This window comes from Nyctibius grandis, chromosome 1, assembly GCF_013368605.1.
Source record: "Nyctibius grandis isolate bNycGra1 chromosome 1, bNycGra1.pri, whole genome shotgun sequence".
In the NCBI taxonomy this organism is placed as follows: Eukaryota; Metazoa; Chordata; class Aves; order Nyctibiiformes; family Nyctibiidae; genus Nyctibius; species Nyctibius grandis.
The window spans coordinates 6,245,075-6,317,163 of NC_090658.1; the positions used below are offsets into that span (position 1 = coordinate 6,245,075).

General features: G+C 42.2%; 1 protein-coding gene across 1 annotated transcript; it reads right to left on the reverse strand.

Annotated features, from left to right (window-relative positions):
* Window positions 1–2,144: 2,144 nt before the first annotated feature.
* Window positions 2,145–38,227, reverse strand: JAG1 (jagged canonical Notch ligand 1). The gene is made up of 26 exons (XM_068408053.1): window positions 38,148–38,227; window positions 36,915–37,220; window positions 25,981–26,032; window positions 20,245–20,499; window positions 19,226–19,286; window positions 15,294–15,424; window positions 14,859–14,978; window positions 14,297–14,410; window positions 13,637–13,750; window positions 12,683–12,796; window positions 12,239–12,285; window positions 11,508–11,681; window positions 10,849–10,999; window positions 10,157–10,321; window positions 9,511–9,624; window positions 8,756–8,869; window positions 8,532–8,645; window positions 8,291–8,407; window positions 7,754–7,781; window positions 7,552–7,637; window positions 6,640–6,753; window positions 6,286–6,395; window positions 5,968–6,204; window positions 5,520–5,651; window positions 4,912–5,062; window positions 2,145–4,141 (listed from the first exon to the last, which is right to left on the reverse strand). Exons 1-26 carry the CDS (start codon window positions 38,223–38,225, stop codon window positions 3,684–3,686), a joined length of 3,657 nt encoding a protein of 1,218 aa, XP_068264154.1. The 5' UTR covers window positions 38,226–38,227; the 3' UTR covers window positions 2,145–3,683.
* Window positions 38,228–72,089: the final 33,862 nt, after the last annotated feature.

Consider the following 72,089-nt stretch of genomic DNA (forward strand, 5'->3'; position numbering starts at 1 on the left):
ATATATATTTTTTTTTTTTTATATATATATATTTATTTTTAAAGCTAAGTGGCAGCTTGGGAAGCGCACATTTTTCTTAGTGTTCTAGAAGAATAAGGATCCAAAAAGCAAACACACACCAGCAGCGAGAAACTTCTCCTGACTAAACAGAATGTATCTTCCCAGAGTAGTAAACTGTGAACTGGCAAAGTGTAATTTCCACAAAAATAAACGTGCCTTCGTATTCTGATGGGACAGCCTTAAACTTCAGGTTTCTATTTGGCAAACACTCCATATAGCAGCCGCCAGCTTGGTGGTGGTGCTGGGCTTTGGAAGACTGGTTTTGTTTTAAATTTACCCGTGTTAATTTTGAAGCTGCCTCTGAGATACAAGGATGTAATTTAAAAATATCATTATAGCCATTTCACAGAATTCTCTTCCCTCCCCCCGTACGACTTGTGCAGCTCTAATTTTATAACACTATGGGGTAGCAGTGAAATGAGTTATATGAGAAAAATTAGGTTGTGTATGGAGAAACTCCGCAGGACCAAAACCTCTGCGTGGTCAGTACAGTACTTTGTAGCACAGGAAAGGCTGGAAAGAAAGAAATGAATACTGGGCTCCAGGCTTTGACAAGTTTTGGAGCTTGAGGAACCCAGGTTTTGCTCTACCGTGTGTTTTCAGAGATCTAACCAGCTTTGTCACTGTATTAAATTCTGTAATTAGTATTTGCCTCAGTAGGTTTCAAAGTAGCCTGTCAAATACGTGCTCACAGGAGTAGCAAAACGCTCTATTTTTGTTTTTCTTTTGCTTAACAGAAGGCAGACTGAGATTTGTTCCTACACATTCAGATATGTTTCAGTCATTTAGAAGGGGTGGTTAGTTTCTGCATCATTGAATTTGAGACCTCTGTGGACAGTAGACTGCAGGAAGATGGTTAATTCAACATGATAAAAGTACGGCAAAGCATTCAGTTAATAAATAGCCTCACTTTGTGCTTCTGGGGCAGGTGGAAGATTCTATTATCTTTAAGTGGCTTTTTTTTTTAGACACGATGTGTTTGCTTTATTGCAGATGGTAGAAGTCAGGGAACAAAGGGAAATAAATACTCATGGGATTTGTTGATGAGGAATTATTGAAGTGGTCAGATGAAGCTAAGCTTGTGGACTTCCCATTCAGCAGGCAGTGAACTGATGATTGTCGGTACTTCAGTTATGTGGCATGGGACTGTGGAGAGTAAGAACACTCCTCCCCTTTCACGGGGACAGCGACAAGTTAGAAATCTCCTTTTAAAGCAAGTTTGAAATAAAAAGTAACACTAAACAGATTTTACCACGGTTTTTTTAGACAGCTGTAAAGAAAGTACAGAACAGAGTATGTCTTGTTATCAGTCCGATTTTTGTAAATGTTCATTGTAGTCACATCGCAGCAATCTTCATATAAAGTATCTGTATTTACTACAAACACAAGTATGGCTGAAAAGGCCTAACCTGGCAGGGGGCTGGCTTAAGCTGAAGTACAAGAAGCAGCCTCACCCTACTTGACATTGTTTTTCAATTAGGTTTGTTACACACTGGTCCTTCACATTTATACCAGCACCTTACCACAACCAATTCGCAGCTTCATAGAAAAGTGTGCTAAAATAAGGGTAGACAATCAGACAGCTAACCCAGACTTCCACAGGCAGCTCCCCCTCCAGGGGGAAGGGCTGCATCAGTTAAGCATTAAAAGCCATCGCTGAATATTTTACGAGTTTATTTTATGCTTTACAAAGCACTTTTTGCCCCTTAGAAATCGGTCTAATCTGTGGATCCTTTCCCATCCAGGTCAGCAGTTTGTATCCTGCCTAGCTACTCTGCTTTGGTTACTGTCTGGTGGTAGCTCATTGGCCCACGCAAAGTAAACTCGTTGCACAATTCTAGTCACATTATCCTCCTCTTAGAAGCGCACGGAGGTACATTAGCCAAAAGACACTGAGAACGAGGGACAAGCTGCTTTCAAACCGCTTCAGTCTGATTCCGAGCCAGAGAGGAACGTGTCATCTAACAAAACACCAACTCCACCAAACTCAGTGGCAGGTCTTAGAAATGTAACCCAGCACCTGCCCCTGTTTTGGCACAACTAACTAGTCAGGAGCGCCTCCGAGCTCAATAATCTCCACGCTCTTGTATGTTTTCATACAAAAAATTTAATAAATATTACTTTTCAAGATTTATTGCCAGGAACAACACATCAAAGATGCATTTTCATATAACACTAATATCACAATACAAGGTATCTTCATGATCTCAGTGGTTAACCACCGAGATTACTATGTTTATAAGCCTTTTGATCTTAAACGTCGTAATAGCACTTTGATTTCCTCACTTGTTAAGGCGGGCAGTGTAATCTATGGCAAACCTACACAGTGATCTTACTGGACATTCTACTGTTCAAGTATTCAACAACTAGCTTATTAGAATACTCCCTAAATGCAGTAGATTACAAAAAAAGTCAAATCTACAAGTGGTTCAGTATTACATATTCATGGTGAGAAAAAAAAAATAATCAGAATTTACAAAAGAAGATTGCTGTGTTTCCAACTTCACACGCTAATTTGATATTTTAATTACATGCAACCACTCACATTTCATCTACATAAAGTAATAGCTCAGTTTTGTTCCCTTAAACTGCTTCTTAGCAGATTCTCTGCCTGTCACTCGGTTTTCAAGTCTAAAGCAGCAAAAAAAAAAAATTTCCTAGTCTAATTCTCTAAACTGCCTCAGTCAGTACTTACAAATAGTCTTAAAGTGATGCTATGGAAGGTGTTTCAAACGTTTGACATTGTACAAAAACCAGCATCAAGGCGTGAAAGCCCATCCTATTAAAAATAAACTATTTTAGAACACCTTAGTTTTGGCATATAGGCAACATGTAACAAGAAAATAAATTCAAAATAGAGAAGCCACAAGCTTACAATGCTATCAAAAACCTTCAACTCTAAACACATACATATAAATAAAAAGGAATGATATTTTAAGGCTCTTGATTATTAAGTTAATAAATCAAATATACACAGTGATTAATAAAAAAGAATTATTTACATATCTATACAAACTTCTATTTTTGACACATTTTCCTCTTTAAATTCTTCATTTACCAGCAACTGCTGACAAGTTCCCCCCACCCGCCCCCAACAAAAATACAATAAAAAAATAAATAATAAACTTATTTTTGATAGTTGCTGTGGTTCCGAGCTGCAAAGGCACTTTCAAATACAGAACTAGTTGTACGTCACCATAAAACCAATATACAAAAAACTCAAATTCAATAAATATAAATAAAATGTATTATTCTAAAGAAACTGTAGAAATCGGGACATCTGGCAGAAAAAAAAAAAAAATTAACAGGAAGGAAGAGTAATAAGACTACGTAATACCTTATGAAACGTTGTTTCCATGATGTATCAGCTACAGCTGAATTGACACGAGGGCACTTTTGACTAGTTTTGCATAGATGTGAAATGCAGCACTTGGTATTCCAGCCAACCACAGCAACTATCATTGCCAGTGTAAGCCAGCTTGTCAAAACTTAAATTAACACAGGGATTCTAAGTAAATAATAGCCTTAGACTCAAATATTACACAACAGTTTAAGAACTACAAGCTCTTGAGTGCCTTTATACTGCTATTTAAAGGCCCTGCACGGCAGCACCCCTCTGTCTGCTATACGATGTACTCCATTCGGTTGAGGCTTTGTGCACTTTCCAAGTCTCTGTTGTCCTGTTTATTTGTCCAGTTCGGGTGTTTTGTCGGCGTGCTGTTGGGGGGCTTTTCCTCTCTGTCTACCAGAGTGTACGCTGGCTGCTTGGCGAAGCGGGCCTTCTGCTGGTGTTTGTCCATGTCGTCCTCCTCCACCTCTGAGTTGTGTGTCCTTATTTTGGCGATTTTAGAGTTTTTGTTTTCGTAGTCTTTAATGGGGACAGTATTTGCTCCGTGTTTCTCAATGGGGTTTTTTATCTGATTCAGCTGCTCCCGGACATTGTTGGTAGTGTTGTCGTCGGACACGGTGTGAGTGTGGCTGCTCTGCTTTCTGCGCTTTCGAATGCACCAGTAGAAAACAGTTACCAGGCAGCAGATCCAGGCCACTGTTAGGACCGAGCTCAGTAACGGCACCAAGAAATCTGGAAGAGAGATGAGAGCAGTTAACCCTGCTGCAAACCAAGTGCTCCAGGCCAGGCTTTCTACAGAGAAAACAAATATCAGGTCTTAAGCCTTGCTTTTTCACTGGGGTCCAGACAGTAACATAAGGATAATCCTGGCTCTTTTAGAACACAGGGTGTTTAGAGTGAGTTTAGGACTCTAAATATCGTCCTTTGGAAGTCATCCTTCCAAAATATCTTCCTTCCTGGACAAGTCATCCCACACAGGGTTCATTACACTGCCCTGCCACGGCTCCCAGCGCAGAGGGAGCATCTCCTGCCCTGAGGGCAATGGGCTCCCTACCCACTAGGGTCATTTCTCTCTCCACTGGTGGTGTCAGGAAGGTACCAGCGCCAGGCATGCACTATGTGGGCAGCCAATAACAGACACTGCCGACCTTAACATTTAATTCATGGCATCTGGACAGGGGCATCGCCAGGTAAATCCATGGCAGCGTTCAGAGCCAGGCACCACGACTTCACTAGCTTGCTTCTTCCTTATTTCTCCATGAAGAGGGCTGAAGAGCAGCAGCCCTTTTCACAGGTTAGGCCGTTGTTGTAGAGCATTTTCAGAACTTTTAAACTTTTTTTTAAGTAATACGCTCCTGGTGCAAAGCCTCCTTATTGTTCCCAGTTAACAGGGCCAAGAGGCAGAGATTCTCAGACTTGCTACAAATCTCAAAAGTGAGAAAAGCTTCACCTGCTTTGATCACAGTGAGCGTACGAGTTTGTGGAGACAAGGAACCGCTTACCTGTTTTGTTTTTAACCGGTCGCCGTTGTACTCTGACTTCCGCGACTGCAGCAATTAGCGTGTTATTACCATCGCGCTTACTGACAAGGTCAATAATCTTATCTGTGATGTCTTTGATTGGGTTTTCATCTTCCCCTATATCTTCTGCAGACTACAGAAGAAGTCATACAGTTAATGCCAAACGCCCGGTCAGATGCGTGGGTAATCTGCTACCTATAAACTTTCGCAACCAGTTAAGGCTCCCAGTACTTTTAATACTTAAACAAACCAGAAACATCAAAAAGCCCAGCTATGGGCAGGAACCAATCACGCAGAATTTCTGTCCCTTTAAAAGGAAGACAAAACCCACCAACCCCACAGCACTGCTCGTGAGAGCATAACAGAAAAATGTTTTACCACCCTCTTACAGTTGCCACCGGATGGTAGCTTTCAGGTACGCACGTGTAACCAGGATTTCTTCCCTGGTCTTAAAGGGAATTGGGATGGAAACTAAACCACAAGAAGTGCTGACAAAGCCAGGAATTACGGTTTTTATGAAATCCACATGTTGCACACAGAGCCAAGCAATTAACTACTAAGACATTTAAAAATATTCCAGGAATACTTACAATAGCAACATGTATTTCATTATTTGCCAAGTGTGAAGGCTCACAGGTAATATAGATGGAATATTCAACAGAAACATTCTTCAGAATATTCAGATTCCTCAATTCACTGCAAATGTGCTCAGTGGTAAGTCCCTGGAGGATACAAAAGAAGCGTTTGGGTTTTTTAAAATATATAAGCACATGAACACAGAGAGAAAATAAAGTTGTTTTTTTTTGCCCTCAAATAAGAGTTTAAGGGAAGAGGAGGGGGAATTCCCTCCAAACCAGCTTTTGTTCTTCTCTGGACACAAAAGCATTTAGGGTAGAAGTCTATATATTATTCCTTCTATACTTTCTGTTTTCTTTGATAGTAACAAAGCGTCAGCTTTTACTCTACTCTTACTAGTCAAAAAAGCTGGGAAGCAAGCACGTGTGTGCTGCAGCACAGCGCGCTGTGTTCTCTACTTACTGGTGCCATCATTTCTTTATTAAAGGTGAAGGTGATGTTGGCGCAGTTGTCTTGGTAGTAAGAATCAGAATTGCATTTGGTCTTCACAGGCTGTTGATTCGAAGGCCAACATTCGCCCACTGCAGCACAAGGGTGAGTGAAACAGTGGTCGTCTTTAACGGGAACGCACGCATGTCCAGCTGGGCATTCGTTGTGACCTTTGGCATGTATGACACAAGGTCGAGGACCACACCAAACCTAGAAGAGAAGAAATACCAGTAAGTAACCACTGGTTACGGGACAGAAGACAGTATAACCCAAACCACAGCAGAGCTGTACCTTAGAACAGGTGACCTTTCCGTTCAAACACTGACAGGTATTACAGTCATCATCCCACTTCGCCCCATCTGGCATTACTCGGACGCTGGTAATGCAAGGCCTTCCTGTCACTGAAGAGAGATTGAACAGTGTTATAAACTACAACAGGGGAAAAAAAAAAGTGTGTGTGGTGGGGGAACCTTTCATAAGTTCATCTACACTTATCACTAAGTTTGCTTCTTCAATAAAGATACTTGCTGTAAAACAACAACAAATAACCCTCCCCTAAAAACCCCATACAACCAGAAACCTGTTGCCATGCAATTATACAGCTCTTGCTACAAGTACTACAATCAGCTGTGACATCTGGAATACCTTCTTGGCACGCTGGACCACTACGACCTGGTGGGCAAATGCAACGGTACCCATTAATTTCATCTACGCATGTAGCTCCAAAGGCACAGGGTGAAGACTGGCATTCATTGATATCTATGACGGAAAGAGAGGAAATAAAAGTTACTCCATAGTATCTCCTATTTTGTCAGAAAAAACATCCCAGATTTGCCTGCTGGAGCTTTACGTTCATTTTCTAGTGTCTACTTGGAGACAGATTCTCATTAGCAGCACTGGTACAGTCTCAGAGCAAGTTCTTTGAAGTTTCTGCTGTGTGGCACTAAAAAAGATCAAAACCTGACCCCTATGGCTACTTAAGCTTTTCAAGGGCAAGGACACATTCCTTCTCACACAAACACACTTCCTCTCCTTTGACATACTCCAGTTCTGTCCCCCTACTAGATTCTTCAACTGATGACAGTTTTAAACCCCTTTCCAGTTGTATTGCTACTATGAAACTTCTATTTCCATGGCTGTTATTAAGTGCTAGTGTCCTCCTACCTGTAATTATTATTAAATTACAGGGAAGCACATACATCACCTCAGGGCTTGTAGGTGGATTATTAATTGACAAGGTTTTTGGCTGGCACGCTTTCATCTCGGGACAAACCTATGCCACACAAACACCTTCTAACAGGGAAAAGACTATCCTGAAGGGCATTTGCCCACTCAGCTGAACCAAGAGGTTTCAGCTCCAGCTGAAGGGACTTCCAAGATTTCTTTCATTTTCAGTGCAATTCCTGCCCTTCCCACACCTGCTACAGATCCAGGTATGGATACAGAAGGCACAGGACATCTATCATTAGTCTGATCTACCACTTAATTAAGATGATTGTCTCGCAACAAGATCCAAGGGAGACAAAGCTCAAGGTGGAGTGCCGTCGAAACACTTACTGATCCTGCAGTCAGGACCTGCAAAGCCTGGAGCACATTCACAGCGGTACCAGTTGTCTCCATCCACACAAGTGCCACTATTATAGCTATAAAGAAAAGTCATTATACACGTTAAAAAACTGCTACAGATAAAAAGAATCTAGAATTCTAAAGCAACCAAAAAAAAAAAAAGCAAAGGATAAAAGATAAACATTAAACTTACCAAGGATGAGGACTGCAGTCATTTGTGTCTGCAAAGCAAAGACAGACAACATTAACTAGGCAGACTTTGGCTAATACAACTCTACTGTCAGTAAAGAATGATCAAACTTCCCCTAATGCCCAAGTTACACTTAGCTCAACTTTAACAAAAATATGCTGAAATTCTCTACTAAATTGATTCCAGGCTTCTACCACAAAATTTGTTAACTACATTGTGGAACACATGTACACAGGAAGAGATCCTTGTAAAGAATCTAACGGGGGAAAAAAATGTGTAAGCAGACAGAGCTGCTGGTGGAAAAAGAATGCGGGAGAAAACAAGACAACATCTGTCTCCACTTAGCTCATTTGCAACTTTCTCATGCCCAGGTCAAGGCTCTATCACATAAAGTCAATAAAAACAGAGATTCAGGTGATGCTAAAGCCTACATCAAACAAGCTTTCCCTTCTGGTTTCAATCTTGACTCCAAGGGCAACAGGATGAGCTAATGTTCTCATCATGCAACACTCTGGAAAAGTTCAAGCAGAGACGACTTACTCTGAGTACACGTGGGTCCTTCCCAGCCCTCCTTGCACACACAAGTAAAAGAATCCCCGCTGACTACGCAGGTACCACCGTTATGACAGGGGTTTGGCAGGCAGCTGCTGTTCCTTGCTGTAACAGAAACAAGATTTGCCGCTAAGTTGTTAGAAAGCCGTCAAAACAGAGCCAAGAGGAAAAGCTGAGGTCACGGATTCAGAGCTGCATCTGCTTCCTGGTGATTATGCAGGGTATTTACCTATATTACAAGTGGCTCCTTCCCATCCTGCAGGACACATGCACTTGAAAGTGTCCCCCTCGTCATAACATGTTCCTCCATTGTTGCATGTTGCCTCATCGCACTGGCTGTCACCTGCGAAGAACCCAAACTATCCTTAATCCCAGTGCTTTCTTAATGCAATGCAACAAGTTTAAGCAGCCTAACAGAGCATGCCTGTTATGTTTTGGAAATGCTGAACTTACGGGAGTGGCAAGTTTTTCCTTTCCACCCATTTTTACATTCACAGAAGAAGTCGTTGACCAAGTCTCGGCAAGTTCCTCCATTGTGGCAAGGGTTTTTACTGCAGTCATTAATATCTAGATATGTTAAGGAGAGAAAATAAGCTAAGCAGCGTTTATGGAATTAACAGACACTTAATGCTTGAAAGGTGCATGTCCCATCCCTAATTTTAGCCTGTGTTTCAATCATGGATTAAACACTGAAGTCAGTATTTTCAAGCTTTAAGCGCTGTCGCAGAGATGAAGAATACTCCACCACATTCCTCCAGTTTGTTTTCATTTTGTTTGCCATCTTGTGCCAGTAAACAAGAAGTGAAAAGGCCTCTTACATAAACTATCCTGTCAGTCAGAGGACAGGAGTTGGGCGCTCACTCCTGTTCCCGAGACAACAAAACACAAGCGTGATATGCAGATACGCCGTTCCTCAAGTGGTGTGTACTAGTGCTAAGGGTTTCTTACAGGAAGTTATCCAAAGGGTAGAGGAGAAAATTGCACAGGAGGAGAGACAGGTTCTACTCCCAGTCCAGCTTTGTAACTTGGGTTTAGTTCTGATTCAAAAGCCCAGTGGAAAAAGAGAGGACACTTGTCCTCTGCAGCCTTTGAAGCGGAGTTTATGTTGAATTGGCATTGGTCACTATCGTCTTAAAGACAGTACCAGCCATTCCTTCCTGATGTTCCTCCAGGATAACCATTCTTCAGCATGCAGAAAGAGAACTTACTTGCTTCACAATACGTTCCTTCCCATCCATCGCTACAAATACATTTGTAGGAGTTGATGCCATCAATACAAGTGCCACCATTTTTACAGGGGTTGCTCTCGCAGTCATTAATGTCTGCAGCAGTTTGGAGGAGAGGGGAGCAGGGAAAAGAAGGAAGTAAAAAAAAAAAGAATCAAACTAGAAGTACAGCTACTAGAAGTCATCTTATTGCAGACTATTTGATGCTACTTCCATTTCTAAGCCCCTTTTGAGAGGAAGGGGTATAAGCAAGATGAGAAATAGCTGAAAAATAGCGCACAAAGTGATGAGCCTGTCACTCAACAATTACTATTAAAAAACAAAACAAAAAAAATCAGGAGTCCTTAAGATCCATGTTTAAACCCCACTATTAACTACCTCAGACCTTGTATACATGAAGTTTTTAAAAACATACAATTCAAGGCCAGAAAGGTCATTACTGTGAACTTTCCCCAAGGCCCAGCAAATTCCAATCTGCCTCGCCCAAGCGGGATATGAAAACTTAGAGCAGTTCCAAGGTTCAGTGTGTTACAAGAAAGAAACCTTCAAGCTGTCTGGGAGGAAAGGATGGCAGCTTTTCCCAAAAAGAGCAGGGGACAGTAAAACACAATCTGTTTTCAGCTCTTACTCTCATGACAGTAGGTGCCAGTAAATCCTTTGTTGCATTCACAGGTGAATTTTCCACCTGCTTGGCTCTTGCATTTTCCATGAGGACCACAGACATTTGAAGAAATATAACGAACCCCTTCTGGTGTGCTGTTAGAAGCTACTGCCACAGTACAGCTGTCAATTACTGCAGAAAAAGCAGAGACCTGCGTGAGGATTGCCCATTCTATCCCATTTCTTTTGCTAGGAGCAACATTTTTGTTTCCAGTGAGGGACATTTAAAAGACATACATATCATAGAATCATTTAGGTTGGAAAAAGACCTTTAAGATCGAGTCCAACCGTAAACCTAACAGTGCCAAATATGCTTACTGCTTTAAAAGGACTGTACCAAGGGTTTGTGCATAAAATAACCACAGCATCTTATCTGAAGATTGCTGGACCGCATCCATGGTCTGGAATAAATTCAGCCAAGCAGACAATTTGCTACATGTGGTTTATGTCCACACTGACAGAACACTGTCTTTCAAATCGCTGATATTTACAAATATTACTCATCTTCTCATACAAACAGAGGCATAAGGCACAGGGCAAAATTCAGCCTCTTTATACAAAGATTACTCCACTGACTGCACTATTGGAGCTACGTAATAGCCAGGGCAGGGGCAGGAACTATTGCCAGTCATTCCCAGTCACCTGCAAGGTAACACAAACCTTCACAAGGAGTTGTGCGGCAGTGATCTTTCAGGTGGGAGCAGTTCTTCCCTTCGTAATCTTCAGGGCAGTTACAGAAATAGTCCATAGCAAGGTTGAAGCACTGGGCACCATTCTGGCAAGGATTTGGCTCGCAATAATCTATGTCCAGCTGTAAGTGGTGCAGAGAAAGGAAAGGGAAATAAAAAGGGGGGGGAAAAAAGGGGGGGGAAGGTGAGGCTGAGTGAAACAGAAGTTTTATCATAGCTGTCCCTCGCTACGACAGGCAGACATTGTGGAATCTGACCTTTTTATCTGCTGCCTCAATGAATTGTTCATAATGCACAGAGTTTAGTGTGACTTGCAACTATTTCAGCAGACAGCACTCTTGATGCTAAACAGCCACTGAAAGTTAATAGCTAGTGCGCAACAAAACCTGACACGCAAACGCTTACAGTCTGTTTAACAAAAAGAATCCTCAGCAGCCTGTCGGGGCTTTTTGTTGTCTTCTCCCCCCCACCCCATATATATTAATTAAGCACTTTCTTGGCAGACTGACAGCGATATCAAGTACAACTTTATACTATGGTTCACTGGATGCAAGGCATTCGGTGTACAGAAACCGAGCGCTGGGAGGAACGCCACTGGCTGAGGGCCTGCCTTTCACCCATGCTTCTTACCTGACAGAGGTTTCCTGAGAAACCAGCGGGACACAGACACTGGAATCCATTGATTTCGTCCTGGCAATGACCCCCATTCATGCAAGGGTTACTTGCACATTCATTGATGTCTTTCTCACAGTGATCTCCTGCATAGCCAGGTGAACAGATACACCGATAACCATTAACCAAGTCCTGGGAAAGAACAAGAAAGTTCAGCGTTAAGGGTTTTTTCTTCCCTCTTGATATATTCTTAATTAAAGAAAAAAAAAAAAAAAGGGAGAAAAAAAAAAAAAAGAAGACAGTCCAAAAAAAAAAATCCTCTTACTATGTCCAATACCAACATATGAAACTAGCTCAAATTAAAACAAGCAAGAATATTTAGGAGAAAAAATAAATACACAAACACTCCAGTACTGGCTTATGTTCTTAATTTCCAGGCAGGATAAGTTAATCCACATTTTGAAGTGGAATATCTACATTTACAGTAGATAGTTTGCACAACACCAGCCCATTCACTGTTGACACGGGCAGTGAAAATGAGTCATTTATTACAGTTATATTTTTTGCCCTCGCTGTTCTACAGACATATCCCGACATGCTGTAGCATGACACAGGCCCTCCCCCAACCTCAAAGAAATTAAGTTTATACCAGCTAATTGCTATTTTCCACACGATTTGTGTTTAGACTCAAATGTTTTAGTTACTGTTGCAAGTCTCGGGGAAACCAAAATAAACCAAGAATGGCTTACCCGACAGGATCCTCCATTCTGACATTGTCCACGACAGTCATTAATATCTGTAATAAAATTAGCACAGTTAGAAGGCAAAAATCTATTTGCACTAGATACAGAGTTCAAGTCTCTCTAAAGCTGCAGCTAGATAAACCTTTTGTCAAGTTTCCCGCATGCCTTCCTCGAGATAAGGTGGTTATAATGGGTGGGAACCTTTCGTGATTCTTCTACTAGAGGCAGTGAAACTTCACATCATTGTTTTAGTCACTTTATCAGAATATAGCTATGTTATGGACTAATGAGTTTGATAAAATTGTGTATTTTCATTCCACACCAACTACTCCCTTTCTAAAAACATCAACTGCTGGGACTCTGCCTGATGTTTAAATCTGAGCTTAGAGCTTAGCAGCACACACACACACACAACTGGCCTTTAATAAACGCAGGGATATAGACACTTACTTATATCACAGTTGTGGCCAGACCAGCCAGTAATGCAGTCACAATAGTAGCTGCCAATCAGGTTCCTGCAGGAGTTGGCATTGACACAGGGTTTGCCCTCACATTCATTCGCATCTGAAAAAAAAAAAAAACAATGTGAATGGCCAAATGCAGGGCTTGTGGGGCAGGGGGGAGAAGGAAAAAAGCCTACAGCTGGTTTTCACAGCAATAACCAGCAGTTCATTCAGATCTAAGAGGAGCTTGTAATGTACGGCGTGGATTAGCGTGACTTGAACGAACAAAAGTCAATCATACATCAGCCTCTGAAGTCTCTTTCAATTTCTCTGCAATTAGAACATACAGGCTACGCTAATTATTTGATAATTACCCAGCCACTCATTAAGAGCAGCTTCCCCCCCACACACACATCTCAAGGGAGCATTTTGAAGGAGGAGTGCTGCAGCCTGGTCATTGGGATTAGGGTGTTGTGTAAAGAATGCAGACAGCTCATTCTTCCTGAGATCATCCACATTTTGGAACCCAGCTGTGAACTCCTTGGTCTGGAGGAGTTGACATGGCTGAAGAGATACAGCAACTTTCTCACAGGCTAAAGGCAGAAGTACATGTGGGGGCGGGACTGGAAGGCATACACACGCACCCTCCCCACTTCAGTTCGTTTGCTGGTTAAAGTACATCTGTTTGGCTTAGTTAACTATTCCCTTCGACCGATGCTAGCATGCATCAGCAAAACAATGACAGAAAAAAGCCATGCTATGCTTTGAGACTGTCCTAAACCCCTGTCCTGCAAACACCACCACCTAACACTCTCATTGTGCCAGAATACATCCATAGGCTTTGGAACCATAAACGTGCCTAAAGCAAAGGGCACAACTGCCCTTTCCTGCTGGACTGTGATCCCTCTTGCATTGATCTTCCCCCTCACCAGAGCAACGCTGGATGAAAAGCGGTTCTCACCTAGCTGGCACGTTTTGCCAGTCCACTGAGGTGGGCAAATACACTTAAATCCATCAACTAGATCTTGGCAAGTTCCTCCATGACCACAGGGATTTGGAGAACAATCATCAATATCTGTAACGCAGAGTAAGGAGAGGCTGAGCTCTGTTACCAAATGGGCAATGTGAGACAAATTTGATAAGTGGCTGCTGCTACTAGGATTTTCCCTGAGGAACAGAAAGACAACAGGATTTCTGCTTGGAATTTCGAGGTCTACTCTGATTTCAGCAAAAGCCTCCTTTAAAAATAACAGTATTGTGGAAGGGGGTTCAAAGCACAGGGGAAGACATTTATACCTGTGTCTTCTCTGCAAGTAGAAGTCAGATTTTGATCCAGCAAGTCTCTCTGAACAGTATTTTAACTACTTGCCAGAATGCTACAAAAATTCAGTGTTGTGCTTCTTTCAAGAAGCCGTTGGCCATTCTGTCCCTTTGCATTTAACAAAAGCCTTGGCACAAGCAAAGGAGAAGAGGGTGCAACCGTGGTGTAAATGGCTGCTAAGAACCAAGGGTAAAGCTGGGAAAGGTTAAGCAGGCTGCCCTGTAAGTTGATCAGGGATTAGAAAGACTGATCTAAACCAGCAAACTAGCACGTTTTTAATACAGTTTTGAAAGGTCTTACTATCAGTGCAAGTTGGTCCAGCCCAGCCAGGCGCACACACACATTCAAATCCTGTAGACGTCTCTAAGCAGCTTCCTCCATTGTGACAAGGATCAGAGAGGCAGGCGTGCTCCGCTGCACCGGGACAGAAGTACATCATGGTAGAGATTATAGCCATACCACCAGAAGCCACCCCCTGCTCCCTCCACATGCTTGTACTCTAGACACACCATCATTACTCATGATGTACTGCACTCCTGTGAGAACTGTGAATCAAAAAGCTACCAGCCAGCAGGAAGCCATCTTCCCTGCTAACCTCATCAACACACTGACTTGCACCTGTTTGAGTCAGAGCCAGGCAAGGTAACTTGTCATGATCTCTCTGGTGATGTTCAGAGATACCAGCTGTTCATGATGAAGCATGAACAAGCAAGTCTGGCTCTTTGTAGCTAGCCCTGACATCATAATTAATATTAGAAACTTACTTTTCCCCAACCTCATAAGATATACCCAAAACCAGCCACTAAAAGATGGCAAGAATTAACGGACAAGTGGCAGCTCAGCAGCTGCATCAAACACTCACCAATTTCACAGTTCTGTCCTGAGTAGCCCTCAGGGCAGGAACATTGGTATTTATCAGGGCCAGTGTTGCTGCAGGTACCACCATTCAAACAGGGTGGGTGGGTTCCACAGTAGTTCAGATCTGCAAGAGGTGAGGAGCATTAAAGCCATGGTTGAAAAAGAACAGAAACATCACCACGTGCATGCTTCGTTCCATTGTTCTAGAGCCTTTACAGAATACATCTGCACACAAGACCAGGACAGGACAGGGAAAAGTAAAGCACATATGCTAACAAGGCCAGAACAGCAGAGGAGACAACGCTAAGTAGCTGAAGGACAAAAAACTCCCACCATGTTGCGGGAGGCTCGCTCAGTCTCGCGTGCACTCTCTCCTTGCTAAGTCTGCCAGCGTTAGAATTCAAGTGTTACCACTTGGCTCTCCGTAAGATTAGCATACCTTTGTCACAGAGCTGACCACCCCAGTTGGTTTCACAGAGGCATTGCCATGGTTCAATGCAAGTGCCATGGACACATCCTGGGTGTGGAATGCACTTATCACAGTACTGGCCTTGCCATCCGTACTGACACCTTTGTTTAAAAGAGAAAAAAAAAAATCAGAACAGGGAAACAAACCAAAAACAGGTTAGAATTGCTCTGTGCAGATGTGAGTGTGGAACTCCAAAGCTTGGAGAAAGGCTGGGGAAGTGGGGGAGAAGGGCAGGATGAGGGGAGGGGAGAAGCTATTCAAGGTTTGTTTGATGGTTTCTTGTAAACAAACATTTTGGTAGTTTTGCCAAGGTCTCTGTAGCCAACCTCCTGACAAAAGAATAACTGTTCTGAGAAAACCAGCATGAGGCCATTCAGCACAATAATACTCTTCTGGAGCCTCATACAAATGTGGCAGAGAGGGTGGGTGTGCACTACAAATCAATCTCTGGACTTTGACAGGGCGCTTTATAAATTGAGGGGGGAACAAAAAGTCAGTGAAACAATAGTTATCCAGAGATGCTCGTGAGTACAAGGTTCCAGGCATTTCAGCCACGCTGGGTTTGCAGGAAGACAAACAAAACCATAAATACTAACTCAGAGCCCTCGGCGAGGCAGCAGCGAAGCATTAGAAGTTCTCTGCTCTATCGGAGGTTAATCTTATTCTCAACTAGATGATGTACACAGAAAGCACAGACTGGGCCATAGTAAGAGATCAAAGAAAACAGCACACGCCAGGATTTTACGTGTGTTCAGGGAAGATCAGCTGCCAGTGTATTTCAGAGTTTGATTTATGCTAACCTCTTTTCAGGGAATAACTAAAACATATCCAATTCTGAGAAACTTTCATGTCTGCAGAAGAATTTATTATTATTATTTATATTATTCATTGCCACTATCAATGAGCTACCTGAATTCTGTACTTAAAAGGAAGATGTTCTTTTAAAGTAACGCCCCCTTAAGGGAAAGCTCATTTGGGCTTTCACTTAGTTCCTACTGGCAAGGCAGACCAAGGGTCTTCAAATTAAAGTGGTTCTATAGATAGAAACAAGGAAAACAAGCTGAAAATGAAAAGCAAGGGTTTGTTGAGGTACTGTATTAACAGGTCCTGAGAGTAATTGATCAGCAGCAATTATGCACTAAGCTGTCACTAAATTATGAAAACAAACCTCATCTGTACAGAAGTCAGCTAAGCTTTCTATTTATAAAACCCCCCACCATTCTTCTACTGGCAATTTCTTCTCATGGGAAAAAAGCTAGAAGGATCTAGCTGATGGGTAATCACACACAGCTAGTGGTAAGCCCAACTTCCCTTATAAAAATCTCAGGTGACAAACTGCATCCTAATTAACTTTTTTTTTTTAATAGCTATTTCAATAGCAGCCTATTCAATGGGAAAATCTTATTAGTTTGTATGTTTTTTAAAAAAATAAAGCCAGTCCAACTTATGTGTCTGTGTGCAAAGAACATGAAAGAAAACCAGATCAGGCAAAACAACCTCTCTCAAGTAGCTCTTGGAAGATCCCTCTGTATAGGGAATATAATGAGAATGCACAAAGATCAAAATTTAGCAAGGTACCCTTTTAATTTGTATTGCATTCAAAGCAACTTGCCTGTGAGCTTGCACACAAGCAACACTAAGGGACCTCACCTGCAAAAACAGGTATCCAAACTGAGATTTTTACTCCTTTCTGCCAAATCAAAGGGGTGGGTTTTTTTGTTTTCTTTAAAGCAAGTGTAACGAGAAACAAGGCATTAAAAAAACCAAAACCAAAACAAACACAGAAAAAAGCCATGAGCTTTAGAGCCAAAAATACAACTTTCTTCAAACATCAGCTTCAAAGTGTAACAAACAAAATTGGATAGAGGCTCTGGGCATTTAAAAATAAAGTTAGATATCAATTCCAGAACAAGATTCGTGGTAATAATTCTTGTTTAATAATATGCATGCAGCAGTTTCTCATGAGAAATTTAAAGTTAACTTTCCTTGTATAGTGATTCATGAGGAAATATGGTTTTGTTGGCTGGCCTGCATTAGAGTGACTCGCACCAAAAGGGAAAAGGATATTTTAAGAATGTTTGCAAGTTGTCTATTGTACCAGAACCCAGAGCAGTTTCTGCTTGGGATGTTATTTTTAAACCCTGTTGCATTTGTAACATACAGGCTATATGACTCATCAAAACTTAAAAGAAAATAAAATCTTGTTTCTGTGCTCACTTTAAAGATATTGGTCTAACTTGGCAAGCAGAAGTTATCTGAAAGCACCAGAAGGACAGCATTGTTTCAAGACTATGCAAATCAAGTGTGGGAAAGTTGCACCTTAAGTAAATAAGAGCACTAGTGCATGTCTGGGCAGTGAGTGGGAGGTAAGAGACTTAGAAAGAGAAAGGAAAGAAAAAAAATCTGGAAACAAAGCCTGTTGTTCTGACTAGGAGACAGCAACCCCTACAAGGCATGTTTATTCTGATGACAGATGCACAAATCACTGGTAGCCTTGACTGATACAGTCCTCTCGCCATCTGGCCCCCCAATACTTCCTACTACTTGCTCGGCTTTTTTCTTCTTTTAATTAAAAAAAGATTTAGATTTGGTGTTCTGGGGGTTAATCAGTTTATATCAGCATTGCTAAACACTAAAATCACTGAACATAAGCTACAGCGGTCCATCCTGCCGCTTGACTTTCACTTTGCCACGTCTCTTGCAGAGGACGAGAAGTTACTTCCTACCTTCCTTTCAGAAGGTTCCTTGATGATTTTTTTGTTTCGTTTTTGAAGCACAGATTACAGGGACAGAGAGAAAGAATGAACCACTGTGACTATTTAGGCTGACTTCTCATATAATCTAGTCTGTCAGACACCCCAGATTTCATTCTTGTTTGAACTACAGCTTATCTAGAAAGAAAAGCAATCCACTTCATGCAAAAATTTCCAGCAACAGAGAATCCACCAATATGTTTGTTAGGCAGAAAAATTACTTTCTGTTCCTTCAGACTTCTGAGTTTTCTTCACGAATACCCAAGCTTCACTTTTAACCCTTCCTACACAGGATCAATATCAACGTTTTGTAACCTCAGAAGCCCTCAGTTCCCTATCGCATGTAAACAGATATGATAACAGGTTACATGAAGCAACTTCAAACCAGTTTGTTGATAAAGAATGTCCACATTTAATATCCATTAACCCTCTATGAGCAAGGGAGAAAAATCTCCCTGTGCTGTAAATATATGCTGTATATTTTGAAGCATTCCAAATATTTAATTGCTGAGTTATGGATAAACTCAGCTTTTCATTGTCTCCTTGCCAGGACAGAACAGACTTCAAAGCACAGGAGCAAAATTCTGCATTCATCAGAGCCTACTGACAAGATTTCATCCCAGCTATTAACCTCTCAGCACTGGGAGCCTGGCTCACAATGGTAAAGGAACCGAGAGACTTAACTAATCCCATTCTAAAGAATGCTTGACTTTTGCCTACTGATGGAAGAAACCAGGGGGTGGGAGGGAGGAAAAGGGAGAAGAGGAGAGAAAAGCCAGGCTGTACTTCAAGCTTGTAGATGAAAAAGCCTATTAATCAGGCTGTTGGAAAAAACCATACCCACAAAACATTTGCACTATTTATGCAGAAACAATTAGTTAGTGCTCATTAGGCAGCATTCACACGATTTATCCCATGCCCCACTCCCCCCCCAGTGCCACCATTTCACAAACCAAAAGCTTCTTAAAATTATCAGTGCATTAAAATCCTGCTTCCCCCTTATTCTGGGCAAGTCAGCATGAATAATGTGCCTTGGTCAAAAACATGACTCCAAAACCACCCTCCCTCCCCAATCCTATTGTGTTTAGCATCACTCGTTTAATTATTGGGGGACAGGGGGACAGACAAGGAAGGAGAGGGAGCGTTTACCTGCACTCTCCTGGGATTGTGCAAGAACCATGCTTGGGGCTACATCCCTGACGACAAATAGCTGTTAAAACAAAAAAGAAGAGTATCAGCATGCTGCCTGCTGCCTGCATCTTCACACTCGTGGGAATGTTTTAATCTCTAACCAGCACTGTAATCCTACCAAATCCAAGGTTTTAACAAGTCTCTTGTATCAAGTCTACTGGAAGGAAACCCAAGGTAGGTGGCTCCCTGTGATAGGAAATCTATCAGCTAGCTTTGCAGAGGAATCGCACCTAACGCTGTTCAAAGAGTTGTTTCTATGCAAGAGAAACCGTCTCGCCTTAGAGAGCTGCAAGTCACTTCAAGTCTACAGTCCTTGCTCTGTCTTTTGCAGGTGAACCAGCCCACTCTCCCTGGCTTTACATCTGATTCAAAGCAACTTTTAACGACTCCGGATTTACTTTTGAGCCACATCTCTGAACAGACAGGATATTAAGATGAGCATCTATTCAAAGTGCAGGTAAACCTAGTCAGCAAGACACGCCGATTTCTATTCAGAGTCCTGCTTTCTCCTTCTGAAATTACCTAGGAAGTTGCCATTCCCTAATAAACATGTTAAACATCATCTCAGGTAGAACAAAAGGCCAGGGACTTTTCAAACACCAAAGCTTTACACTTGCCAGGTCAGCTCTAAAACAAGTCTCTCCTTCCTGCTTGTCTTGAAGTTCTGCACCAAAGGGGAAATCCTTTTTGAAGTCAATGGGCTGGGTTTTCTTCCCAAGGGCAAAGATGTGGATAATCAGAGAAAAAACACATCTGCCAAGTGCCCAGTACTTGTCAGACCTCTCCAAGATTTTAAAACAAGGCAGAAACTAGTCTTCTCCTGCCCCCAGTTCTCTGTGTAGAGCTACTCATTGTCCCCATCAGTCCTTACGCCTGTTGTCTGCACAAACTGATCACTGTGTTGCAAGCTGGATACAAAGTACTCAAATCCTATCCAAGCCCGCTGATCATTTGGGGTTCGAGCATTCATCACAAACCTTTGTTGCATTCTGGTCCCATCCAGCCTTCCAAGCAGGTTTTGTTGCCATTCTGGTCACAGGTATGGTGAGTGAAGAAGTCATCTCTTGGTCGACAAAACTTGTTGCAGCCAAAGCCATAGTAATGTTCTGCACAAGTCACACGGATTTGATACTCAAAGTGGGCAACTCCAGCATTGTGTTTCAAAGTCTGCCACTGACGGCTTGGATTGATCATGCCAGAGTGGGATGCCTTCTCAATAATGCGATCGGGATCTAGAAGTCAGCAGAGATGTCAGAGTTAAAACTTCGTATCACTACCTCCCACATCACAGCTCTCTAGCTTCGCAGACAAGAATCTCTGAGGCAGCCAGTGGGTTTTATTAATTTTCTGTTTTAGAGAGCAAGATAAGGCTGCCCTGGAGCTACAAACCATTAACTGAAACACACATGCAGCATTATCAAACTGAACAAAGCTTGAAATCAAAAGGCACTGTTAGGTTACTGCCAATCACTTATCCCTTTTGCAGCGTAAGGACATCCCGTAAGAATCATACAGTTTGTGATCACAGAAAATTCAGGTGGTTTTACTTCTAACTGCAATGAACTGGTACATAATGTGGTTTTCCCTGCTTCTCCATTAATGGTACTAGTTTTGTTTTTAACTGGAATATTTACAAAAACATCGTAGGACAATAACCTAATAAAGCAATGTCTACAAACCCAACGTAAGCACGACAAAAGGTTTGCAGCTTTCTGGAACTCTGGTGTAAACACTAAATTGAAAACTACCAACTCTGGCATTCAGTCTACATCAGTGATCTCACTAGGTTTTGCCTGAGAAATTATGTGGAAGTTCTCTCTTCAGATGTTAGCTGATACTAAAAATTCAAGACTACCAGAGCTCCAAGCAGAGAACTCAAATTACTGCACATATGTGCTATAGATTCCCCCTTCTCTCTATAGAGCATTTCAAAGCTTAGACTTTGTACTTGACATTTAGTTCCAGCAAAAGTCTTCTGGCTTTTAGAGCCCTACAACTGTCTAAATTATGGCTTGAAATAATAATATTTCACATTAGCTTGGAACATTGTATATATCTGTGATATTTCACTTTGTAGTTCAGGTCTTGTGACTTAAATGATCTGACACCGCCTTACGACCTGCTGCTAGCAAGCACTTGACTGCCCAGTGAAAATTTATCATCAAACAGCCAAAATATCCTTGCAGACATAGCACAAAAACAAAAATAAGGACCAGGCTGGACTGTTCTGTATATGGGAGCACAATCCAGCGACAGCAGAACTTTAGGTAGAAGGGCAGTTTGCCAACGATGTGTTAGAAAGCAGCGTGTGAAGTACTGACACATTCGAGTGTCAAGAATTAAAACGTACTTAAGTTCAGCTTGTTCTTCCAACAATTACAAAAGAAGTTGGAGATTTTACATAAGGCAGTTGAAGACTAATGAAGTAGCTGCATCAAGCTGAAGATGAAACACGGGCAGTTTTTCATCTAGAAATACTTTTAAATGTATTGCTAAGGACCTTTGATTTGTAGCTTTCAAAAAGAACTTCCAAACAGGCTTCTCAAGCCTCAGATACCCATTATCAATTCACCACTAGGTCCTGCCTGCTTGACTAGAGTTTTGAATAAAGTTAAGTCAAAGCACTTGCTGCACAACCACAGAAGAGTGTCAATACACACACGTTGTAAGCATTTACCCATTTTGGGGGGTATTCTTGGCTCGAGACTACAGCATTCATTAAGTGTTTACAGTGTGAAATTAAGGGCAACAACTTCGTATTCACCTTCTGGTATTTCTGGTTCTATAACATTTTCCATTTAAATCAGTTTTTATTATTCATTGGCACTAAGCCCCCAACCCCACATCTATGTGTAAGACTTTCAAACGCACGCAGGCCTTTATTAATTTAAATCCCATTCACAAGTAATGGAGATGCCTAAGGACTTTTCCATACTGGTATATCCAGAGCAATATCGTGTCCTGCACTGTGCAGGTGTAAGGCTCTTAGATCTCATCAACAAGATTACTGACTGATTCTAAGAGGTACTTAAGCAGATGCATATCTATTCGTCTTGAATGGGGCTAGTCAAGCGATTATAGTTCCACTCATGCGTGCTGGGGATGGCTTTGCTGCGCTTGCCAAGATTACACCCCGATCTACAGCACAGTTGGAAAGCAAATGCGTTTCCCCAAATACAGAGTCTGTGCATAAAGACATCCTGTTTCTTGTGCGTAAAACAACTCTATCCTTTTCTCCTCTAAGTGGCAGAAGAAAAGGGGAATGACACTCAATTTAGTTTTGCAAACCACCCCCCCTCCACACACACACTCTTGCTTTTCCAGTCTTTTCCTGTTCCCCGTTGGGAACATACCACCGACAGCTATTTCAGTCCTTGGCACCAGAAAATCAATCTCCTTGGAAAAAGAGATCTTTCCTCTTGCCTCTGCTCTATCATTCTTCCCCTATCTGCCAGCTCATTAGGAAGCATGTCCTTGCTGTATGTCTGCGACATCTCGCTCCAGCCACCGGCTCTTGTGAGCCCTTAACCACAGGCTGAACTCAAACAGAAACATCCTTATTAGTCCACTGGACTTTATTTTTTTTTTTTAAGGCCCAGATGAAAACCAGCTGCAATTTCACTTTGGATCATGGCTAAAATGCCTTTCCTTTGATACACGTTATAAAGCTCCCACCATACATTTCAATTCAAGTAAGGTCTCACAGATTTAAGATCCTTTTCCATTAGCCATCACCCACAGTTTTCACAATGAAGTATTGGCGTGTCCCTTCTTGTACAAAAATTTCTCCACCCTTCCCTATTCCCATCTGTCAGTACGCACTTACACAAGCGTGCTGCCCCAGACTTCAGGGAAGGCATTGCAACAGCTCTTCCATTCTTAGCCCGCACCAACAATGTTTTAAGTTTTATAGTAAGCAATCCCAAAGCAGCAGACTGGTTAAGTAAATAAACACAGTCAGCCAGGCTTGAGAGAAAGCGATCTTCCTGACTCCCCTGACATCATCTGACTCAGAATCCCATGCTTTGATGGAAAGGTTAGAGGAAACATTAGCCAATTAGAAATTGATGAAGTGGAAGAGAGAGGCTTTCTGGACATCTTTAGCCTCCGCTCTGCACTTTGCTATCAGAGAGTCTGTTGGTTTCATTCACTTTTTGTGGCTACACTTCAAAGCTATTTATCTGCCTTTTTATTTGGTGGGCAACGGTATCCGAGGTTTTAGGCACAGGGAAACTTGCTGCTTTGACTGCCCACCTTTGCTTTTCAGTGGTCCAATTTCTGGAAATTGGAACTACCCGTCATCAGGAAGCAAACAACAACAAAAAAAAGCCCAGACTCCTCTAAGCAGTTTGGGTGGCCAAGGACACCACAGTTATTTTTGAAAGTCTTTGTTTCTGACAACTTCCAGCTATGGCTTGGTTTACATTGTGCTGAAGTCTCTTATGCCCGACTGGAATTCACATGCAACTGATACCAGTAATTTACAATAGCTCTTTGACATCGTTCGAGATGCAGTGTCAGCCCCATTAGCTTTATGTATGAAGCGACAGTAGCAAGATGGCATCTAGACAAGAACCAGAGTAAGGAAGCCATTTAAGTTGAATCTTGGCTCCAACAAAGCACGATTCTCATCAACTTCAACAGGGCCAGAATTTAACTGCAAGCCACTCTTGGAAGTGAGACAAGAGAGAGTATGTGGTAAAGGGAACGTAGGAGGAGTGGAATGTAGAGGGGGGAAGGAAGCATCCACTCTAGGATCTCCTAACCACTGCATTGATCAGCAAATGCTAGAGCTATTGGAAAGTTACACTAAGCCTACTAAACCCACTTTTTTTTTTTTGAGAGAGAGAGCTCTCACAGAGTCCTTATAATTCAGTAGTAATTAGGGTAAAAGAAAATCCTGGACATGAAAAAGATACTCATCACTTCATATGATGACAATTGTTTAGTTCTAATGATTTCCTTAACTACTTCTTTAAGACATTTCTTCAGCTATGGGAAAGCTGACTGTGAGTAAAGTGACACCGTACAAAGGAAAAGCTCTGCGCGGTACAGTGACTGAAGTGACCTACAGATGGATATGTGACAGCAAAGCTAGTGCAGGAATGCAAATCAGGAACATATGTAAGAACATGTCTGCGCTTGGTCGAATGCACTGCTGAGAAATTAGGCAATTTTGTCTGAAGACAATTGTATTTCCAGAACATGAAAGCAAAGAAAGGGTTCATTGTGTAGCTTTGGAAATGCAGTTGCTTCATGAAAAAAGATGAGCTCTAATAATAGTAAAAGTGGCAGAGACCCAGTCTGAAAAAACTCTCAGATCCTACTGTAAACAAGACCTTCATTTTTAATTCTGGCATCTTCCATTTTTAATACAACTCTGCTGCTGTAGCAACCTATTTGCTGCTCCTCCATAAACCACTCCATAGTCAAGAGACAAGAAGTTTCCCAGGCACTGCTCCATGGCTGTGCTGTGGTAGGGCTTGAAATCACAGGCACTGCAAGAGTGTTGGATGTGGCTGGTTGTAAAGCAAACCATGACTATCACTGACAGGTCACATGAGTCATTTGCAATGGACAACTTCTTTTCTAGAACTAAGAACTAATAGGACATCTCATGTATATTAAAAAAAAAAAAAAAATAAAAGAGCAGATCTGTGGGGAAAGGTTCCAAGACTGAAAGGCCATTCCCAAGCAGTGTACTCTTCACCAATTAAAACATAAAACCACAGCACTGTGCACATTTCTACACGGCCTTTCTTTTGTGAAGCATGAAGTCCATTTCATTACTGTGCAGCTGTCACCTGGCATTCCAAAGCGGACTTCAAGAAGCTGTTATAAGATTTGTGTAAGATGGGCCACGGTGCTGCTGCTTCCTTGTTGAAGGAAAAGGCTTGTTGTATCAACAAAAGGTTTATGAGTTCAGATTCATACCTTCTCCTGTGGCTTTTACCACACACTATTAAAGCCTTAGATTGAAAACAGAGCTAATTTTGCCCACCTACTTCAGTAACAGTAGGCAATAAGCAGAACAGCTCATATGCCAAGAGATTCTATACAGCTTCCTCTAGCCAACAGGAAAATCTCAGCAGAAAATTTCTGAAACTAACCAAAAACATTCCAGGTGAAAGATTCCCACCCTTGATTTCCAGCCAGCTCTACTGGTGTCTGGTAAATATTTTTCAGTCCCTGAATATAAATCCCTAGACATCCAACTCCCAAGGAAGAGCTGGTAGTCACTCCTCTTTCTCATCTACAGTCATTAGATGGATATCTATACCAAGTCTTACGAAGATTTTTTTTTAAAGCAGCATGTTCTGTTTTGAGAAGACATAGTTTATAGAGAGGTCCCAAGTCAACAAGACTTAGGCTTCTGAATACTAATCGTAATTAAAAAAAAAATCCAAACAAAAAAACCTGAAGAAACCCCTTGGCTTTTGTACTCCCCAAGGAGAAAGAGGGAATTAACAGCATCTATTTTTAGGCATCAAACCATTGGTGCCTAGGTGAGCAAGTTACTCACCCTCTACAGGCAACGTGAGGGAGACAGGCTGCTGCACAGCTTGGAGTAGCTGCTCCAAATTGTCTGGGGGAGAGCTTTTTCCTTTCCTCATGCTCTACTTCACAGTAAGCTGGTTAGACTACCAAAGGGCTTTCAATGGACAGGAAATCAAGGTGTCTGAACTAAGTAAATCAGCAGAATGAATACTTACTAGTAGAGTTATCATTGTAATCCCATGCCTCAACAAGCAATGTGTAGGATCTCTGCAAAAGAGAAATAAGAATTAGTTTCAAAGCTATACATGACTGTAAGGAGAAAAAAAACCACCCACACACAATTTTAATTAAAAAGAAAAATCCTGGTCTCTGCCCTAAAATGGAATATTTTAAAACATAAATAGGTAATAGATTGTACTTGAGACAAACATGATCTTCTTGAAACCCCATAAGCTACCTTACCCAGTCTGACTTAGAAGACCTTTCACCTTGGATAGCTCATCTTTGTCATCACTAATGCATCTTATGTACTTAACCAGGAAGTACAGCCTCTGACACTCTGCTATAGCCACAATAAAGCACGCGTGGAAGGATTGCGCACGGAAGACAGAAAACACCAGGCTAGCACAGCAGCATCAAAAGAACCAAAAAACCACAACCAAACCCCCACACTCAAAAACTGCTTCAAAAGAATTTTAGTTACAGAAAAGTAGCCTTGACATCCCTTCCCCCAACCATCCTGAAAGCCAGAAGTGTTGCTAAGATTACTGTGCTCTGCCTTGACAGCGCGATCTCTAGGGACTCTGCTTTTCAGCACCCCCTTTGAAAGCTTTGTCTGCACGAGGGCCATCGCAGCTCCCACAAGTATCAGGTAACCGAGGGAAGAACCGATGGCTGTGGGAAGGGGGTGGGGTGAGAGAGAAGCATTGTAAAACAAAGGCTAAGGTCAGACTATTTGGAAGAGCAGGGAAAGGGAAGACGCGCCATCCACCCCATGTCACATTTACAGATGCACTAATCTGCCAATGAGCTCTCTAGCACTCCAGTAATAATAATCATAAGCATAAACTAACTGAAGTGACTCCACGAGTTGGAAAGATGCCAGCTATTACATCTAAGCCACCTTTATCTTCAATCCTAACTTGAGAACAAGAGCCATTAAACCATCTTCTCCTCCCCCAGCTCTACTCTGAGATATTATTATCCAGGCTGTATCTTTCAAAATTGACATTTAGCCATATCCAAATTTACAGAATGATTCAAAACAAAACACCCCCCCTCCAAAAAACAAAAAAGCTGAGGAAAAATAAGAACGTGACTTGAAAAGTAAAAAGTATAGTAATAACTATAAATGAGGTAATGAATGTAACATCTTTCTGGTGAGCAGAACAATAATAGAACAAATAAAAACTCTCCATGAAAAGTTTTGATGCTTTGCCATAGAAGCTGTGTATCATAAGGTTTATTTCTTCTTAATTATATCTGCGCTCCGTCACAGTCTGCAGCACTTAGCACCTTTTCTGTAACAGAAAGCAAAATACAGTTCTAAGAGTAAGCTGCTACAAGGTGTAAGTGTAAGGCAGACCTCAAATTCCTTAAGAGGAGAGGAGAAAAAAAGGAGGAAGAAAAAAAAAAAGAAAAAAGAGTTGAAGGAGACTGCTTTCTCACGACTGGACACAGCATGCAGCCTCTGAATGAAAACCTAGTTTGTGATGGACACCGGCTTGGAATATAGCCTAAATATGTTTCATATTCAAAGCAGAGTAGGATTCCATTTCGTTCACTGATAACTGTGGGAAAATGCTTCAAAAAGTAAGCAAAGCTGGGCAAGCTGAGACATGCGCCCAGCCTCGCAGAGGCTCCATTGGCCCAAACCATTTTTGGTTAATATTTCATGAAAGTGACTGCTATTTATTACTATTCTAGACCAAGTCTGTCAACTTGAAAGAAACTCTGAAAATAAAATAAAACACAACATGATCATTTAACACTGTTTAAAGCAGATTTAAGAAGTCCTTACACAAGTCAGGGGTAAAAAAAAAAACACACACCCAAACAAAATCAGAATAAAGCTCCTGAGCCATATTTCAGATATAGATTGCACTATCTGGGGTGCTTCCTCACTGGTTTAATTACCAACATGGAGAAGCACAAGCACAACATGTTACTACAAGCTTGAAAAAAATATGATACAGAGAATGAATTATGGCGACTAGCACTACTTCCAATAAAGTTAAGGATGTTTTCCTTTCGGCCTTGCATAATTGTTTTGGAAGATATTTTGTCTAAACTCATAGCAACAGTTCCCGGTTGGTTCTCAGGACTGTTTACCAACACACCTAGCCCCTAAGGAAAGGAAAGGCTGAATCCTAGCTCTAAGTGCTACTGTTGCTAGATACTTGTGTGACCACTTTCCAACACCACACAGGAGTTTGTTTAAAAAGAGGAGACGCTTCTGCTTAACTGGATGGAAACAAAACGCGGGGGGAATAGATCCACCCTAGCAATTCCCTTGTTTCTATGTGCCCCCTCTCACCTCATCTGAATATTTTAAATGAAGAATCCCTGTCCTGAAAAGGGTTGATACAAAGAATGGCAGTTTAATCTCTTGGCTCTGTCCCTCTCAGCACGGTGCAAAGAAAGGACAAGACTTTGTGTTCAAGATGGGACACTTCTGAACAAAAGACACGCAGACACCCACAGCCCCACAATGGCAGCAGCAAGCCCCCCTCAACAATCCAACTATCTCATACCTCTAGCCAGTTCCCCCCGCCCTCAAAAAAGCAGTTCTGTGCAAAGACTGCACTGGTGAGATTTTTTTAAAAGTGCATATCATCCCCACTCTATAGATCAACAATTCAGATATCTCAGGAATGACTACTTACAGCGTGGAGGTTTAAGTTTTCCCATGCCCATAGATGACCTCTGCCCATCTTTGAATAAATATATATATCCAGACACAAGAATTCCACATCATGCACCTTACTCCATCAAAGCAATGTCCTAGGCAACAAGGGAGCAGTGAACTTTCCAGAGTCACACCCAATTAGCCACTGTAAACCTGAGCTTGACCAGAAGGCAGGGATTCTGGCTTGAGAGGAAAAGCACCTTGAAAGGAACAGCAAGTCTGCACACTTTGCAGAACATCCACAGTCTGATCAGTCCAAAGGACTGAAAGGCAGCATGGTCGAATTGAAGCAAAACTCCCATGAGTTAAGCTATGAGAGGATGGACACGGTTAAGTTCACACTCAGAAAAAACCCAAAGAAAGCATCAATGTGCCAGAGCTATTTTCCTCAATGACAAGACACCACAATTCAGTCTTGATCCATTGATAACATGACTCAAGAAAGACTGTGAAGACCCTGAAATCCATCAGAAACTGTCCCTTTTAAGGGTCTGAAAGGGCAATGCAACTTCTTTTCTGGTTATTTAAATGAAATACGAGCAGCTCCAGGTAAGCAGAAGGCGTTTAAAGCTCTTGGCTTGATTACCTCCTTCCCTCCCTTCATCCAGACATCCACCCAAAAGAGGTGTTTTTGTACTTCGGCTTCTAAAGGCATTCTGCAAGTCAGTGGGATAGAGCAAGATTAAAACATCAGGCTCATTAGTGAAGGGACTGCCTCCTTTTTGAAAGAGGCTGCAACTAGTCAAACTTCTTTCCCTCCCATCCTTGTGGTTAAACCATGCAAGAGCTTTGCTGAGCATGTGAAAGAAACCATGACTAGACAAATGCAGTGGGAAGTTTGCATTCTGAATGCTGCGCCTGCTCCTCCTCTGCCAAACAAGGAGAGCAAGTTAAGCCCAGCAATGTTCTCCTCACGCTTTGCCAGCCACGCACAGCTGTCGAGACCAGTTTGAGAAGGGTGCTTGCACCCTGCCTGCGTCCTAGGGAAGAAGACTAGGAGACTGGCACGCTGTCACAGCAGGTCAGAGCAAATTGCCAAGAGGCCCGGCAATCCCTCCTCCCTTCAGCTGGAACGGGGTGAGATAGGGAAGAGGGAAACTGAGGCATATTTCAAAGTGCCCAAGGGCCAGGGAGGAGGGCATCTCTGAGCAGAGTTAAGGCTCGTCGCAAAACCACTTCCTCTAAACGTCAGCAAGACTCTCACTCAGGTACCCTTTTTGCCACGACAAGTCACGATGATGCTACACAGATGCATCACAACGTCATGCCGTAGTCAGCCAGTCAACTTTGGAATATTCCTTCAAAGGATTTGAAGACAACTGGTTCCTCATCCAGAGGAGGTATGGACGTATGTGGGAGAAAAAAGGAAGCAACCTAACCCTCTTAACCCTTTGTTGGATGCAGCATCATCAGGAAGCTCTTCTTTGGGCCAGCCTACATAAGGTTAAGGCAACACACTCTAAAGCTGTTACTCTCTCAACCCTGCGTATATAAACGGAGTCTCTAAGCTGTAACGATCTCACGCCTTGGAGTCCACGGCCAAGAGCTAGGCTGAACCTCAAACAGGCAGCCCAGCCAAGAGCCTCATCAGAATATGCCCACATGAAAACAGAGCACACTGTTCCTTTAGTCTTCATTTTGAGTAGTTTCTTCATTGCTGTTAGTGCTGGTAAACACTTCATTGCCACATAAAGGAGAAGATGTGAAAACAAATTTAGCTATATTAGCAGCTTCCAGGAGAGATTTTCTCCCCCATTCTGCCTTGGCACAAGCCAAGCCAGTAACCCAAGTCAAGACCTTCTCTGCGATACAACTGCCACCCTCCTGCCAAACGATGAAGGACACAAAAGTACCGCTATCCAAACTATGCATACGCTTAAGCATCCAGTAAACCAGGCTGATCTCTGATCTGGCAAGTCTGCTGGAATAATGACTATCCTGTGAATACATAATGTGCTGAAGTTGCCATTGTGTGAAGTAAGTCCATGGTTTGTCTGGGAGCCGAGCAATGCTGAGTCTACTGCTGCTTCCTGTTGCTTGTCCAGTATTAGCATTATTTTTGGATAGGCCCCATTATGCTCTGTAATCCTCGCTGCAGTCAGTATGGCCACACTATTGTTCTTGGTTAATATTAGCAGTCAATGCCTCTGTCTGGGTGGCCGGACTACAATGTAGTCCAATCATAAAACTAGCATGCATTAACCAAACAATGCACTGGGATAGAGGGGGGAGACTTGGGGTCCTCCCTCCTCCCCTCCTTTAAAATAAAAAAAGGAAAAAAGTATAGCATCTTCCCCCCCTTCTTTTTTCTTTCCTTTTAAACTAATGATTTGAAGTCATCTCAGCTACCAGGGTGCTTCATACAACAACAGCATTTTAATCAGCACCTTATCTTGTTACAGAGCTATTTTCTCACGGAGCCCCACTTGTCAAAGACTAGCAGGTAGGCCAAAATGTCAATGGCTGCTTTCAACCTTCCTCAACAAGCAGATTACCTGCTCTTATCAGTCCCCCTACCTGTTTAAAGCATCCCACTGATAATTAAATGCACCAGTTACAAAAGGGTGGCAAGGTTAATAGAGAGAATACCTAGTAGCCAGCCAAGCAAAACAGTCAGGTTCACATAGAGCAAGCCTGAACAAGAAGCCTTTCTACTTATTTACCTAAGTGCGTAAGAACTGGGTTGAGCTGGTAAAGGACTCTGGATGTTTGGCTATTTACAAACCACTTTAACCACTTCTACCCACATTTTACAGTTTCTTCTGAAATACTACAGGAATAATGAGTGTAGTTTATGCTGCACGACAATGACCACAGAACCATGAACTCCACAGACTAACAAGAAATGAACGCAACAGCTTCTAGCTTTGACATCTTTCCCCTTGTTAAGACATATGGGTTACCAGCTAAAATTATTACAGCTGTGTCAATTAACATATAAAACTTCTCTCCATCAGCAGAAATGCAAGGTCTAGTTTAGTTTGAATTCTCAAGATCAATCCAGTTGTTAGCATTATCTACACAGAAACACTTTTTAGAACTGTAGCTTAAGGTTTTTGCCTGTACTGCAGAGCATCAGACTTAAGACCTGAAGCTGGAATAAGTGCCCTGTATGAGTGCAAGCCTCTTGTATGGCACATCATCTCACTTAATTAGCTAAGGCCCAACTTCACTAGCTTCAGAATTAGTTTACTTCTATTCCAGCCTTCAGTCCGCAGTGAAGTGGCAAGTTTCCTCGAGTTAACTACTATTTTAGACATAAAGCATCAATTTTACACAATTCATTTTCAGACATGCAGACTTCCAGCTGCATAAACGAGCTGACAGTGCTGGATGTAGGTAGTCTGAGAAAGCTGAGGAATAAGCTTCAATGCCAGGCCCAATCCAGCTGCCACTGGAGTTAAACTGGAGCAGGCCTTTATGGTAACAAGAACAAAAATTCTGGGAGCAGGCAGGATGAGGATTTATTTTTAGACATATTATGGTAATATAGTCAAATGGATTTACCAGGAAGATGAAGTTCTGAACTGACTGGAACATAAATAACTTAAGAACACACAAGAAGTCCACAACCTCTGAATGGATGCATCACTTCTCTGCAGTCCTGGGAAACACCAGCCTTGTGGATGCTAATTATGCTTCAGATGTCACTTAATACTCTCAGCTCTGTTTTGGATAGTAATCCTAGGCAAAACATTGCACTTTGAGTGCTGAAGATTTAAATTATTAGTCAACAATAAATGACACAGTGTGGATTTTATTAACGTGCATTTTGTTATTAGAAAAATTTCTTCTGATCTGCCCATGCTCCAAGATGATGTATCAGGCATTCTTTAAGAAAAGCTTGAACAATATCTAGCATTTGCTTCTACAAGTTTTCAAAAAGTTAACTGAAGGGAGGGAAAAACAAAAATCAAAAAACAAGCTTTAGTTTTATGACTGTGACCTACAGTTTTTTGTTATTTTGTTGTTGTTTTTTAAAAAAAAGCAGTTGAATGAAGTGATATTTTTCTCTCAGATACAAAAGGCTGTTACTTCAGTATCAGCTGCAGATTAGTATTTTGTAAGCCTCTTGTGTCAAGACAGAGGGAAAAAGTTCACAAAGCTTAAAAACACTACAGCTCTTTTATTATCTCTTTCTAGCCAGAAAAAACAATGCCTACCCAGAAAACATATTTTACATCTTCAGGAACCAGTAGCAGTAAGATTTGTCATTAAAAAGGGGAAAGGCTGACTATTTATTTTTTAGAGTAAGGTTGAAATAAGATGTTCAAAACTCTTTTTATTTGTATTTTATGCTAAAGTCATTTAGATGCTGGAGGGCTTTTTTCCACCTCAGTAGTTTCCTGGTGTGTTGGTGCAATTGGCCCCAATATTAAATAATTACAAGGATCATAATTTCAGGATAAACAAGCCGTTTGAAATTGGACCTATGCATACCAAAGGAATTGCCAAGTTTGACCTCCTTCTTACGCACAGTCTCGCCAAAACCCCAAAAGATCTTTCTTTACATAAAAGCAAAGTTTAGTGCTAAGCTTTGCTTAGTTAATTCATGCACAGCTCCCTTCAGGTACAGCACACATCACACTTTGGATTCTTTAAGAAAGGCAAGAGATTTGATTTATGTCAGAGAAGAGCATGTGTCTACCATGAAACAAAACTTGTTCAGACAGACTTTGACAAGTGGAACATGGAAATTCTTTTGTTCCATACTTTTCTATATGGCTTCATGAGCCAAGTTTGCCTGTCAAGAAAGTCACTAGTCTCAAAATGAATGCAAGGAGCAATTTTTTTTTTAAATCATCATCATTATTGTTTCAATTTACTGAAGAATTGCTAGCTACTGCAGGGGCAGCCTTCTGATGCACTCTAGTTCCTTTATGCTGGTCTGCTGCCCTGTTTCCAAGCAACTTACTCAAACCTCCCATCACTTAAATTAATTTATGGCCCACCATCTCCACACCCATTACTCACAGGGAGACATATCAAAACTGACAAGAGCAAACCGCCTAAGTTATTAATAAGACTCCGACACTTCGAATCTACGTTACAACTACAAGCCAAATCTAACAGTACATTTAAAGCACACCATTCTCTTTTCCTCCTCTCCTGCATGATGAATAAAGACCTCTAATGCAATATAACTATTTTTCACAAACGACGTAAGGGGGAAGCTTGACATGGGAAGAAATATACTATTTTTTTTTTAATGTTAAAGTAGTCAAAGCATCAAGACTTCTTAATGCTACTGATTCAAGCTGGAACATCCAAGAAAGGCTTCCCTCAGACAGTAGAACACAATAAATATTCAGAGATGGGCATGAATTTTCAAGTGCAAGATGATTAACATTTCAGTCTAGCTCCCATTACCTTTACTGTCATTTTCACTTGGATGTATTCAAAGACAACTCTCGTGATGAGCCACGTTGGTAAATGCAATGCTAGTCTTAAGATTTCACTAATGTCAACAGTATTCACTCATCTAAAGAATTTTTTTTTTAAGTTCTGAAATTCCAGCATCAGATTTGAGTTGACTAATTAAGTTTACTACTTTATCTGTAGAGCTTTCAAAACGCCTAAAGTGATTTGTGTACACGATTTTAGTACAAATAAGAGCTTTGCCACATTAGATATTCTTTTGTTCAAATGCCATTTGAAAGTCACAATGGCTAACATAAAAGCTGTGTCCTCTGGAAGTTAAAGCTGGGAGGCAGGCTTGATAATTGCAAACAGACTATCATCACAATCTCAAAAAGTGCATTTCTGCATGGGAATATACAAGAGTTTATACCAAAAATTCCAGTCTTAGGAACCAGAGTGTCTGAAGTTGTAGAGTTTTACACGTTTTAAAGGCTGCGCTAGAGTTTTGCTGTTGCTCTAGGATTCCAGTGCTCAATTAGATTCAGCAGGACAATAGAAGCATTTCTTTTACTAAGATGCAGGCAAGCTTAAGAAACTTCTCCCAGGGTCCCCACCCCCCCAAACCCACCCTCTACGCACAGATTTGCCTTCCCAACCCTATGAAGAGAGGGGTTGTTAGAAGGAACATGTTCAGTATTCACATCATTTTTCTATACATACACATATCTTCAGATTCAAGGCACTTGAATTACTGGGAGCAGGGTAGGGGGCTAGTTTTTAAAAAAAAAAAAAAATCCTTGATGAACCTGACTTTTTTGAAAAAAAAAGTCAAAATCTGCAATACAAGCACTGCAGCCATTGGCAGAGCTTCAAATACCTCAGATTTTTACAAAGCCCTTTATCCCTTTGATGGCATATTTGATAACAGTTTTATCTCGTTTCACATTAGGGAAAAAAAAAAAGATAAAGAAAAGGGAAAGAAAGAAAGGAAGGACTTGTACTTCCAACAGAGAATACTTTTGTTAACTCTGCTATTGTATTTTGTAATATTATCTCCTTAAAAACGCAGACTTGATTTCACCCCTTGTGCCTCTCCAGCCCTCAATACTCCAGAAGTCACAACTGACAGAGGAGGCAGGTAGGAGGCAGCACAGGACACTTCAAGAACACATGGCTGCCTGCAGCCCTTGGCAGTAGGACTACAAAGTGGGTGTCTCCACTACAACTGGAGAAGGAATGCTTTTGGGGCGGGCTTCCCCCCTAAAAGTCCAGGCCCGCCCAGCAACCAGTCCTTATCTGACTAGGAAGGGCCAAGCTTTGGAGGGAATGGGAAGTCTACACATGCTTCCACCTCACCAGCAGTGATAGTGACAGAGGATAGGAAACAAGATTCACCCCTCCCCTGCGTGCACGTAAGAGCCCTCCTCCCCTCGCAAAAATGACCTTAGGCATCTAGGTTAGGATGACTGGATTTTCAAAACTGCTGAGCATCAACATATCCCAAGGCAGTTGGTGGGAAATTGTCTGCTCAGCGCCTCTGGAGAAGGGGAGGGAGGAAAAACAGTTTTGTTTCCTAGGTGATCTCTAAATATAAGTTTTAGGAGCATAAATATGGGAGTTTTCAGCTTTCATACCATAGCATCCCAGAGAGCCACCTCAAAAGACAGACTGTTGCATGTGCACAGGAGCCCCCCAGATCAGTCACCCTCAGTTTTTGCTTGCCTGCAATGCAACACTGCTGGGCACAAAACAATGCACCTCCTGCCATCCAAGGCCAGGGCACTTCTATGTCCAGAAACCCTGTGGCCCTGAAGCCTGCATCTGTAGCTGTGTCCTGGGCGATGGCCGTTTTGGAAAGATGGTCCTCAGTTGCTGTGCAGTGAGTAGAGGACTCCCCTGCAGAGCTGACCATATCAAAGCTCCAACCTCTCAAGCACCCAAAAAGAAACAAGCAGCACTGAAGTCTAAGCAAGTGTTCTGATCAACAACAAAGCAGGCTGCAGCTAATGAAGGGGTCACCCATCCTCCATCTCACTGCTCTACAAGGCTGACCAGTATTTGCCAGAGTGGACAATGCTGGGAAAGTGCCTGGCAAAGAGCCCCACCTCCTTGAGCCATCGAGTTTTACACACAACTAGAGGGAAGCCAGAATCTATGGACCATAGAGGCAAGTAGCCAGGAAAAGGTGTGCTGTGGGGAAGAGTGGGTGAAATGGACCGAAAGCTAAGGCCGGGCTTTTCTCAGTCTTTAGCTTTTAGAGTCCGCAAGTACCTCAAAACATAGCAAGCTTCCTAGGGAAGCTGACAACTAATTCACCAAGGGCAGCAACAGCAGCATCAACACCAAGCAGGGCAGTGAGATTTCCCCTTGGGAGAAGCAGGAAGCCTTCCCAAACACGCTCCAGGGAAGGAGGCCAGCTATGACACACACTTTTCACACGGGATTCCTCTACAGCCCCTAACCCACTGCTCTTTTGGCTTAAGCCCAAGACTTCACTGGGTAGGGAAAAAAAAATATATTTTTAAAAAAAAAGAAAAAAAAAGAACTGCTGACCTTCTAAGTCTCAAGAGACTTATTCATGCTGTAAAGTGCAGAGATACTGGGTTTGCTTCCCTGACCCATTTAGATCCCCCTCGCTGCACATCTGACTTTCAAATTTAACAGGCTGTGCATTGTGAGCCCCAGGGAACAAAAACAAAAACACCACCACATTTTACTCATTTCTGTGCTGTGGATTCCCGACGCTCTTGCCAAGATGCCTGCTCCCTCCCCAATCCTGGTCCCTCTCCCCCTGCACAAGAAGTTAGAGCTCGGCTCCCCATGACCATCTCAAACAGCACCGTCCAGCGGAGGCAGAGCCAGAGCAGGCCACGCACTCACCGGCCAGGCGAAGCTGAAAGGGATAACAATCCGGTTCTTTTCATTATTCCGGTTGTACTTCAAATTGAAGGTATTTCCTCCGATGACAGGAGTGGATTTGGATCCGAAGCTGCAAGGACCGCCAGCAGTGACCCGCGATTGATACTCCTTCAGGCAAACTTTGAAATAGGTATCACACTCGTCTCTGGTGCATTTTCTGTCTCCTGGGTTTCGGGTGCCATCACAGCAATTTCCATTTTGCAGTTCACCATTCACATTTTGCATGGATAAAATCTCCAACTCGAACTGTCCCGATGCTAAAGACACCTGTTAATCCCAAGAAAGAAATGGAGGAGAAAACAAACCAAAAAAAAAAAAAACAAGAAACAAGAAACAGACAGTTACCTCACTTTTTTCCCCCAAATGCAATCTACAACAACTCTGCAGACAGGAGAAAGTAGTTTTAAGTGTGCTTTCAAGAAGCACACGCATAGTATTAAAAAAACAAACCAAACCACCACTCCAAGTTTTTCCCTATCAGACATCCATGAGAAAGGCTCATAAATCATCCCAACCAAATAATGCCATTAATGCTAAAAAAGAACCTTAAGTGCCAACTCCAAAAAAAAACACTGTGCGTGCAAAGAAGGCTTCTAAATCGTTAGGAAATAAAACTAAACCAAACCAAGAGTGCCAAACCCAACAAAACGATGTAGCTAAAGCACTCTGGAAACCCAACCCCTCTGCCTTCTCCGAGGTGCAGCTGAGACGGGGGGAAAACAGCCTCCGCGCTCAAGGCTGCCCAGCTGAGACTCAGACCTTGCTCATTAGTCATCCCAGGAGTACTGCAATTAGCCCTGGGTTAAAAAAAAAAAAGAGAAAAGAAAAAAAAAGGGGGAAAAAAAGTAATTTCGAAAAAAAAAAGCGGTTTGCAGTAATTGCATTTTTTATTCCCAGGGAGTGAAGTCGTGCTGCAAGGAGGACTCCTGCGTTTGCCATCTCCGCAGAAAAGTTACCAGCAGCAGCTCCCCTCTCGCCGGAGGAGCCTCGCAGAAGCGCCCCGTGCGCCGCTGCAGGTCGGGGTTTTTTCCAAGCCATGTACCGCGATCGCTGCGGGAGCCGCGTCCCGCAGAAAAGCCGCAAAATCACCGCGTCCCGCTCAGCGCGGCGGACCCGGGAGCTCGCTAAAGTTTCCCCCCTCTCCCTCCCTCCCCTCCTGCAGCCGGGGAGGACGCGCGGTGCCCCGGTACGTACCTTTGCCCGCAGCCCCAGCAGGGCCAGGAGAAGGACGAGGGAGCACGCCGCCGGGGCTGCCCGCCGGGGCGCACGCATGCCGCCGCCGCCGCGCTGCCCGCCCGCCTGCCCGCCTGCCTGCAGGCCGCCGCCGCTCGCTCCGGGACGGGGAGGGCCAGGAGGGGAGGAGGAGGCGCCGCCGCTGCTGCCCGCCGCCGCCGCCGCCCCGCTCTAATATACCGCGCCGGCCGCGGCGCGCACCCGCGCCGAACAACGCCGCTTTTCAAGCGCTTTCAATAGCGCCCCGGTCTTCAATGCAAAGCAGCCCAGCCTCCTTTTATTCTCCTTATTCTCTCGCCTCCCTCTTTTCTTTCCCCTTTTCTTTTCTCTCTTTCTTTCTTTTTTTTTTATTATTGCGATTATTATCCCGATCCTTTTATTTCTTTCAGGTCGCCGGCCACCGCGCGGTGGAGGCGCGGCGAGCCCCCCCGCCCCCCCGAGACACACACGCACACACACACGCACGCACACACATACACACGCACATGCAGCACACACACCGCCCCGCAGCCGGCCGCCCGTCTGGGAGCCCCGCCGCCGCTCGGCTTCATCTAGCCCACGGCGGCAGGCGGGGAGGCCGCCCGCCCGCGCATGCGCCTATCCATATGCATGAGGGGGGGGGATAGGAGGAGAGAGGGAGGGGAATGGCAGGAGTAGGGGAAGGCAGGTACCGGCAGGAGAGGAGGAGGCGGAGAGCGCAGAGAGGAGGGCTAGCCGGCTGCGGGCGGCAGCGAGCTGCGGGCGGCGGCTGCTCCTCCTGAGGGAGGTGGTGGGCCTCTGCCCCAGGCCGCTCCGAGGGTCGCAGCCCGCTGCGCCGCCCCGCCTCCCTGGGGAAGCCCCGCTCCGCAGGTGCCTCCCGGGCTACCTGGAGCAGCAGCTCCGCCGCGGCCTGGCTGAGGCAGCCCGGGAACGGCGGGCGGGCGCGTTCCCGCCCTCGGCGGCGCTCGCGGCTGAGGCAGCGCCGCGCGCGGGTGAGGGCTTTTCCCGCCCGCCGCTCGCTGAGGGGGACGTGCGGGTCCTCCCTGCCCGGGAGCGGAGCCGGAGCCGTGGCCCTTTTCCCCCCTCGCCTCCTCGGGGCTGGTCGAAAGAAAAATGAAGCCTTTGGGGTCGCTTTTTGCAGTGTAAAACTTCCCCTGCCCTCGGCCGGCGGCAGCCGCCCGCCTCCCCGCCCCGCGTTACCTGAGAAAACGCGGCCGTGACGGGGCGGGGGGCGCGCTCGCGGCGGGGCCGCTGAGGTGACGGCGCTCCCCGGGAGCGGGATTGCGGGCCCTGAGGGGAAAGGAGGGGCGGACGGCCCGGTCTCTGAGGTAGTGGCCGCTGCCCGGGCCAGCGGCTCTCCTGAGGGAAGCGGAGGTGACAGTCGGCTCCTTAACGCGAGGCCGCGCTGCCATGGACCTCCCGCGGTTCAGGAGGGAAGGAGCTGGAAGCGGGGCGCATCCCTCAGCTACAGCCCCAAGGGAGACAGCGCTGGCTGAGTCCGGAGGCTCCCTCAGGCTCGCCTGCTCCTGGCACTGGAGACACACATCCCTGCTGCCCAGCTTCCAAGTGAGTGCTGGGGTTGGTCAGCCACGTCGTTTCAGAAGCAGGGTCTAGAGGTACATACAGAGCTGGGTGGTCACCTGTGGGACTCCTTGCCACAGGACACTGAGGAGCCCAACAGTTTATGCAGCAGTAAAAAGTGTCCCGACTAGCTCCCAGAGGAAGAGCCACGCATCAAGCGGCATTGAACAAAAAAAAAAAACCTCACCCCTAACTTTGTCTCTGGTTCGGGAAGTCCCTGAGCTGCTGATCTAGAAGCTGGGCAAGTGTGCTGGGAACTGTCACTGCATCACTGTCCCTTTCTTCCTGAGGCGCTGGAGACAGGAACCTGGCCTACATGACGTTTGGTCTGACCCAGAACAGCTATTCTTATGTCCCTATCTCCTATTCCACCCTGATCTAATGCAGTAGGTGTGTGAATGTCTATTTTATACACCAGAGTCAGTGGTATAGAGGAAAACAAGATTTCTGACCTAATTTTATCTCCTTTGTTTTCATTTCCTATGGCAAAAGCAAAGCACATGGTTGTTCTTGGCTGTGGTAAGGTCCATCCTGTTACGGAGCGTTACTGTGAAGCCGCCGGTACTTGTGCCCCTAACACTAGTACCACGCTCATACTTTCATTATGTTCCTGCAGATCATGTCCCATTTGCGAGTTCAAAACTTCAATTACATACCAGCAGTTTTGGCACGCCTGTGAGGTGCACAGTTACCAAATACTCCTTCCAGCCTCGTTCAGCACAGAAGTTCTAACAATATCGGTTGTTCCGTACTTGGAGTCATTCCCTTTCCTTAAGCTGGTAAACCTTCATTGTGTTTTATCCACAAAGCGGCTGCAGTTCGGTGATACGAGAACCAGTGCCTCTCTTCTTTTTTGCAGTGGGTGTTGGTTAGCTTCCGCAGCCTATTTAAATGTTACTCATTCACAAGTGCCACACATGTGCTCCTCTGGGCCTTTAAATACCCTGCTGCCTGCTGGTATGCTCCGTCCCTTTAGGGCAGGTCTGCACAAGGTTACTCCACCTGTTTGACTCTGGTGCTTAGGAAATCCAGAGTTCTGGTTCCCACAGTGCTTGTGACTCAGCAGTGTAGCTGCCCTTAAACAGAATTACTTGTCCAACAACTTAAAATGCTTTGCAAGCACTAATGAATTAAGCCTCCCAATGCCTTGAGACGCAAAGTATTACTGATAGGTAAACCAAGACAGAGTGCGAGTCATGTGCAGAAGCGCATTGCAAACGCTCTGCCTTCTCAGCCCTGAAATTTTGACCTCGTGGAAGTCAGTAGCAAAACGCCCTTAACTTATTAAGGCCAGAATTTCACCCTTGAAGTCCCGTCTCCTGCTTTTCTCCACTGAGCTCTCAAGGCCAGATCTTTAGCCGCTGCACAGCAGCACTGAAAACCAATTGAGCATGGTGCGTTACGCAGCCTGAGGATCTTTTTAAGATGCCCATTTCACTGCGGATACAGCAACGTACCAATTGCTGCATGTGCACGGGGGGCTGAATTGTAGTTTCTTTGAGTAGCCCGACACTGGTGCATGTAAAAATTCCTCCTGCAATGCTCTGCTTGCATATGTCTGTGTCTCACGAGGTGCGGAGCCGACGTGTCTTCCTTTGAGGCCAGTGAAGAACTTTTCAATGTCTGGCACTCAGCTTCTTACATTGCGTAAAGTTACTTCCTGCTAATCTTCCTATTCTGACATAATTAGATTACATCCACATTAGAAGCCGTTACAAACATCTAGTGTGCCAAGGTCCAGTGTTACCGACAGTACTTCGCTTCGGGCCTGAATCAGTTCCCTAATATAGAGTTAGATCCTGCTTTGTTGAAGCCACTGGGAAAATGCCCAGGACTTTGGTGGGATGAGGATCACAGCCTTTAGAGGGAGTGCCTGGCTTATGAGGGTCAGGTGTCATGGAGTCAATTCTTTGTGTTAGGAAGGTTGTAATTTCCTTTTAAAGCTCAGTGACTCATTGAATCATGGCTGTGAACAATCCCACAGGATTTCCTTAGATTTGTGATACCTGAAGGTAAGCTTGGAATGGCGCCCCTGGAAAAATTCTTCGTTCAGGGACCTGATCCATCTCATTTTCAAGTCAGTGACTAAACTTCTGTTTACGCCTACGATGCAGATCAAGACAGTTGCATAATCGTGGGGGCCTGATCCCGCATCAGCCTTCAATAAACCGGTAGAAAGGGCTACCAGAAAAGGATCGGTTGAAATGTGGAATCTGTAGTCATAAAGAACTCATAAAGCTTGACGGCCTCATTTCACAGCAAATGAAGGGGTTAGAGGAGCACTTTGTTTCTCTGTAGACTTTTATAAAAGTGAAAAAAGAAAAGCTTCTCTAAATTAGCCACCCTCTAAAGTTCATTTGCTGCAGTTTTAGATATAATTCTGGACATACTGAGTGAAAGAGTGAAAATTTCATTCACTTGGATAATCCTTTATCTAGGAGTTAAGCTTCCCTATAGCATGAAGAAGAACATATCACTACAGTCAATCACAGACGAGTGAGCTTTTAGATAAGGCCTTTCCTATAATACACCCATAACACTTTGTTTTCCTCTTGCTGTACTGGAACTGACCTCCCCACTTGAGCGAGTGTCGTGGAGGCAGAGATAGGGACTGTGCCGTGCTGCTTGGCTGACACACATTTCAGAGCAACACATTCCAGCAGATGAACCCATTTGCACAGTTGAGTGATCTAAACTTAGAAAGCTAATTTCTCTAATTACAAAGTGAGACTGAACTCCTGTAAAGCTTTTCATCACCTGAGTGAGATGGGAATTGCACTTCCATAATCATTTAATGTTTGGAAACTAATTAGAAAGCGTTTTGTGGGGAGGCCACACCCTGTGTTAGACTATTTCACAAATGGATCAGGAGAGTAATCCACCTCTGATGCGAAAGTTGAGCAAGTGGCAGAGGTTAGGAGAAAGAGTACGGCTTACCAAACACCGAGCAGTGCATGCCTACTTCCAGAAAAGCTTCAGTTCTTCAGTCAGGTGATTTCTTAAAGCTGTGTCTCTAGGCAAGTTTTCCAAATCTGACAAAAGATTTTGGAGAAGAAGATGCTCTAGTGACCAGAGACCCAAATCCAGTTTGCTGCTACAAGCACTCACTTTCCTCTTTCCCTGGAGCACGTTGCTTAAGAGAATTAAAATTTCAAAGCCCCGATGTGTATATTGTGCATGTGCGTTTTGTGACTTTGAAATTCCCACCTGAGTTTTTCTGTACCTTAACTCCCTGGAGTTAAAATGAGGCACTAAATCTAATTCAGAGGGTAGTCTGAGAACAATAAACAGTAAAGACTGTGGAGTACTCAGAAATTACTGTAGTGAGAACCAGTAAAGTCCTTGGAAGAATTAAAAGTTGTAGAGCCAAAAAATATGTCTATTGTAGAGCTTTTAAGTTTTATCCAGCTGTAATTAACTGAATCCATAAACTTATTGCTTTCTGTCACAGCTTAAAATTGAGACCTTACTCCATTTCAGAGAATAGTGTTGTTTCTCCTTCAGTTTTCTTTACTTATACGCATATCAAACCTGCTTTCTGGTTGTTTCTCTGTTAACCCTTCAAGTATCAGATGCCTCCATGTTAACCTGTGAACCAAATTCCTTTGTCCTTCAGTTATCCTCTCCAGTGATGGGATTCCTATACACCAGTGATTTGATCTCAAATCCTTGCTTTCTAAAAACAGGGGAGAGCTGAGACTACAGTTTTAGGTCTCAGTAGGGGTACAGCTTATCAAGCTAGAGTAGCTTCCAGTAGGTGCAAAGACTATGACACTGAGCAGTGCTGGCACAACTGTCACAGGCAAGATGACACTTTCATTTGATAAGCAGTAACCTCAGCTATTCTTGTCAGTCATAGAAAAGCTGAAACCCAGGCTGAGCCCTGTCTCCAATAAACAACTGATGCTTTTAAGTTTTTAGTTGGGTTTTCCTTACAGTTTTTGGCAAGGGTGCTTCTTTTAGCCAATTTTATTAAGTGCTCAGATCAAGTTTCATTTTCTTCTTATGAAAGCATCAAAATGTTTGAAGTGTTCTTTTCATGTAGATTGTTTTCTCTTCATTGTTAAATGCATGTGATATATGTGTTCAATATGGTCTCAATCACAAACAAACCTAAGGATGCAAGGCTGAAGAATACAGGGGTGCCATTTAGCTAAGGAAATGACTAAAAAGAAGAGAGCTGCAATTAGCAAATTTAGATTTGAGTGTACAGTATATGACTTCTTGCCCTTGCCCACCATGGCTGATCTAATATTCTGGGCCTTGAGTTTACTTAGTCCTGCACGGGGGATGTAAGGGGAGTTGTTTCATTTGGCACGAAGAAGCATTTAGAGGAGCTAGGATTACTAAAATCCAGATTCAGGCCAAAATATAAATGTGCCTAAATCAAGGAACAAAAAACTTTAAGTTAGGGATGTGCTTAAGTAACTTGCTGGAATGGCGAGTGAGTTGAGCCTCAAAGTTTGGTGAGTGGGAGTGACCCTGCTGATCTGCAGGGGAAACGTTTCTCCAGGGAGTTAAGGGTATATACAGTGGCACGATGGCCTGTGTTTACCTAGTCCCTTGGCCCTACTTGCTCCCTGGCAGAAGGAACCTTTTTGTATCAGCTAAATATTTTTAGGGGCTGCAAATGCTCCTAAATTAGCTAAATATTAAAGGGGCTACAAATGGCTTTCTCTGTGTCCGTCCTTTACACAAGAATTAAAAACACCCTTGACCATTCTGCATGTTACAACAGTGCCACTGGCAAGCAGACATTACCTGTATGTGCACTGAGGGCATTTCTGTCACTGATCATGCAGTGAGAGATGTGACAGGACTGTATGTTAGAGCCAGCAGCATTCAGAAGAGTTTGAGTCTGCTCTGATTTGGGAATTTTGGTGCTGAAACACTGAATTTTGAACAAGGTCCATATCAACTTCAGCAGTTAATTGCTTGAGCCTCTCCCAGTCCTGCTCTGGAGTGAGCTGTGATCAAAGTGCCTGCAACTACTAGCAGGATAGTGGAAACCAGAGTGAATGAGAAGCAATGGAATAAGAATAGACCAGGGGCATTATGGAGAGATGGCAAATAAAAGGCTTTATTTTTGGGAGTATGGGCAAGACACAGTGCCCTGTCACCCTGCCTCTCTGATTAAAGGTTTTTCTTTGCTCTTTCCACAGTACCTGGAAGGTTTTACATTCCTGCCTCCCTGTCAGCCGTTCTGTCTCACAACGTTTTCAAACACATGGGAGATGATTTTCCCTTCGCTTGCTTCTGCTCTCGGCCCTGAGTCATGGACCACTCCAAGGGTGATGAAGGGCATCCCGGCTTTGTGGCACTGTGTCAGCAAGACATGCTTGGTGAAGACCTGAAAGAAAAAGAGCCTGGCTGTAGAATTGGACCCTTAAAACCAATTAATTTCTTTGAAGGTAATGGCATTACCCAGTGTGCATCTGCTTTATGTCTGAAAAGGGCCACAGACTCGCAGATCCACAATCTGTGTGTTGCCCTGAATTGTTGGGTTTTTTATATCTATATAATGATGATTTTTATTTACTGTGGCAGAGGGGAACAAATGAGGAACTGTCACAACTTGAATAGAAGCCATTCCACACCTGTCCCTTTAAACGCACATTTGTAGTTGGCTGCCTTTTATTGTCCTCCCTCTTCTGGGGCTGCAGGGGAGCGTATGTGTGCGTGTAGAAGGATTTCCCAGCCTAGTGGGTGACCCCTCATCCTGCTGCTCCAAGTAGTGGCTTCCCTCCCCTCCTTTCTTTCCAATATTTATTGGAAGCACGTGCTAAGGAATCTGTGAGCCTGCAATGGTAATGAGTGCGTGGCACAGAGCAGAGCAGGGCACCAGATGCAAAGGGACAGGCGCGTTTCCTAATGAGGGAGTCCCGAGACCCATCTGTTGAGTCTCGTGGGCCCTCAATGAAGTTAGCTGCGCAAGGTTGCCAGAGGAGGTTTTTTTTTCTCTAATGCTTTTAGTTCTCAACAAGTGCAATCCGGTATAGAGCAGCATGTCATGGGGTTAGGCTTTGTTGTTACTAGCAGATAATGTGACTTTGAAAAGAATGCCCCCACCCCAGCTGAAGGGAGGATAACCCTCCTCTACCCCCTTCCTTCCCATCCTTGCTCAGATCAATAACAGGTCCCTAGGCACAAAGCCTGCATTCTTTTATTCTCAAATTAGAGCAGCTGCAGCAGCAACACCACAGCTCATTGGAAACCTATTAGCTTTTGAAAGACTTAATCCAGTTTGAAAATAACTTGTGTTTCTCAATCCTTCACGCACTCACTCCTGTAAGAGGCAGTATTCCTTTTGCATTGAGAGTGGACTGGGTTTATTGTTCTAATAACCTGTATCTCTCTCGGTGTCCCGAAGGGGCAACAAAGAAGGCAAAATGTCAGTTTCCCAGCTTCACACGGCCTAAGAACATCGGATTTACTCTGCCATGTCACACCCTATCACTGAACTATGCCGCCTACCATCCTGCCTTCAACAGTGACAGATATTTTGTGATTCACTCTCCAATTTCATAGTTTTTAAGGCCAGAAGGGACTATTGTGATAATCTATTTGACCTCCTGTACAACACAGACATTAGAATTTCATCCTAGGCTGGAGAAAAGCTGGGAGCAGCTGGATTCTTTGATGCTGCTCTGCTTGGCAACACTGGAAAAGTGGGGATTTGTAGGGGGTACTTTTTGCTATAAGGGGAATTTGTTCTTTTAAGGGCATTAAACACAGAGCTTTGTGAATGGGAGCCTTGTGCACACTCAGCAAATGCCTTGCTTTGGAGTTAGGGGAGCTGATTTTAGGTAGAAAGGGTTTGCCCACCCGTCTTGGTTTCTTATTTAGCTTTTGTGTCTAATCACCCCTTTACTGTGGATCTCTCTGCAGCAATGCTGTGAGCTAGTTACTCCCATTTTAAAGGTGGGGATCTGAACTTCAGCAATTGCTATGTCCTTCAGAGACATTTAGGCCAAAAATACCTTGTGAAGACCACAGAAGTGAGGAAACAAAGTTTTCGTGAACAGGTCCTTAATCTCGTGCCCCAAGTCACACTGGAAACCTGCAGATGATCAGGGAGCATGTTTTCTCACCTTTCTTGAGTCCCAGTCTAGTGTGTTTGCTGGGACATCTTTCTCTGCTCAGTCTTTTCCTGTACTGTGCCAGTCCTAAACCTTTCCTGTGAGTGCTGCCAACTGTTACCAGTAATGATTGTACAGATATTTTGCCAGTAGTAGCTGGGGTAGGACCACCAACTGACTTCCTGAAGGCCACCGAACAGCAACAGCTTTTGATTTCTACTGACCTGGACCAGATTCAGTGTGGTGACCTAGAGCTAAGGGGCTCAGTATCTCATTACTAATCCCTTGAGCTAGCCAATTCCTTCCACCAAGTCAATGTTTTCTAAAGTGTTAAAAGACTTTTCCTGCCTGCCTGCCCATTAAATCCTGCTCTTCTGTCCGTGTCCTTGGATCAGCCTAATCACTGAAGTGGATCACTTTCAAGTCTTAAGGGTGCAAACTGTGGTACTGACAATGCAGAAGACGGCAGGCAGCGCAGCTGAGGCACTGCGTTGCAGGCAGCGGGACAGACACTGCTCTTAGGGGTCTGCTTTGGAGTAACCCTGATGTGCTGCTTTTGTAATGCATTGCCAGCTGGGACATGTGGTGTTTCCTGCTTTTAGCTTATTTATCTGAGATTTACAATTTATATATGTTTCTAAATACTTTAAATCTAGAAAAAAGAAATCAGGTGTTTCCCTGGATCATCCGCTGGCATTACTATTTGGGTGCCTCAAGTACTAATTATCTTCTGTGATATTTTAATCTTTTCACTTTTTGAGATGGGGAACCTGGCTTCACAGAATGAACCACACAGAGAACCATCACTATGCTGTAATGTATCCTTATTAAAGTCTTATAGTTTAAAGATACAGAGAAACGTGTTTCCAGAGTGTGCACAGAAAACCACTGGATTTTACATTAGAACCTGCAATAGCCTCATCCACATACACTTAGCAGGAAGCAGCTTCCATTTTCTTAATTTTAGATTGGACACAGAGCAGTTTAGAAGTTCGGGTCTTGTAGATATATGTCTCCTCTTCCAGTAAAGCTTCTTCATAATTCATATCGGCTTACAAGGGTGGGCATATATATTGCTCCATGTATTTGCTTTTTTTCACCTTCATATATATCTGTATGAAAAAGGGGAGCTATTCTTAGACATTTCAGTTACTCATCCTTGATAACTGTTTTCCTAATATTTACTCTGGTAATGTGGGCATAGCTGTGTTTTTTATGAGGAACATTTTTCTTCTTGCAAAGTAGGAACACTGTCTCCCCCACTACTTATGCAGCTCTGTACGTGGCGGTGTCTGTGTGTGCACATGCACTTGAATACAGATCTTTTCTTAAAACAAAAATTATTCATAGAGAGCCTGTCTGCCTTTGCATATAGTACACCAGGCTGGGTATGAAAAGAGCATAAATCTCCAAGCTTATGCACTTGCTCTTACAGAAGGAGATGTGTGTTTGCTGAGGGATACTAACCACATTTGCCCTTACTTTCAGCTGGTGGATCAGGATACTCTAATTCTTAGCTATCTATCTCATTAAGAATATTCTCGCAATAGTTAATTAGCCTCCAGAATCATAAGGGGTTGCTCCTTTCCAGTACCGGTGATGTCAGTTAATGCTCTGTTACCATTTGAAACCAAGTTCTTAATGTGGACCTTGACATGAAGGCCTGTGTCTAGTAAAGACACAGAAGCAAAATCTAACAGTGTCCTTCCTCCTGCTAGCGTTTTGTTTATCTGAGTTGTTTCCCAAGTTAACTCCTGTGGCCTAACCCCATAGAAGAGAAGATCTAATCTCTAATTGTCCTCTGGGACTATTCCTGCAAGGTCCTTGAAGAATATATCCTGTTTCCCAGTCAAAGAGTCATTCCAAGGATGTGTCCTGTCTTCTCTTCTCATTTGAAGATTGTTTACCTGTTATTTATGAACTGTGTTTTGTCTATGGACTGTTCCTAGTGTGGTGGCATTGTGATGCTTATTAGAGAAGGAGGAAGGATTAAAATGGCTCAGACTTTACATTCAACATCACATATTGTATGCAGAAGGATTTACAGTCATATTACAAATGCACCAAAGCCCAGCCAACCCTTGGAAGCAGCAGGAATTCTGCCATCCGTGGAAGACAGATTGAGTCTGTAATAGAGAAATATTGAGAAAATTCATAATTACCTGTTTTAATGATGTTTTAGAACAGTATGGTATATGTTGTTGGGTGTCAGATGTGGAACAAAATATTGACCATTTCAGGATGGTGCTGAAATAAAAGCAATTCAAAGATCAAATTATGCATGAGTGTAAATATTCAAACTCAGCTGTAGCAAACAGAACGCTTTCATTTATGCCAGCTAGGATTAGAGTTTGGCAATTTTATTAGAGTATGAAGAGGTCACTTATTGTTTCAAAGAGGTTTTTCCTGAAAGGAAGGCAACCAGCGCTGAAGAGCTGAAAGCACTGAGCTGTGCTCATCTGGATTAAAAATAGGTATCTTGGGCCAGCGGAGCTTCAAAATAAGCAAATTCTCAAACCAAACAGTTTTCCTTTTGGTAGCCGAAAAGGAAACCGCACATCCAGGAGGAATGTAGATCAAAGCAAACTCTGCAAATGATGCAGAAACACATAAAATAACAAACAAGGCTGGTGGGAAGAGGGGAGCTTTTGTAAGTAGATAGGTCCGTTCATGTTACACTGAAACCAAATGCAAGATTGCTAAAGAAGATACTAGAGAGGGTCATAGAAGGCTATAGGTTTTTCTCCTCAGAGGATTTTTTCCCAGCCTGTTTTTGCATGTCCATTGTATTTGCAAAGTAACATATAAGGGACATACTCATCACCAGATCCCAGTGATTTCAACTTTTGCCTTTCACCACTCTATCTTACCTCTCGCTTTCCTTCTCTCGCTAGCTTCCCTGAGACTCTCTCTGCCTGTCTGTGGCAAAACATGTTCATTTTACTGCTTGCCCGTAATGCTGTCAAAGCACATCATCAAGTCATCTTCCATAACTAAACTTTCAATATTTAGGCAGTTTAACTTTTATACTTTCAGAACAGAACAATTCTGAATGTATATAGGTATTAGCTGGTTAATTTGGAATGCATTTGTTTAATGTGTTATATATGGGAGTACAAATCTACCTCAGAACTGTTTTTAATCAAAAATATAAAAAGAAAGTTATTGGTAAATATTTTTAAACTCATTTTACTTATGTTTAAGTAAATATGTTGCTGCAATAATCAATGCTTGTAAAAATTGAATTGATAGGGGTTTGGCAGTTGTTGCAGTGAAGTCGCTCTTTAGCTTAGTGACTTATCCCATCCTTTCTTGAATGCATCTTCATGAAGTGATGGGCATATAATTCCTGAACTCCTCAGGGTTTTGATTCATGGAATTCTCAATATAAGAGGAAGGACCTTGCAGAAGGGAGAAAGGTCCTTTGTTGAACAGCCGTGAGAGACTGGGATTTCTGGGATAGCTGTGTTCCCTCCTGTGGGTCCTGCAGACCTCCCCCTGTCTCTTTTGTCCTGCTAGCTCCTTCCATGTCCCTCTCCAGCTGAAGAAGCTGCATGTGTGGCACCTACTTCACCTTTGGTAGGAAACAACTCTTTTCTTGTGGAGAAGGTAATTTATGTCATCTAGGCCAGCAAGCGAGAAGGCAACACTTCTTTATGAGCTGGATTTCTTTACACAGAACTGAATATGTCTATTCCTTCTCACCCCTCATCTCTTACTTCTGCAGCCACATACCTTTTGAAAGCACCCTGGTCCATAATGCCTAAGGCTGAAGCAGAGCGTGTTCCCCAGGGCTCTATAGAGTTGAGGACAGGACACAAGCTGGATTGACACTGTCCTGGTCGTTGGAAAGATTCTATTTCCTTCTTTTTTTTTTTTTTTTTTTTAACATGGAGCAGCCCCTTTTCTCTCTGCTTTCCAGATGAGCCTGCCATCAGGAAGGGCAGGCCCCACTGCACCCATCCTGTATGGGTCATAGGATATACGTCACACTTTCCCATCTTCCCCTTGTCTGTGCACAAGAAGATGCCTGCTCATTGCGTGAAGGGCAGGTTACTGTAGAAATTCTACTCTTCTGAAGACTGTCACTGGGATAGCTATGGGGTAGGTGGAAAACAATGCTTTCCCACTGTACTAATAGAGGCTTGTTTGCACCAGGCTGTCCTGGTTTTGTGTAGATAAAATTATAGAATCAATTTTCTGTTACGTTTTGTTTTGGTTTGTGGCCAGCCATGGTATAGTGATCAAGGCCATCAGCAGTGAAAGCCAGGGCAGCTGAGCCAGGCTGGCCCACAGGTGTGTTCTATAGCATTAACATCACGTTCACTATAAATTGGAAAGCTTGGGGGGGTGGGGGCCTTTTTGCTTTGCTCTCCTCTCGCTCCTTCTTCTCAATGGTTACTATCCCAGGAGGGACTTGCCACCGCTCTATGGGTTAAGTATAACTTTGTGTCTTTTGTATTAGTATCGATATTGCTTTTCTTATTTTATTAAATCTGTCTAAATTTCAACCCATGGGTCTCCCTCCTTTTCCCGATTCCCTTTCTTGGTCCGGGAGGGAACATTCGGTGATAGAACAACTGGTTATTGTTCAGCCCTGGGTGTGGGCTAAATGGAGACACAGGTGAAGATTTCCTCTAGCATTTTTTTTATTTCTCTAGGACTCTGGAATTGTTTGACAGTTCTTTGAACTTTTTTTAACATGGCCACATTTAGCCTGAATGGAGACTAGTGAAAGTTTGAGCTCTGTATCCGGGGGAGCTTGTCTCTGTGTGAGCAGCGGTCCAGTCAATAGGCTCCACGTATCAGACTGTTAGACAAAGGGGCAGCCTGCAGCAAAAGGGATGTTTATACTGTGGCCAAAGTAGGCTCCCTTAAAAATAATAGCCAAGAGTAAACACTGTTAATTCACAAGTTAGATGCTTGTAAGAAAAAGCCCATTTGCTAACCTGTTAAGAAGGGAAATAAGACTTGACAGTTCACTATTCTGTGATTCTAAGCATGATGTCTCCCTTAGAAAGAGTGCTTATGGTGCTCTGTAGGCAGGGTGAATGCACTGCAGTTGTTGATGGCAAGTGATTGGGAAGATTTGTTGCTGTACAGAAGTTTGTGCATGGCTTGGTTTTAGGTTGTTTCATCCTATCCACATCAAGTGCCAAAATGCAAAGCTGTCAGACCTGAACTGGCAAAATAAAGCTGGCATTCTAAAAAGAGTGTATCCATACTGTGACTTCTGTTTTTCTAATCAAATGGGATCTTTATTTTTGTGACTTCAGGTTACAAAAATATGGGGGTTTTGTTGAAAGAGGTTTATCCCCAAGCCCAAGCTGGCTTTGCTAAGGGAAACTTGCTACTAGAGGAGGATTTTTGCAAAATTTTTTCCCAAAGTGATGCCTTCCAAGTACAGAAGAAATTTACATTTTTGACCTCCTTTGTTCTTGGTAGATATATGGCCAGCACATCTGAAATTCAGTCAGCACTCTGTACCCAGTGGCTAAGTGGGTGATCCTGGTCACCAGAGGAGAAGATGCTGGCCTTGCAGAGTTTTGGTAGGAAGTTCATTGATGGGAGAAAGGCTGAAGAGACCTTGATGAAAAGCATGGAGTAGACCAGCCCTAAAGCCGTCTGGACAACTCCTGAGAAATTTTATGCAGAGTATTTCAAAGTCACTTGAAAAATCTCTTATTGAGTCCAGGAGTTTTTATACTGTCCCACTGTGTTTAGCTGCTCTCAGATACATGGAAAGTCATGTTGGAATTGGAATTTTTTAAAGGACAACAAATTGATTGATCTTCATCAATAGATAGAGTGAAAGGTTGACTCCTGTGAGACAGCTTCTGGTATGATTGTGATGGTTGTGCTTAGCACTGGTAACTGGCAGCAGAGATCAATTATATTAATCAGGAGACAATCCCTAGTCTATAAAACTGAGTTTAAGTAGTTGGGACACAAGAATGGCATGGAGACATAAAATGAATTAAAGTGTGTAAGAAAACCTGCTTAGGAATAAGCACTTAGCCCAGACCTTACACAAAAAACAACCCAGGCAGGAAATGATTATATACTTTAACATGAAACCGAAGGCATCAATTGTCTGAGGTTCTTTTGCTGAAATACCTTGCTGTGTGCCCCATGGATTGACTACAAGGCTAGTCTTTTGTTCTGATGACTCAACCAGTGTTGATAAACATAGCTTGAAAACTGATCTAAAAGGACAGCTTTCTAAAACATGATTAAATATTTGATAACTTTGACCACAATTAAAACTGATTAGTCTATAATTCAAGGTTTTTCAAAAATAAATGAACAATTGCCCCCAAGCTTCCAGAAGCTCAAAAGCCTGTAAAGAAGATCCCTAAACATTAGAAACAGCTGCTTTTACATAACCATTAATATAGCTATTGCTTTTATTACAGTGTGGCTCCTTCACAGTAGCTGTTACGCTTGCGTATGTTAGCACAAGAATTGTATTCTCACTCAAAATAGTCATTGGCTTTTTGCAAACAAAAAGCTATAATCAGAATAATTTTTGTATAAGCAGCACTTTCACAGTGGAAGTCCTGCATTCAAGAGATTTCTAACAACTCTGAGCTTGAAAGGGACTGTTTTTAGAAAAGGAAAATGTTATTAATGTCAGTATATTATAGAGAAGTCAGTTACGTAAGGAGGAAAGCAATAGAGAAGCACTGGCGTGCCAGATTAAGATATCCAGTGCGATAACATGTTGGTACTGGTCAGTACAAGGGGCAAAGAAATTAGAGAGCAATTAATTATTTGCCTAAAGGAAAAAAAATATCCCGAGCCTTTAGTTAGCAGTTTGTTTCTGAATCACAGGGATTTATAACCATTTAGTGGTATCTTGTCATAAATAACACTACTTCATTTTGAAATGCAGAATTTTTGTTTCCCAGTAGTTCTTCTGGCAGAGAGTTCTACAGATTAATTATTTATATTGAGACTTTTCTGAAATAATTTTTAAATATTATTTTTCTACTTCATTGGCAGAACCTTTGTCTTTTGTCGTGAGAGAGGCTGAAGAGGACACAGCTCACTTTCTGTATGTTTGATCTGTTTTGTAACTCTCATCTCATTTTCGTTTAACAATGATAATCCTAGTGTTTTCAGCCTATTTTTTCCAAATATTTCTTTAAGCTTCTAGACAATTCACTTGCCAAACTCTGGACCCCTCTCGTTTCTACTCTCTTCTCTCCTTCCTGTGGATTCAGTATTTCAGACAAGGAACTTGTCACTATTGTAATAGGAAATTGATAAAATTTGTACTAAATGCCCATATATTATAAACAACTGTCTAGACAAGATTTTATGACTCTTATCCACTGCTCTTATTTTTTAGGTTTTAGACTATCAAATTAGAAGTATAATGAATTCTGTTGCTGAGAAAACGATGGCTTGGCTGAGCCAGGTAGGCATGCTGTGCTGCTACTACTTAATAATTACAGCTGAGTGAAAATAAAAGTATTTAAATTACAGGAGAGCTGCAGCACTGAGCATGATTTTTCAGCCTGCCCATGATCTTTCTTATTGCTGCTGGAGGTAAATTGATAGTGACTCATAGCGTGGTGGTACTGAAAATCTGTTGGTTCAGGGCCTGTGGTCTTCTACAGAATGATCACATTACAATTTGAATCTTTCCTGTACATTTGGGTATCTTTAATTCTGGAGTGCATGTTTTAGGAAGGCTTGCACTCTCCATATTTCAGAGTGTCTTGCTGCTGACACTGAGCGTTAGGCAGAGTGAATGCTTCATTTCAAGTGATCTTGGTCTGTGGTGAAAAGAACAGGAACAAGTCCAGTACACACAGAACAACTGGCTTTTGTTTACTGAGTCAAAGCTGTAAAACCATAAAGGGAGCAAAAGCTGAAATCAAGGGAAATAGAAATAATGGAGTGGGAAGGAAAAAGGAGAATCAACATTTGAGGGTTCTTCTGTATGAAACAGAGATCTGGGTTCCGGCAGTGGGGGAGAGGCATGAGTCATTCTTCCAAAGCTTTGCTTGATGCAAGAGCCCCTTTACTTAAGTTTGGATTTGAGGTTCCTGGAGGTGAGGAGATTATTTGTCAGCAAGAATTCACCAACACCTTCCCTCCCTCTCAACTTTCAGCCTGATTCATCAAAGCCAAAAAGTAGCCTTACATGATGATAAATACACTCTTAGACTGTTAGCTGAAGCTAGGGTCCTCCCTCGTAAGATGCAGGAAAAGCCTTCTCAAATTTTATTGTTTAAAAAAGAACGCTTTCAGTGGTCCTGGTGGAGACTTCCCGCTCATTGAAAGCTACTGCTTCCTTGAAAAATCTTTGCTCTTTTAGAGCATTTTAAAACAGATAGTCTTAGGAAATGCTATTGCTTTGGGGCATCTGGCTTGTAATCAGTCAATCCTTTCAGAGCCTAACTCTTCTGTCATGACACCGACCCGGAGCATGCCTAGTGTGGTCCTGGGGAGCCATGTGCCTTATATGTCCGTTGCAACTTGCAGGAGGTCAAGTAGGGGGAAGCCAAAGGATTTGTGCAAATGGCGGAGCCAAGCAGAAGGTCAGGGATGGCATTTTGTGGCCATGGGAAAGAGACAGCTCTTTCTCCTGGGTCGGGATGAGTCTCCGTCAGTGCCGAGTCTCAAAGAATCATGGGGCTTCCATGGCTGGCACCCAGTGTTCTTAATTTTGTGGTGAATAAGAGCCCTGAAAGCACATAATTTAATCCGCCTGAAGATAATTGTTGAAATAAATCATTCTCTTGTTTAAAGAATAAATCTTCAGCAAGTTTCAAGAGAGCTTGCAGCACTGCTGATTTTAATCATTACTCTGCATAGGGAAGTGTCTATACTGCTTAGTGTTTTCAAACCAGCAGTGCTGCAATTAAAAAGTCAGGCCTGGATTTAGAAGCTGTCAAAATTCAAACAAAACTTTTTGGGGGGATTCCTGAATTCACAGCTGAAAGAGGAGAGGCGTGGTGAGCAGAGACCCCATGGTCCTCTCCAGGTTTCACTAACCAGTAAGCCACACTGCCATTTGATACCTCGGTTTCCATGTCTGACCACTGGGTTCTGTGGCCGGTGCTCTGTAACGCATTGCCATTCTGGAGGGGAGAAATGCTTCAGGAGAGATGGATATTTTGGGGTTTTGGTTTTGATGGACTGTTTCTGGAATATGGGTTGTGTATGACAGGAAATGTGCTGTGGTATGTCAGGCTGTACCACAGAGAGTGATTCCAGTCAATGGTGGGTGATTTTTTATCAGACTGCCCTGTGGTCATCCAGTGGGCTCCCGAGGGCTCTTCTGGGGAGTTTCTTCTTTAATAGCATGTCCTGCTTTGGCTGAAATTTTTCAGGGTTTGGCTGGTCCACAAGGGATTTTTTTGGGGTGTGAAAAGGATTGGTTTGGGTGAGATGCATTCTAGCAAAGTAGAAATTACACTGGTCAGCTGAGGTCTGGAGAACCATGCTTCACTAAACCTCCCTGTCCTTCATATGGGAGCTGCACTGTGACAGAGATGGTTCACTACAGAGGCAGGATGTGGCTGTAATGACTAGCTGAGGTGTTCCTTGACTGACCATGGGTGAGGTAGGGTTTGGATAGACTAGAGCTGCTTTTGAGGACTGATAGTTCAATTAGCACTTGGCAATTCAGTTGCTCCTGTGACAGCACTCTTGATACCCTGGCTGGTATCTTGATACCCTGGCTGGTATAGTTAAAAGGTCTTCTGCTAATTTATGATCCTTATGTTAAGTCAAATAGCAGAGCTATTGGGCCCTTTGTACAGAAACTGTGGATCTGTGATGGATTGCAAGCAGGTTCCTGCTACTTATACATTTTCTTCCTGGCCACTGGTTGAACACCAGAGAAAGCGATGATCTTTATATTCTCCCATGTTTTTGTTCATTTCTCCCTTTTCTCAGAGAGCACTTGGGGATCTTGTTTCTGGAGCTTTCTGGGAGGAATGGACACAGTCTTGGTCTTTTCCACTGCAAACAATCCCATTTCTCCCAGTCCTCCAAACTGGGAAGTACTTACTCCTCTACTGAAGCTGATTGTAGTGTTAAAAAATAAATTCATACAGCTTTTGGCACAGCACCATTTGAGTAATTCTAAGTGTTTGGGAATTAATTCACTGTGCCATTTAAGCTACTTTGAAGAAGAGATCTAGCCACATTTTAGTTTTGTTGTATTTCGTATGAAATGTGTGAAGTTATTGGAACCAGATATATTAACTTTGTGCTAGGCTGATGTACACCAGTTAAAAATTCGTCCCCTGGCACGTGGAATTGAAAGCTGAGGGTTTTCTCAGACACAGATGCCACCCAATTCCCTCGACTATAGGTATCCTAACCCCTGGTACGTTACTATGGCTAATAGATAGGAAAACACTGCGTCCCAGTGCTATTTCCAACAAGTCATCCGTTTTAAAGGTCTTAGAACTTGCTTTTGTCTGAAGCAAAATATTTGTCACATCTTATTAGAAGGGACCTTACTGTGGAGTAAATCAGGAATAACTAGAAGGATTTAAAACATTGCTAAATATCATAGAATAGTTTGGGTTGGGAGAGATCTTTAAAGGTCATCTAGTCCAAACCCCCTTCAATGAGCAGGGACACCTTCAACTAGGTCAGGTTGCTCAGAGCTCTGTACAGCCTGACCTTGAATGTTTCCAGGGATGGGGCATTTATCACCTCTCTGGGCAACCTGTGCCAGTGTTTCACCACCCTCACTGTAAAAAATTTCTTCCTTGTATCTAGTCTAAATCATACCTCTTTTAGTTTATATGCAAGTGTGAGATATGTCTAGCTCCAAAAGTGGTGTGGGTGTAAACAGTATGTCATGAACCATTGAATTGTGTCTGAGTTACAATAATATACATAAATCATAGAGGTATCATATGTCACAAGCACAAGCTTTCACAGGCAATCATTCTTACACATTTTCATTTGCAGAAAATCTTGAGAGCTGTTGTCTTTGTTCAAAGTCAAAAACAAAGTCAATCTACTTACAGTTTTTGTAAATAAGCCTTGAAAGAATAAACTGTAAAAGAAATGGCACCAAAGCAGAAGTGTGACATTTGCAGCTATCTTTAAAGGGAGGTCTGTTCTACAATGCTTTTCAGGTGACAAAACACAAATATGATGCACAGTGCCAAATGGAAAGAAAGAATAGACCCTCTGCTGCTGGGAATAAAAGACGACTATAGTAATGTGATTATGGTAATGGTCAACAAGTCATAGTCTTGTGCCTTTGTTCACTGTAATTAACTTCTTGGAATGGCACAGTCGCTTTCTCTGTGCTCATCAGATGGCCCTGCTTTTGTGTCCGCAGTCTGTTATTTCTCCTGCAGGGACTGCAAGCCTCCAAGTGCATTACTAAATGAATTCATTGCTGGAACAAAGATTGGGTAGTAGAATAGAGATTGATATCTTTTGTTGTCAGACATTCAATACCATATAGCAATCCAATTACTGAAGCTGTTTCTATCAGTCTTATTACGGCTCACTATTGAGGCATGCTTTAAAGCTGGATAATTCTGTCTTGCAAGAATGTAGTGGAACAGATTAGAGCTTTAATGAGAAGGCTTTCTGTGGGCTAGGGCACTTCCATTGTATACGTTGGGATTGAGGAATCATACCTAGGCAAAGACCTGGAGTCATTGTTGCAATGACCGATCAAAGGAAAGCCTGAAATCTGTACAATTGCTTGAAGAAATTTTATGGGTTATAAAAAAATAAAATAAAAACTGGCAAGGTTTCTGTCATTGCCTATCTGATGAGAATCTGTGGTACACTGGGATAAAGGAAATTGCTTATTGGAATTCAGATTGTGGAATGGATATCTCGTTTTGTGTTTGAACTTTTCCTCCACTGTGCTATAGGTCAGATTTTATGCTTAGCTGTAGCATTTTAGGAATGCTGGCAGCATAAGTTCAACACGAGACCTATTCTGCATACAACTACCCAGGGTAGATGTTTGGAGAGGATGGTTTCTGGTGCACAAACACACAGCAGGAAAGAAGGCTTCGATAATTGCGTGTAGAGGAGGAAAGATTAGACTTCCCAGGTTTGCATCCTTGCTTATGCTCTCTGTAGCACAAAGCAGGTGTAGATTGAGTGCAAAGACAGCAGAAAGCTGGAATCAATAAGACCTCAAAACTAAGGCTGAAGTGTAGAAGTGGAAAATAGTTATTTTTCTGTGAGGAAAAAAAATCAGCAATGTAAATATAAACAAATCTGTTTACTTTGCAAATATTTTGGGGAGAGTTTGTATATGTAAAACACACCTAAGTTTATTGTTGCAAACACAAGCAGTAGAAATTTGGGAGATGCCAGACTAAGTTTGTATGTCCAGCAAGAAAATTTGACTGCTTCTTGAATGTATGATTTGTGATGGACTTTTAAAACATGATAGAAGTCTCCAGCTCTCTTCTAGGCCTCAGCAGAAACATCTGTGCTTTAAGTCAACACAGTGTGAACAGAAGCGCCTAGGAATTGCTAAGGTTGAAGCAAATTGGAAACACATATTAGAGTGCTTTTGTATGTAATATATACAACTTGGTGTCACTCATGAAAATAAGTATATCTAAACCTCTCAAATTCCGCCCCTCTAGATCACTATCCTTAAATAACTGAGGGTGTGGGGTTTTTTGGTAAGATAAATGCACCAAAGCAAACACTCACTTGATGTGAGTGGCAAAGCTATGTAATTTCTGCAGAGCAACGCTGATTTCTAGCAATTTGAGGATATGGCCTATTTTTCCTAGATGCAAAGACGTGTATGATTTATAATTTCATTATAATAAGCCTGATTTTCCATTTCTTATGGTTGTTTTACACTGTCAACTGCTAAATATTTCCTCATCAGGGATGAAGTTATGAATGCACACATATTGTCTGACTGTAATAGTTTCAAAGTATTATTTAGAAGAACAGTAATTAAAGACATTTTCCAAAGGAAATTGTGTTAGAGTTAGGATAAGGATGTGGGGGTGTGAACTTAAGTCTGAGGAGCACCTGAAAGTTTATCTATGTGTGTAGATTTGTTTTCAGAAAGTGTTTGTGTTCCTGTATCTAGACCACAAACACTGCTTTCCTTCAGCAATAAAGGTACGATCCAGTTCTGGGCAGAAGCTAAACTGTATTTTGTAGCCTCAGTTGCCTGATGTGGATTGAAGTTAATGTTTCATGAGGCAAAGGACAGCACCTGTTCATTCCAGGAACGGTTACTGCTAAGATATTTGTTTTGGGTCAGAGTTAAGGTGGTTTTGTGCTGAATTATCAATTTCTTTCTCACTCAGGAGTGTAAGGGGCAATTAAAGATTTAGCGTAGCCTGACCTTTATTCTGTTCATTGTTGACTTGTAATGAGTGATGCCTACAATAACTGCTTTCTTGTAATTTATTTACTCTATTTAGGAATGAAAGGTTTGGACTTGGGATCTTCCAAGGGGAGCTTTTTATGTGCATTTTCATTTATTTTGTCTAAATACATTGACACCTCCAGGCCAGATACTCAGCTGGTGTAAAGCAGCTTAGTTCCATTGACGTCAGTGGAGCAGCGCCAGCGGCAGGTCTGACCCACTTCTTTAATCTGATCACTTGTCCATCCCATTTATTTCAGATTACATCAGAGTGAGCAGAGCCTTACCTCATTCACCATGAACTTGATGTAGGTACAACCTTGCAAGTTTTGGCAGAGGATTATCATCAATGAGAAACATGTAAAAAGCAAAAGTAGCATCCAGTCCTCTGTTGTGCAGAAATTGTTTGGAGCAAAGGTGTCAGACAGACCCAGCTTTATTTAACATGAGACTGTGTGACATGAAATTCCAACTTGCTCATAATAAATTATGATAGTTTCCCACAAAGCATTAACCTAATACAGCATTTTATATGGTCTAAATATCTATTACCTAATTAGTAATATTCATTCAGTGTCCAGGATGTTCTGTGCCACTGCAGTAAGCTGTGACTCTTCAGAAACCTCAGCATCCCAGCTGTCAAGGCTGTGCTGGTACCCACCTTAGACATTTCCAAGTGAATTCAGATTTAAATTTGCAGTCACACCTGGGGTCTGGCACCTCTAACTTGTTCCTTCAGTTTTTCCTGTTTTCTACTGTGATTTGCCCTTGGGTCTGTTCCCTGCCCTTGTCCTCTCAGATCAGTATTGGATGATTAGACTGAGTGTGATCTTCATATCGCACACTAATCTCCCAATGGATCTCCATATCTGGTCTCTGACTGCTTGAGTGTGCACATTTGAAGTTTCAGGGTGGTGTGTTGTGTTTTTTTTTTTGTTGGGGGAGAATGGAGGTGCCAATACACAGCTGAAGAACTCATCTTTTTTTTTTTTTCCCTGAAGCTGAACGGATGATTGAACTGAGTCTTGACTCTTCTGCTTATTCTCAAACAATAATCTTATTCAAATATCTAGTAGCTTCCAGGGGCACTTTCCCAGGAGCGTAAAATATCACGTGTTTGGGCTGAGTTCTGTGTACTCAGAGAAGTTGCTTGATCCTGGAAGTTTACATCAAAGTCTTCATTTGTTTCTGTCCCATAACCTTGCAGTGAATGTACACTCTTAAGAAGATGAGGGAATGTGTTTTTTACCACAGCAGATACTTTCTTTTGGTACTGCTACACAAAATGTCTCTCTAGTTTATCTACCTCAATGCTTAGTTTACATTTCCTTAGGAAAGAGAAGAGTTTTGCCTATTTGTTGGCTATTTTCTATGGTCATTGCTAATATTGACAAGGTAGCACAAATATTGCTTTTTCTGGGATCAAACTGTCTTGCACATTTGTGTCTAATTTAAATGAAACAATCCATTTTCTCAGCGGTCAGCTGATCCTCTGCAGCATTATCTAATGTCCTACAACCTTTCCTGAGCTAATCATGCAGTGGCCATTGACTTTGTACTGGACTTTCTCCAGTACCTCTCTTCAAGAGTTTGCAAATGCCAAACTGATGTGAGCCGTTGCAGTTCTGGTGTCTTTTTCCAAATACCAGATGTTGTCTTGGCTTCTCTTATTCACAAACTATGTCTTGTTTTTGCAGACTCTGATATTTTTGCCACAGGGCTCTTTTCCTGTATGTTGTCTCTCATATCTGTCAGAACTGTCCCTGCCCCCTAAGTTGCAGTTTGAGTAGAGTGGCTTCTTTTTCTTGGCAAGTTCTAGTTGGGTTATTCCTAAACCTTTTAACAGTAATTCTCTCTCTTCTTCCATCCTGTCCCCCAACACTATAATATCAACTTGACCCTCATACCAGCTTGTCAATTAGTAACAGAATATTTCCATCTTTTTTCTGTACTATTTCAGTATAGCTCTCCTGTACATTTAATAGTCTGCCTCCCCTGCCTAAGTTAACTAAACTATATAAATCATCGATGGCTTCAGAATCAGCCATTACCTGAAAGGAGACCATGTTCCTGTTGGCTGGGAAGGAAAGTTACTGCTTAAACTTCTCTTATCTCTACTCTGTCTTTCTGAAGGGCTTTGACTTTAGTGGGATTTTTAAACTCTTCTTTCTTCCACACAGACTATTGTATTTAGTCACTTTATTCCTATTATTTTACAGTTCTCAGGAGCTGCTCCAAATAAAGGGAGACAGTACTCTGCCTCACCAACAGCCTCATTCACTCCTAATAGCAACACAGCTTAATGCTGGAGCTTAATTGCTAATGAGAGTCTGACTGACAGATATCAGAGCCTATTGAAGGCACGGTTTCCAGGAGCCTTAAATGTGCCTTTTAGGCACTTAAATTTTGGGATATATGCATACTCCTTATGGTGTATGGCCACTGCGCTCCTTTTTGCTTTTTTCCTTAGAAACCAGGGTAGGTGACCCCTGCCTAAACTTGAAGAACCGAGTAGTATCTCAAATCTTTTCTTCTGCCCTTCTATATCATTACTCTTTTCATTGCAGAACAAACATAAAATCCCATTCATATCCCTTACGTCTCCCTACAACAAGCTTTTCTTTTCCCTGCACTCATCGGTGCAGTCTCCACTGTGTCCAGAGAAGCCAAGCTGGAGGGCAGGTTTGCTCTTAGAGGTAATCTCACTGCAAGTGTAGAGGGGGAAATCCATTTTGCCAAGAACTCCAAATGTACTGTAAACTTTAGTGAGTGCACAGAAAGCAAGACAAAAAATCAGTTGTGAAGGTCAGGTTCAAGGTGTTCTGTTTTTACAGAAGGCATTGTGGAATATATGCTTAGGAGCTTTGCTGGATGAGGGTCTTATTAAATTTGAGTAAGCTACATAAACCAAGCAAGCACAAAAATCAATTAATTTTTACAATATACTTGAGAGAAAAGTGAGCAGGCAGCTTTTCTTTTAAGAAAAAAATGAGGCAGAAAAATGAAGCAAGTATCTCTGCTCTTGGGAGCAAGTAGCAATGCAGACCCAAATATCAGAAGATTTTTGTTCTGGGCTTTGTCTACTCCACTGACACTTTACTTTTTAAATGTTTTTCATAGGATGTTGTGCTTATTTTATTCATTTTTTTGAGTACTTTCATAAACAGAAAGCAGTAAAATCACAGTGAAGTTAGTCCAAAGCTGGAACAATATTGAGTTCAAGAGGTACAGCAGAAATTTAGTGAAGATGCAAATATATCTGCATCTCGTCAAAAGATACTCTTTCATTTACCAAGGAAACATAACTAAATTAATGGATTTTAGATGAGAAGGAAACTCAAGACTATCTAATATGTCCATATGTATTTTGCATGCCATAGAATTCCACTCGGTTATCTCTGCAAAACTATTTCCTGCCAGATAGTGGGCCAGATCGTACCTCTGCTAACTTTAACTACTTCGGTTTCAAAGCGATAGCACTCTCCAAAGATGTAGTCTGACTTGCCCGTTGTAGGTTTACTATATAAAGACCTAATGATTCCGAAGTCCATGAAACGTGAAATGAGTGGTATAGTATGTACTCCTTTTGTAATCCCACAATTCGAGAGATTACTCAAGACAGGGATGAAAGGAGGCAAAGGAAAATCAATGTTTAACTTGGGAATATTTGTCAGTTAACAAGTCACAAGGAAATGAGTACCTTTAACACCTAAGATAGTCAAAGTAGGAGTTTAATTTGTACTTAATTTATACTTTTTTTTTTGGGGGGGGGGGTGGTATTTAAAAAACAAGTGAGCCCAGATAAAAAATCTTCCTCAAAAGTCCTTTTGAGTTTTGTTACCATTGCACTTCCTAAGTTTAGGAATATTCCCTAAATGTATTTGAAAACATTTATTTTATAGAAGGCTGCCAATCCAGACTCTGACAACACTTAAACACATACTGAAATCCATCTTTCTTATTGACAACATGTAATTGTGTGCACAAACACCTATGCTGAATAGGAATGCTTTCCCGAATTGGAGATATAGCTTGTATGCTTCAACTATTTTAAGGGAGTTCTGTTTTCTGGCATCTTGCTGCTTTTCTTCTTTTCCCTTCAAAAACACACCTGCTTTAACATCCTATTGAGTTTAAAAGTATATTCCTTTACACTCTCACAAGCTCTTAGTTTTCAAGACCTGGAATTTCTTATACAAGGAAATCTGCTGGGAATACATAAGAGTTCTGTGTACAATAAGTAGGATATCTACTTCACCCCGTAGTTCTGTATCTCAGGTCTTTGTCACACTGAGAAAGTGTAAACATCTTAATCCCCCTGAGGGAGGAGTCTCTCAGGTATTTCCTTATTGATCAGTACTGTAAAGCGTTGATCTCTGTCTAAGAGGCACATTGATCTGTCTTGTCTAGTGTAGCTGAAAGGACTTTATGCATTGAATTTTCTCAGTAGTGCTATAAAATAACACATCTTGGTGAGTGAAGCCAGCCTGTTAATGTATGGATTTTCTGCCTTGAGTGATTTTCTAAAATCAATAACTCATTAAAAAGAAAAAAGCCCAATTCTCACAATTCATATCCATGCAAATAACAGACTGACTTCAGCAACAGTGCCCAGCTGAGTTATAACACTGCATTTGGAGGATGGTGTGGTGTTTGTTCAGATGCCCTGGTTGCAGTTTCATTTTTGCTTGGTCCTTCTTGAAAAACACTATTTTAACAACATTATCCATTCATTAATTCTTAAGAGTAATGCTCTGTTGGCAGAATGGTTCAACAGTTACTAAAAATAAGGTCTGCTGGTGAATCCTTTAAAAATATGACTATGTTCAGCAAGTAACTCACTTTCAGCAAAGAATGCAAGTGTAACCCTTTTTCAAAATCACAATCTCTAGCAATCCTTTATGCATACTGTAATTCCTCAAAAGAAGTGTCAGATAACTTGGAAGGGGAGGAAGCTTTCGATCCCAAGTGTGTAAAGCATTGCAGTCTTTAATTTATTGACTGACTTGATCTGACTTTTAAAAGACTCCCCAACTTGGCATCAGTATTCTCTTTATCTCACATGCAATGAATCTGTCCTTCTTCCCTGTGTTTAAGTACTTAATAGCTGTTAACTTTAGAGGACAGGTCTTGATGGATCCATAAGTATTGTACTTCAAGGTACATTTGGATTAAAGCTTTCTTTTTCTTCTGCTCGGTTCTCAAGTTGCTGCACTCCCTGTTCCATTTGACTTTCTTAGCGGCTCGGCAACCGTGTCAGATGTCTTTCAGAACGTTAGTTGTTTTTCAAGGTGATTTTTCTTGCACTCAGACATATTAATTTAAATGTGTTTTTTTTTTTTTCAAGTGTAGCGACAGGATTTAGAATGCTCCACGGGATGCTGAAGTCAGCCACTTTCACAAAACTTTTCCATATGATGCATGTCAGCATCACAGCTTCAAGGAGTGTCTTCTCATTTTGCTTTCCACTTAGCATGAATTTAACAGGTGTCTCAGAATGCCTCTGAATATGGCACTATTAGTGTATGTGATCTGGGAATAAAAAGAGAAGGCAGGAGAGGGGAGGAAAGGAAGGTAACCGGGAGCTGGAAGATGAACTGGTTCCAAAGGACACCCTCCAGCAAAGGGTGGCAAAAGAATAAAATGAGTTAGATTTAACTTTACTGTGAGAAAGAGCAAACCTTGCATGTCAGCAGGGACTCGTGGTTTAATGAATTACTGGAAGGTTAAGAGAATGGGACATGCCCTTTCTAGAAGAGTCTCTGAAAGGTCTGGGGGAATCCTGAGACCAGTAATACATTTCTCGATCTCAAATGAAAAATGCAGCCAGTAGTATGACCAAGCATTCTTGAATGACTGTGGACTGGATTCCTAGCCCTTTAAGGCCAATGGAAGAACTGACAGAGCAGAAATAGTCCAGCCAAGGGATTAAAATCAGAAACTATCCTGTTCATTTTGTGGGGAAAAACAAACTAAGGAGCTGTTCCAGGAGCAGCAGAAGCTCAGTCTCCTATGAAACCATAACCTGTGTCTCCCATAGACCTTCTAAGGACCTTCACGTGACCTCCAGATCCTTCCCAGAACCACTAATGACCAGGAGGGCAAAAGGCAGCTTCTGCTGTGGAGCTAGGCATGTACTGATTTGAAGGCTAGAAATAAGCTGATTTGTACTGATTGGACAAGTAGCCACTGATCCGACACCTTCAGGGAGATTTTTTTCTCAGCTGGGGGCACTAAATTAGGTCTCTTTCCTCTGTGCAATGACAAGACCTGTAGGAACATAATTATCTCCAAGTCTTTTGCTTCTCTCCTGACAGCTTGCATTGAAATGTGCCAGTGGATTTGAAAGTTACTAGGGGGAGACATGAACAGACAGACGGCATGACTGGATAAGCCTCATTTGCTTAGGAAATCAAGTAGAATGTTTGTATGGTTTATATACAACACAATATGGTTTGTGTCTGTCATATTACCTTGAAGGTTGTTGTTGTAATTATATGTTCCATTGTTGTGCTTCATCTAATCTAAAGTTTCTAAAAATACCGCTTTGGACCTTTGTGATTTGTTTTCATGCATCTCATAGGAACCTTGGACTGGAAGGGGCGTCCTGGGTCATTGTGTCCAGGCTCCTGCCGAGGTAGATGAACTGTAAAAGTTGAAAGAGAAAAGTACCGTATATTAAACTTCTGGATGGTACAGTGGGGAAGCTAATGAGACAAATGAAACCTTCCGTGTGGCCTTTACAAAGCTCGAAGTTGCAGCATGGGGCAGTCCCCTTGCAAATCTTGGGTCATTAGCTTATCTTCTGCAGTAACTGCAAAGGGTTAATGTCAGAGGATGAATGAATCTTCCCCTTTACAGCAAAGGAGTATGAAGTATTCATGTTTTCTCCAGAAAATCCTCTGGAAAATATTGCCAGATTTTTTCATGTGTAAAAGGCATTTTAAAATGTTAAACATGTTTATATGGAAGAAATTATTCAATCCGGGGAGAGGAGAGATATCCCTTAGCTTTTAAATGTGCTTGAATGACAGTAGGGCATGTTCAGCGTTCTGTAGGATTTTCCTAAGCAAAACAAGAGCCCAGAAGCCCCTCCATGGAATAAGACAATTGGTCAAAGAAAGATGGCAGTGTCTTATTATATACAGGGCATATGGGAACAATAGTATCAGATTATTTCTGAAGCTATAATATAATGCTAGAAAGAAAACGTGATGATATAAAACTAAAAACCATAAATGCCTGTGTTTCAGGATTTGTGCTGTTTGCCTTAAGACTTTAGCTGTGCACTGATTGTCAGTATTAAATGTGCTTCTTTAGCATGTGTAGATACTTGCAGATTGTTCAGGACACTTCTAGAATATTTATATTCCAGAATATCTAAATTGTTTCAAATTTTGGTGATGGAATGCCTTCTATATAGAGTTAGAAAAGATGCAGCTGTTCAGAAAAAGGTACAGCCTGATAGGAGTAGAAGGACAATAGTTTATTTGACAGTTTCCCGAAAAGAGACAGAAAACAAACCAACACTTTGAAAATCTCAGTTTTGCAATATTTAAACTGTGTTCAAAACCAGAAAGATTATTTTTTAATTATTTTGAATAATTTCTTTTTTTGAAAGTAGAGTCAATACATAGTTAAAGCATTTACATTTTAAATGTTTTGTGTGGAGTAGCTGTAGCATGAGCTGGGAAGATCACTGACTGCAGTGCTGCCTTTGGCTTGATTTGGCTGTGTTGCAATTTTACACCTCTTTGCCCTTACCTGAGAGTTTGATACAGCAAGACAGGGAGTACTTTAGGCTCATCTAGCAAAATGCTTGAAGTTGTGAGTAGTTTTAAGCATTTGAACAGACTCTTTGCCTTTGGTTTTCCTGTTTGTATCCCAGAATATGAAATGTACGCTTAAATATGTCATTGGGTTGTCCTGTGCTCCAAACCTGAGCTCTGAGCACAGACAGGACTGATGGTGACAAACTGATCTCCATCAACCTTGTGCCATATTCACATACATACACCCAGAACTGAAGTGTGCAGAGAACTACATTCTGTAGGCAGTCTATGAAATCATAAAAGAAAGATGGAAGTTGCAGCTTTATTTCAGGAAAGCCCATTTGCTACAAAAAAATTACATACTTTGGTTGAATTAGGCAGTTTTAAAAAGTCATTCCAGGGTCTGAATCATTAAACTTTGGACCTTTAAAGGTATTTAACTGTTAAACTCCTGACTGAAGGAAAACCTGTTTCTGGAATGTTGTAGTTACTTTTGTTTTAAGGTGTTTGGAATGAGCCTAGTCTTTTAAACACTATGTTAATGCTTTCAGTATGTTAATTTTTAACAAAGAGGTTTTCTTCATGAAAAGCACATTTTCTGCCCAACAGAATTTGATAGCTTTCCATTAAAACTCTGAAGACTGCTACATTTGACATTGCTGTTCAGTTTGCTCAGTCAGGCTCAGCCTTTAGAAAAAAGTCTTCTAACTAGAGGAGAGGTGGGGAAAGGTTATTAAAAATCTATCACCCAATGGAGGGATCCAGACTGCTTTCCATTACCAGGTTGCCCTTCATAGCTCTCTGTTGCGATGGCTTTAAGCAGGTGTGACCCATTTGTATGACTCTTTGGCCTTCCTGCTGCTTTGGGAAACCAGTGCACCAGCTGGCTTTGGGCTTAGTGGGCTGCTGTAAGCCTCACCAGGACCCATTTTTAAGCCCACCTTATCCTTTTCTCATCTAATCTTACATCAAATCTTAAACTGCAAATATTATACCATGGTCAGCATTCAGTGACTGATGATCCCAGCCTGTCACTGCTCCTCTTTGTCCAGCCACCAGCAGCTAAATCCCTTTCCCCAGGTGCCTATGCAGTACCAGGGCTTTGTCATTGTAGCTGAGCAGGCATGTTGAGATTTTTTTCCCCTAGTCTTAATTTGGGTAAGTACATTATCTCCCATACTTCTGCTGGATCAAACTCAATGTTGTCTTTGTATAAAATAGACTCAGTCCTGCTTGCTTCGTTCACCTCACTGTTGAATGCAGTTGGCTTGGGTGGAACTAGTAAAAAGACTGAAGTCAGTTGGCCAAATCCTGTTTTCAGTTACCATTACATAAACTACACTGACTCTACTGAAGTCAGTAGAGAAAACCCAGAATGAACTGATTGTATTGACTTCTGTGATAAGTGCAAAAGTAATTAAAAATTCTTTTTATCATTAGGTATCACAATGCCATATAGGAGTATTTATATTATGCATCACCAGCTTTTGAAGAACCTGAGTCCCAGAATTATGCCCATGGTCCCGTAGTGTGTCAGAGCTATGGTTGAAAACTCTTGTTTCCCTGCCAGGTGCCTTTACCTACTGGATTCTCTTGCTTTTTGAGGGAAATACTTGCATAAAGAAAGAACTGAAAAAGTAGTTGTATATGTACATAACACCCAGAGGGGGGGAATTTCCTATTGAAGTCTTGTCATCTGCGTTTAACACACTTAAAAATTATTATAAATAGCAAAAGATCATCACCTTAAGTTTTATCCTTATGTTATATAAGCACAATAATTGGCAGCCCTATCCCACAAACGGAGTTTAATATAGGCAATACGTTGAGAGAAAAAAGTATATTGGCTTGAAGATCGTTACTGTATTTACAATACTGCTTTCCCATGCTTATTTTAGGGTCATTTGGGAAAAAGCTTTAACTCCAAAAAAAAAAGAATGCATTACTATTCTGGGAGTTAGATTGTCACTTAATAATATATTTCTGATAATAAAAATCGGTGTCGTTTTCCTTGCAGGGACTTATTCGGAAGAAAGTTAATAAAAACTGCATGGAAAAACTAGCATCACAGCTATATTTTTTTTTGTTTGAAATTCCTACAGGAAAGTCAGCCGAATGCAAAAAGTATCAAGAAACAGAGAAACATTCTGCAGTCCTTAAAACCCAAAGGTAAGATTCTCTTAGTAAAGATACTATTAAGCAAGGTAGCTCTGAGGAACCTTTTAAATATCTTTCAAGAACAAAGACTTAACTGGCCCTGCTGATGGGAAAGTCATAACGTGGCTTTTTTCCTGATAGCTTTCCATTCTTTGTATGTGTGACAGATGTCAATGAAGTTGAAAAGTGTCCATTTCCCAGCAGGATGCTGGCGGTTCCCCAAAATGCCTGGGCAGTTTATAGAGGCCCTAATATCTCCTGATGGTGACTGAAGGATTTGTAGAGAAAGCATCCTGCAGGGTAGAGGCCTGCTGCCTTTGAATAGAGGGCAGCCAGCAGCTCTACGGGCCTCAGCAAGAGATGCCACTGTACCATCAGGAAACTTTGATTTATTATCTGAGAAATTCACCATCCATCTGCATGAAGAGGTCACAGAAGCAACTTTCCTAATGTGAATCTGAGACCCCCATTATTTCCCACTTATTGCTACAAGCATGAAAAATTGTTCCAACTGAGAAAGTTGGACTTTCAGGACTTGTTGCCATGGCTGAATTTATAGGAATATTTAGGAGCAATGCTTAGTGGGTTTTTTTGAACCTATAAACTCCAACAATTTTCACAGGTTTTTGCTAATTAATGCCACCACTGTGGAAATGGAAGCAGTTCTGCAAACAAGCTGCGACAAATGGGATTTTTATTGCCAGTGGAAAAGCCTAGGGAATAATTAGCAGGTCCGTAGAGATCTCTTGATTACAGACATCTGCATTGGTAATGTCCAGACGCAAAGATCGCTGAGGGAAATGTTTAGGGATTTTCACCTTAGGGCACATTTATGTTGTCAGCTACACCCTTCAAACTGTAGTCGGACAAATGTGGGAAAATATTTTGTGAAATGTTAGACCAATGAACCTGATGTTGACTAATCTGGACTAGGGAAACTGGCTTTGCTTTCCAAAGTACTGTCCAGCAGCCAAGACTTGCAGATGTAATATTTTGATATCTCATTAAACTTGATTTCACAGAGATATTTCTCAGTGCTGCATTTGAGTTGCTGAGTGTTGCCTAAGATGCTTTTGCAGTTATTGCTGCTTTGTTGAATAGGATGAAGAGGAAACAACAAGACTGATGATTAAAAAACCACATGACTCCTTTAAAATGAAGCACTGAAAAAAGAATTCATGTCAACACAGGATTTATTAGTGCAGGTTGAAGAGTAACTTGATTTGGGATTTTCCTGCGCTTGCCAAAGTGATTCACAATATAAATAATGGATCCACTTATAGAAGCAGTCAAGGTTTTGTCTTTTTTAAACAGCATGCTTTTAAACTGGCTAATAAAATACTAATTTCGGGCCTTTGAAGCAAAAATTTAAGCTAAAGGTTTTTAAAAAAACACAATTATGTTCATTTGTATAGCATTACATTGCAGTTGCCCTAGTCCTGGACTGGTTCCTATTGTATTAAATGCCATATAAATCCCAAACAAAACTTATTCCTTTCCTGAAGAACTTATAGTGTAAAGATTTGGTTGCTTTTACCAATTGTATCTGGATATAGAATTTAAAATAAATTTATGTCTTTGATTTTAAAATATCTGTGACACAATGTAGGTCAGACTTGCTCAAAAGCTCTCTGTGATGGGATTTCCACTCCCACTTGCAGCAGAAAATGCCCTTAAATTTGTATTTAAACCCATCCTTCTTCAGGAAAACCATTAAGCAAATGATTAATTTTAAGATACATTTCAGTCCCAGTGGCATCATTTATCCTACTCACTGGTCAGGCAGTCACTTACAGCAAAGTTAAATACCGACCAGACCTAATTCTGAGTCCAGGCTGCCCTTCAAGATGTCACAAGAAGCAAGACTAATTCTTCTGGCTTTTAAGCTGCCATGCATGCAGCACATACACAGAGCTGTACCCACTAATGCACCAACGTATGAGGCAGAGGCTAATTACCAGCATCAGGCTGTTGTATC

Coding starts and splice junctions, on each gene's coding strand:
- JAG1 (XM_068408053.1), bottom strand. CDS start 38,225: ATGCGTGCGCCCCGGCGGGCAGCCCCGGCGGCGTGCTCCCTCGTCCTT. Junction 15,425..19,225: donor ACAATCCCAGGAGAGTGCAG/GTAAACGCTCCC, acceptor TTTTAAACAAAG/GTGTCAGTACGGATGGCAAG. Junction 6,754..7,551: donor AGGTCCTGACTGCAGGATCA/GTAAGTGTTTCG, acceptor TTTCCGTCATAG/ATATCAATGAATGCCAGTCT.